The sequence below is a fragment of the Rhineura floridana genome, chromosome 1 (genome assembly GCF_030035675.1).
Source record: "Rhineura floridana isolate rRhiFlo1 chromosome 1, rRhiFlo1.hap2, whole genome shotgun sequence".
Classification (NCBI taxonomy): Eukaryota; Metazoa; Chordata; class Lepidosauria; order Squamata; family Rhineuridae; genus Rhineura; species Rhineura floridana.
The window spans coordinates 69,659,714-69,731,802 of NC_084480.1; positions in this window are offsets into that span (position 1 = coordinate 69,659,714).

A 72,089-nucleotide genomic window follows, 5' to 3' on the forward strand; every position below is an offset into this window, starting at 1 on the left:
ATTTGAAAATACCCCCAAGTCATTCTGATGCTTCACATAAGTGCTCTCGACTGTAAAGCCTAAATGTCTAACTGATCCTTGCCCATCGTGGCTCATTATGAGCTGCAGAGAGAAGTTGGGTGAGGGGATTAAGGCGGTGGTAAACACATCCTTGAAAGAGGGTGTGATGCCATCAGCCCTCAAGGAGGCAATTGTAAAGCCCATCTTGAAGAAGCCCTCCTTGGATCCCCAAGTTTTCAATAACTTCCGCCCAGTTTCTTACTTACCATTCTTGGGCAAGGTCATTGAGCGAGTGGTGGCTAATCAGTTGTCGACACACTTGGATGAAACGGATTACTTAGATCCATACCAATCGGGCTTCAGGACTGGTCACAGAACTGAAACAGCCTTGGTCGCTCTGGTAGATGATATGAGGAGGGCATTAGATAGGGGAGAATTCACCTTTCTTGTCCTCCTCAATCTCTCAGCGGCTTTTGATACTGTCGACCACAGTATCCTGTTATATCACCTAGAGGGATTGGGAATAGGAGGTACCTTGTTACGGTGGTTCAGTTCCTTTCTCTCTGACAGATACCAACAGGTGGCATTGGGGGAGGAGGTTTCAGACCTTTGGCCACTCAATTGTGGTGTGCCACAGGGCTCTATCCTCTCTCCCATGTTATTCAACATCTATATGAAGCCGCTGGGAGCTATCATCAGGAGATTTGGGCTGCAGTGTCACCAATGTGTGGATGACACTCAGCTCTATCTCTCATTTAAATCTTCACCAGAGTTGGCTGTGGAAACCGTGTCCAAGTGCCTGGAGTCCGTGAGTGGATGGATGGGAAGGAATAGGCTGAAACTGAACCCCGACAAGACCGAGGTACTACTCGTGGGGGACAAGAGAAGGCTGGGATTTGTTGACCTGAAGTTCAATGGGGTGAGTCTACCCCTGAAGGACCAGGTCCGCAGCCTGGGGGTTGTACTTGATTCCAAGCTATTCATGGAGGCTCAGATTTCGGCTCTGAGCCGGGCAGTTTGGTATCAACTACACCTTATACGTAGGCTGCAACCCTACCTTCCTGTTCATCAGCTCCCACTGGTGGTACATGCCCTGGTCACCTCTCGATTAGATTACTGTAATGCGCTCTATGTGGGGTTACCCTTGAAAACGGTCCAGACATTACAACTTATACAACATGCGGCGGCTCGGCTACTTACAAACAGTCGTCGCTGAGACCACATCAAGCCAGTGCTGTTCGATCTACACTGGCTCCCAGTTGTTTTCCGGGCCCAATTCAAGGTGTTGGTACTAACCTATAAATCCCTATACGGTCTCGGCCCAGTTTATCTAAAAGAGCACCTACAACACCACCAATTATGCCGCCTGACAAGATCGGCCACTCAAGGCCTTCTCTCAATCCCGCCAACCAAAGCAGCTAGATTGGTGGGGACTAGGGAGAGGGCATTTTCAGTGGCGGCCCCCACCCTCTGGAACTCCCTCCCACAAGATCTTCGGCACGTCTCTTCCCTGAATATGTTCCACAAGGCCTTAAAGACCTGGCTTTTCCAACAGGCTTTTGGGACTTCTGGGGAGGCTTAATGTCCTTATGATTTAAATACTGCCTACCATATATTGTTTGTTAGCATAATTTATACTGTTACACTGTATTTTTGTATTCTATTTTGTTGTAATTTATTGTATGTACGTCACCTGGAGTGGCCATTGGCCAGACAGGTGACACATAAATTAATTTTTATTATTATTATTATTATTATTATTATTATTATTATTATTATTATTATTATTTCAAGACAAAATGTTACAAAATGTATAGTCATGAACTGAGAAACACTTGGTTAACAACCTTCTAAATTTTCATGGTGGTACACAATCAGTCAAAGAGAATCAAGAGTTCAAAGTGTAAAAAGAGAGAGAGAGAAACCAGACCCCTGTTGGACTTTTTTCTGTCAGTGTTCTCATAATATGTTGAAATTAATTAAAAATCAGCCATGTTCACAGAGTACTTGTAATTCTATTACTGACCTTGGCCCATACACTGACCTTCATCTTCTACAGTTTAAAAGTTAAAAAAATGCCTGGCCAATTTTTAATTAATTTAAGAAATTTAGCATAGGATTCAATGATAAGCCCGGGCATGCTCAGTAAGAACCAACTGTCAGTGTTCTTAAAGCCAGACTCACAGCTGTTGGGCTTGGCTAATCAGGGGGATACACCCATGCCACTTTATTTCACTTTAGACAATCATGGCTTTCCCCAAAGAATCGTGGGAAATGTATTTTGGGAAGGGTGATGAGAGGAGACTCCTGTTCCCCTTACAAAGCTCCATGGCCAGAGTGGTTTAATAGTCAGCCACTCTGAGTGAAGCTCTGTGAGGGGAGCAGGGCATCTTCTAGCAACTCTCAGCACCCTTCACTAGCTACACTTCCCGGGTTTCTTTGGGAGAAGCCATGCCTATCTGAAGTGGAATAAAAGTCTGGTGTGGATGCGGCCAGGGACAGGTTTGGTTTAAATTTGGGTGGGAGACTACATGTGCCTGCTGCAAAATAAAAAGGTGGGGAAAACAATGAAATACAATGATACTGTTCAGAATGTTTGGTTCTGGAAGGAAAAAGGGTTTCCCCTCTGCCCACCCACCCAATCTCATCCCATCCCCCTCCCCCAGGTCAGTTTCACCTATCCTAAGCATGATTGCAGAGGAATAAATCCCACTGAACTCAAAAAGCATGCAAATGATCAAACCTCCCTCCCCTCCTCTTCCCTCCTCATATCCCCTCCCTCTTGCCCCTTCCCTCCCCTTGCTTTGCCCCTCCCTTTCCTCATCCCCTATCAATCCTCTCCTTTCCCCTACTCCTCTTTCCCCTCCCCCTCCCCATGGTCATTATTAACTGTCTTAAGAATGATTGCATGGGAGTAAACTCAGTAAGCATGCAAATGATCAAACTGCCCTCCTCTCCTCCTTCCTCCCATCGCCACCCTTTTGCCCCTCCCCTTCCATTCCCCTCCTTTCCCCTCCCCTCTCCCCTCCCTTCCTGTTTCCCTTTCTTCCCTCCCGCTCCTCCTCCTCTGCCCCCATGGTTAGTTTTACCTCTCCTAACTATGATTGTATGGGAGTAAATCCCATTGAAGCATGCAAATGATCAGTCCTGCCTCTCTCCTCTGTCCCCATTCCTCCCGCTTCCTCCTCCCTCCTTCCTCCCCTCCCCTCCTACTTCTTCCTCCTTCCCTGCCCACTCCAGCCTTCCTTCCCTCCCTCCTCTGCCCCATGGTCAATTTTACACCTGTTAAGCACGATTGCTCAGGAGTAAATCCCACTGAACTCAATAAGCATGCAAATGATCAATCCATTCTCAGACGTGCCCTCCTCCTCACCCATCCTGTTTGGTCTCATCCCCCTCCTACCCTCTGCCCCCCCTCCCCTCCCTCCTCCTCCTCTACCCCTGCCCTTCCTCCTCCTCCCCTCCTCATCCTCTGTGTTCAATTTCACCTATCCTAAACATGATTGCAGGGGAGTAAATCCCACTGAACTCAATAATCATGCAAATGATCAATCCATTGTCAGCAACCTTGTACAGGATCCCATTTCTTACCTCCCGGATTAAAAAGCAGAGAAATTCACTAATAGGAAAAAACGCAGTTTAAGAATGTACCTATAGCCCACAGATATTTCTATCAAACTTTAAAAAGCAGGGAAATTGGCCAGCTATAGTGAATGCACCAGGGGAGCAGGAGACCTGACCTCCTCTCTGATATACTGTATTGCCCTACAAATTTGTAAGAATGCAAACACATTAGTCTCTTCCTGTGTAGCTTGAAAGAATTTGGTAACATGTTCATCTAAGCATATGGTGAGTGGTGGCAACAGCTGCAATCAGCCCAAATAGCAGAAATGTGCTGTGCTGATCTTGTTTTAGCAGGAAGGAAGCAACAATATTAAGACAGTTGATATATTTCCGATAGTCACTTTAAATATATTTTATTTATTTTGTAATTTTAGGGAAATTTCCTATAGGAAATCATTTTCTTTTGCTTCTGTTTCTGTGAATATGTGAAGTACAGGAACACTTTGCAACACTAAAAAAACTCCAAAAGCCATTGTGGAATAATGGCACTGACTATTCTGCAGAACAGTTTTCAACGGACATGAGGAGTGTTTCAGTTTGTAGAAGATTAAACAGTGGGATGTGAAATCTATTTATTTATTAATTAATTTGATTGATTGATTGATTTATATCCCACCATTCTTCAACAAAAGCACTTTAAAACATAAAAACCAACTTCAAAATACATTAAAACAAAGCATCTTTTAAAACATTTTTAAAAAAGCTTTGAAAACATCTTTTTGAAGTTAACATATCTTTTTTTTAAAAAAAGGTTTAAAAACATATTAAAAAGCAATTCCAACAGAGGCAGACTGGGATAAGTTCTCAACTTAAAAGGCTTGTTGAAATGTTTGCATTGGTGAAAGCAGTTTGCTTATTGGAAGATACTTCTTCTAAGCCTTTATTATAAGTGAAAAAGATTGCTTACAGATAGATTTTACATGTATGATTGTAGAAACAGTAGTAACACAGGAAAAAAGCAAAGTAAGAAGAACACCATCAAACATACAAAAATGTATTCATCCATCTTTGGAGATGGCAGGTATTGCCACCACTCACCATATGCTCAGAGGCACATGTTACCAAATTCTTCCAAGCTACACAAGAAGTGGACAGGACTGTGAAAGACCAACACAAATTGTGGTTGAATTTTGACAAATGTGTAGGGCAGTACAATATCTTAGAGAGGTGGTCAGGTCTCCTGCTCCCCTGGTGCATTCACTATAGCTGCCCAATTTTCCTGCTTTTTAAAGTTTGATAGAAATATCAGTTGGGTATAGGTATGTTCTTAAACTGCAAGGTTTTTTGCCTATTAGTGAATATATTAGGACATATTGTTGGTGTTTTAGTCAAGTTTATATCTCAAATCAGCATACAATTACAGTACACAAAAAAGGACTTTTAAGGGGTTTATGTGGAGGAGTTTATGGCAGTCTCTTTTAATAATTCAGAGGAACAGGGGCAGAAGGAGCTGCAGATGGAGTCAGGAGTTAACTAGTAGTAAGCATACCATTGCACAGAAAAAACCCTTCTGATCATCTGGATAACTTTCTCCTCCCTGTCTGTAGACAACTTAGTGTAGGTTTCAGGCTCTTTTCTTCATTTGCAGGGTTGAAAAGGAACTACAGATGACTAGGGGCTGGTTGATGACATGCCAACCCACACAAACATGCCTTATGATCTTCTAAGTAGTTAATTTTACTTAATTTAAGGAATTATGTATACCACCCTTTATCAATGATTCCAGCATGGTTTAAAACATTGAAATACTAAGGTGCCATCCTGACACACACAGTGTGACTGACTTTCAGGAGCAGCCAATGGGTTTGGGTGCTGCAATGCCCCCCTCCAAGCAGCAAGCAGTGTTGCCATTTACCAGGACAGTTTGGGCACAGGACAGGGTGGTAGTGACCTTAAGGTTGCATGGGTGCACCTGTGAGAGCATTGGTACATCCATGCACCCCTGACCACAGTGGCACCCTGCCCCATCCTATCTCAGTGTGCAGCAGTGTTATCGCTGCCAGGAGGGTGGTGGCATGACAATGCAGTGGCTGCTCCTGCTGATTTTTGAGCAGACATTTATAGGATTGCATTATTAAACACATTAAAACATTAAAATAAGCATTAAAAATCCAAAACAGAACAATACAACTGTAAGTAAAACATCAGACAACAGGATTCACAAAAAGTATTTTTAAAAAGCTGGGAGATTTAAAAAGGTTTAGAAAAAAAAAAGAGTAGTACCCTAACAGTACAGATCTGCTGTTTCAGTGGCAGTTAAACACCACCCCAAACACATTTCATCCAGACTTGGTGGACATGTCCCCATCCTTCATGCTCAAAATGTAACACTGTGGACTGTTATATTGTTCCTTTTTTAAAAAAGGAAGACCTGCATAGTTCAGGCTTTTGTGCATATGGGCATCCATAAGGAGTACTTGCATGAGATATTGCCTTATAAGCACCAGTGGGGAACCTCCAGCCCATCAGCCTAATAAGTCCTAATTTGCCCCACGAGGCCATTCCCCACAAATAACACCTATTCCCCACATCTGATGTTCATATGTAATGTCAGGTGTGGGGTAGGTACAAAGCAGCTAGAAAGGAACTGTGAGCTTCCAGTGAGCTTCCAGTTGTTCAGTGGCAAGTAGAGCTTCCTCTCAGCACCAGTGAGATTGTTGCAAATGGAGCATTTTTCATCTGCAGGCACAGACATCTGCAGAGGAAAAATGCTCCTTTTGCAGGAAGTGGTTTGGACTTCTCTGATTGGTGCTTATGGCATGCCTTCAAAGGAGGTCGCTGTAACTGCCTATCAGCTGTTTGGTGATCACAGCAAGGCCCTTTGAACTTTGACAGCTGTCAATCACCTGATGTCATTGGGTGGTGTTCAATGTTAGTCTTATTCAGAGTAGACCCACTGAAGTTAAGAGACATAACAGACTTATCAATTTTAGTGGGTCTGCTCTGAGTAGGACTTTGTTGAATACAACACATTCTGTTGTCAGGTGATAGACTGGTGGGTGGTGCTGCCCTCCTGCCAATGTTGATTTTTGGGTGGTGGAACTGAGGATCTAGAGCAGCCTTTCCCAACCAGTGTGCCTCCAGATGTTGTTGGACCACAACTCCCATCAGCCTCAGCCAGCATTGCCAATGGTCAGGAAATATGGGAATTGTGGTCCAACAACATCTGGGGGCACACTGGTTGGGAAAGGCTGATCTAGAGTGCTGACCAGATCCAGTTCTTCAACCCTGCTTATAAGTATGGTGGAGGAAGCAAACTCTCCCACTTCTCCACCATGGGAATTTAGCCTTTGGTCAAAGTGAGCATCTGAAATGGGTATGTGTTTGTAAGTTCTGATTCTAGATTCATTTCCCACATGGACAGACAGCACAGTGTTACTTATGTGCCATTTTGGATGGAGTTCTAATACTTGATGGACAATTTTTGCTTTAAGATATTTTCCAGGATGTGGTAAATTTCAGCTATCACCTGGTGGAAAGGAAACATTTAACAAAAATGTGCACAACGTGAACCTAAAAATTAAAAGTCACCTTATGGTGAAAACATTAACCTAAGAATTGGTTTTTATAATCAGGTTTAAAGCAAAGCAAACACACAATAAAAGATCAGGGAATTCCATTGCATAAGCCATATTGAGTTGCTATAATGTTTAGTACTTAATCAATACACTGGCTTGCTAAGAGCAGCAAAGCTTATCAAGTTAAAGATTTTAATTGGATGATATACCTAATTAGAATAGGATAAACTCACATGAAGGGACAAAAGGCAATAGTTGGCATATTGTGACTTATACCTTTGCTTGACATCACAAGTGTGAAATGCTTGCTTGAACCACAGGTTCATTTCTCTGATTTCCAAGTGTTTGCTTCATATTCTTCTACATTTAGGGCCCCAAATCTTTTTTGCTCCATGGACACATTTGGAGGGTGTTGTGGGGTGTCATCACAAAATTGCTCCCATGAGGGACACACACTTTCACAAAATGGCTTCTGATGTGGGCATGGCTAGTCACAAAACACCCATTCACAGAAGGCAAACTGGTGAGATAAAGGAACTTGCCCATGAAACTGAGCACAAGGCAGAGATGGGTTCTGAACCCCAAAACACAACACTACTCTTTGAACCTTCAGTTTTCTGCTCCAACAGTTAGCAAAGCACCCATTTCAGTGAATATAATCTCTCTTTCTCTCTCTGGCTGCATTCAGACATGAGGCTTATTGCATTACAGAGAAATCCAAGTGGTGGGAAGCTGGCAGAGAGGGGCTGGCAGAGGAGGAGCGTAGGAAAAGCTCTGTGGCATCCACTTCCCACTCGGGAGCCACCAGCCTGACTGAGCTTCAGCTCAATTAGGAGCTGCATGAACAAGCGGGAAGGAAGAAGCTGGCTCCCACAAATCAGCCTCCTGGGGAGTAAGATCGGGACCCGGGGGAGGGCTCAGAATGCGAGGAGGGTCTTGTGTAAGTCCGCCCCTGCGGCCCCTTCCCCACCACATCCCTGGAACACCCCATTTTTGGACGTACCACAAGCTTCCACCAGATCTCTGGGTTGGCTATTCCTGTTGGCCTCCTGGTGGCACTGGCAGGGTCCTGGCAGCTCTGTGACTCAGCTGCAATGTGGGGCTTCTGCTGGATGAGCCCAGCAGCGCTGGGAGCTTGTGAGCTCAGAAGGGGATCTGCTGCATCCAACTCCCCTCCCCCAGCCTGGCAGAAATATCAGTTGAATTGCACTCTTACAGATTAAAATGGTAGTGTGTCTATCCCGATTTTTAAAATTCCTTTCACACTGCAGTACTTGTTATGTTAAGGACCCAGGGCTTTTTCAGCCAACATACCGGCATTTCGTGCAACTGTCTTTCACATTGCTACAATGAATAGTGCCTTCTTTTCTGTAGTTCCCCCATAATCACTGCTTGAGTTAGTGTCTGGACATGGAGGGGTGTGGAAAAAGGAGCAAGGGGATGCTGCTACCTGTGCCTATGCTGGAAAACTGGTACAATTTTTGTCAGGCAAAAAACAATGGTGCATGCCTAAAGGGCAAGAATGCATTTCATGCTAGGATGTCTGTCAAATGATCTCCTGCAGCTAGTGCAAAACTCCTGCAAACTTCTGGGTTCCCAGGCTTGCGAACAGATTGTTTCTGCTATTATTTATCATGAAAATTAGCACTACACTTCTACTAGATTTCTGGAACTAGCTTTTACATCATGTGAAAAGTCAAATATAATGCACAAATTATCAGGTAAGAAATCATTGGAATAACGGAATAAAGTGCAGTGTGAAAGCAGTCTCTGCCAAGCAAAAGTCATTTCACAGATGGCAAACCCATTTCATGAATTATTTGTACAAAGGGGCAACAAGTAGAAAGGGGCTATGCGGACATGCCCTTGGCATTGACCCTGATGACACACAACTTCTCCATCTCACATATCCACCATCTATGCATTAGCATGGATAGCTGAGGAAAGGAAGCCTTCATGAATATATTGCTTCGTGAGTTGGCTTCCCCAGATCCTGAAAACCTCATTGCACAGGGTTCCATGACCAGGGCAATGTTATAAGTGCAAAGATCTGTCTGTCTCAGATAAGGATGTGGAAGAAATTTGATTTAGTTCACATTTAGAGCCAAAATTGATCAAATTCACATTTTCTGATCGATATGAGAAACATTCACACTTATCTGAATTTTGCAATGCAGTTCTCCACTGAAACAATGTTTACAAAAATGCATATATTAGGAGAAAGTGCATAAAATGAATATATTAGAAAAACTAACATACTAAAATGCATTATATTAGCAGAAACTGCCTGCAGTGTACAGTTAGTCAAAATTGTGTACATTAGTAAAAAGTGCATACAAAAATGTGTTCTTTCGGAGAAATTTGCACTAAAATGGTGAATAATTTTCATGATTTTAAAAAACCCCCACAAATGTCTGCAGAAATGTGAACTGAATTTATAATTGGAAAAATGAGAAATGGAGAGATCCAAAACTGACAGATCACTCCATTCCTAGTCTCAAACATCCACTCTGAAGTATGGACAGTGGTGGTGGGGCTGAGAGCCAAAGACACAGCACCTTTTCACTTTGCCCCATTTGTGTAAAGGGGCCCATGAAACATCTGAATAGGGATTTGCCAAATTCTAGAAGAGTAGGAGGGAAAAGGTTTCTGTTCTATCATGCTTCTATGCACCCAAGTGGGTGAAAAGTTTATCATATTTCACAATTGTGCTGCACAATCCATGCCTCTCCACCCATCCCTCCACATGCACTCCACATTAGGCACCAGTCTAAACCTGACTGAACTGCTAAAATTCCAAAATAAGCTCTACAATGATATTTATATCCGGAGGGGGGGAGTTCATATTTTACATTTTTGTCTGTTACCTTTGTTTTGGAGTAAGCTTTTTACTCTGCTTCTGTAATTAGCATCATAAATTTCACAAACAGCTTGAAAAACAAAGGATAAGGATAAGTCAAGTTAACAATGTATTCATTTCATAACTCTGTCTCTCAGGCACACTTAGATACATCCACACAATAGGTGATGCAATATTGGGCATTATTTTATGTTTGTAGACTGTGGAATCCTTTGCCTTAAGAACCATATATTTTAAGAGTAGTAGTAGTAGCAGCAGCAGCAGTAGTAGTGGTAGTAGTAGTAGTAGTAGTAGTAGTAATAATAATAATAATAACAATAATAACAATAATAATAATAATAATAATAATAATAATCCAGCCTGTAAGTTGGGCCCTGCTAATAGGTGAACAAAGTCTAAGTTGCATCAGATCATGAATGTGTAGAAGATAACAGAGATTTCAGGTAGCCAAAGGTGCAGTTAAAAAAAAATAGAGGGAAAGAGTGGGACTAGGCTGGGTGAATCACTGGGTCAGGTGAAAGGGAAACTGTTAATAGTCAAGCATTAAGCAAGTATGTAACAGTTAGCAGATTCGCCCCAACAGAATAAAAATTTGCTCAAACTAAAGAACAAAGCAGGTCTTTTTAATGTGCAAAGTATTGCATGCAATGGATTCTTGGATCACCTATGAGACTGATGAATCAGCAGGATTCAGAGTGGATGTTGTGGTCCAAGACAGCTATTTTGGTGGTTAAGGTTTGGTTTGATCTATTTTTGATTTCCTTTTCTGGTAAACCGCCTGACTGGGAGAGGAGTAAGCTAGGGAACTTGGCTATGAAGGCCTGGGTTTGAAATCTAGGGCACTTTACACCATCCTACCTCTTTGAGGACATATCTGGAGGAATATAAAGAGTACCAGATGTAGCACTGGGTACACATCTGTAATGACTTGTGTGGTAAGGCAGAGCTGTCTTCAGACACCAGCCTCACTATAGCTCACCTGTATGGAGCAGGGTGATGGTGACGTGGGAAGTCCATGGATGCCCCAGCAGAGCTCTACTGGGGCATTCACACAGTCAGAAAATCATTGTTCCTGTTGTGGTGACTCTCTGCAAATTTTCAAACCCTGGAAAATCATGGTTGTAAAATGCATGAGGAGACTCCATGAGTAGAGAAGACTCCTAGCTTCAGAAATTAACCCTTCACAAATTAAAGGGTAAGGGGAAAGGCATTAAGGAAGAAGCTGGAGTGTCAGGAATGACAATCTCCACCAGTGCATCCATGCAGCCCTAACATTGCTGCAGTCCTACTCATACTCCACCCCTGCCCTATCCATGTAAGTGTTGTACCACAGGGTAACTAAACCTGGGCTACGATTTACATGTGATACCATCAAGGCAATTAAAAACATCAGCTAGATAAAGTCTAACAAAATATTTATTAAAGGGTTAAGAAACAGCAGATATTTAAAGCCCTTGGTCACCATTGTGACACTTGTTTACAGCGGTGCCAGTCTCCTGTGGGTCAAGTTGACCACGCTCTCTAGGCCCTCCTAGACATGGTCTGATGTCTGAGCTGCCCTGTGTTCTGCACAGGGTGCTATACTTAAAGGATGACTGATTTTCTCTGAGTCATCCCTAGTCTTGTGCCTTAAGTGGCGATGAGATGATTTACATCAAACAAATAGTTGTTTACTTGCTCCTTTCCACACAGTTGTTGTTGTTGTTGTTGTTGTTATTATTATTATTATTATTATTTATACCCCACATTTGGCCAAAGGGCCTCAAGGTGACTTATAAAGAAAAATAAACACAAGTATAAAAATAGATCAATAAAAGCAATACAATTTACAAAAATTGAACTAAATAATAACTAACATTATTAAGAAAAAGTGTCCTTTTTGTTCGATGCAAGCCTCACAAGGGTCTGTCCTATCCTTTTGACCCTCCAGCAAGAGTTTGTTGCCATATTCCAAAGTGGGTGAAGTTGACTTGGCATTTGGACTTCTTGGTCATGGAGCACCCACTTGCTCAGGATGTATTCCACGTTGTTGTGCACTGTGTTGTCATCATGCCCCTGGTATGGCTGGATATGAAACGCAACCTTGATAGCATATCTCTTCACTCCAGGCTCGCTCCTCGGCAGCAGTGGCGGTGGCTGCTGCGGCTTCCCCTCCAGCTCCTGCCCCTCTTTCACCTCCTCCTGCCCCGGCAATGGTAGCTTGGGCAAGCATGATCTCATCACGGTAACCAAAACATCTGATAAAACATCAGATGTTGTTTACCATTTTTTCCTTATGTTCTCACACTGTGAAATCAGCCTGCATTTTACAACCAAGCAACATCAAAGAGCTGCAAAGAAGCTTACTATACTAGCTCTACTTTAACAATACAAGCCTTGATATAGTGGCTTCTAATTATGCTTACGATGCATACCGACAAAGGTGTGCTATAAGGAATTTGCATTTTTCACGTAACTCATGCTGATAACCCTTTAGGTGATTGAAGCTGCAGCAATGCCAGTGCCAGGAGGGTGGCTTCACCTCACCATACCTGCCACTACAGGTACACAATGCTCAACACTCTCAATTTGTCATAACAATGACTGCTCCTACATGGAAGGGGAAAGCTCATCGGGTGCATATCTGCCTAACCTAGTTGTTGGCTCTACATTCTCTTTTGATTTGCAGCATCCAGTTGCATTTAGATCAGGCTGTTCTTGCTGGGCCCCAATCCATGATTTTCTTACAAGGTCAGGATTATTGTTATTTCATATTAGCAAACCAGGCACTCTCCTCCTCTACCTCTTGGGATGTTTGCTTCTCTGGCCTTACAAGCTTCAGGGATGTGAGGACAGCAGTGGGGACAAGGATGACAGCTTCAGAGGTTCACTCTCCATGAATTGGAAGGTAAAGAGTGGCCAAAAGGGTGAAGCTAGAGCACACATCCCTACTCCCCCTTCACTTGTTTTATTTACTAAATTTATTTCCCACCTTTCCTCCCAGAAGGAGCCCAGGGTGGTAAACAAAAACACTAAAAGCACTTTAAAACATCTTAAAAACAAAAGACTTTAAAATGTATTAAAAGACTTTAAAACATATTAACACAAAACATCTTTAAAAACATATTAAATCAAAATATCTTTAAAACACCTTTAAAAAACAACTTTGAAAAATCTTTTTAAAAAAATTCCAGCACAGAAGCAGGTTGGGATAAGGTTACTTAAAAGGCTTGTTGAAAGGTCTTCAATAGGCCCCAAAGAAATAAGAGAGATGGTGCCTGCTAAGGGGAGGGAATTCCAAAGTGTTGTTGCCACAGCACTAAAGGTCCACTTCCGATGTTATGTGGAGCAGATCTCCTGATAAGATGGTATCTGTAGGAGACCCTCACTTGTAGAGCGCAGTGATCAACTGGGTATATGAGGGGTAGGAGGATATTTCAGGTATCCTGGTCCCAAGCTGCATAGGGCTTTGTACTCCAAAACTAGAACCTTGAACTTGGCCTGGTAGCTAATGGGCAGCTAGTGCAATTTTTTCAGCAGTGGGGTAACAGGTTGCTGATATCCTGCCCCAGTGAGCAGTCTCGCCCCACAGTTTGCACCAGCTGCAGCTTCTGGACCAACCTCAAGCATAGTCCCATATAGAGCACATTACAGTACTCCAGCCTGGAGGTTACCAGTGCATGGACAACAGTGGTCAGGCTATCCCAAATCCAGAAACGGCCACAGCTGTCTTACCAGCCAAAGCTGGTAAAAGGCACTCCTTGGGCCTCCAGCAACAAAGACGGATCCAGGAGCATCCCCAGACTATGACCCTGCTCTTTCAGATATAGTACGGCCCCATCCAAAGCAGGCAATTGACCAATTATCCAAACTCAGGAACCACCAACCCACAGCCTTACTAGTCTTACTAGGATTCAGACTTAGTTTATTGGCTCTCATCCAGCCCACCATCAACTCCAGGCACTGGTCCATGGCTTACACAGCCCCTCCCGATTCAGATGTTACAGAGAAATAGAGCTGAGTATCATCAATGTACTGCTGACACCTCACCCTAAATCTCCTGATGATTGCTCCCAAGGGATTCATATAGATGTTAAACAGCATTAGGGACAAGATGGTACTCTGCAGCACCACATACAGCATAGCTGACAATCACCCAACACTGTTCTCTGAAAATGACCCTAGAGCTAGGATCAGAAGCACTGCAAAACAGTGCCGCTAATACCCATCTCACCAAATCGGCTCAGGAGGATACCATGGTCAGTGGTATCCAAAGCCGCTGAGAGATCAAGTAAGAATAATAGGGTCACACTCCCCCTGTCTTTTTCCTGATAAAGGTCATCCATCAGGGCAACCAAGGCTAGTTCAGTCCCATAACCAGGCCTGAACCCAGACTGGAATGGGTTGAGATAATTGCAGCAACTGAAGATGGCTACATTTAAAACCATTACTAAATCGGAGGCTATTTTTCACTGATTTAGAAGGTTACACTAAAGAATATACATTTTATTGTATTGTATTATATCCAGCTTTCTTCCCCAAATGAGCCCAGTGCAGCAAACAAGTGATAAACTAGAAAAACATCTTAAAAACAAAACATCTTTAAAATAATTACAATACAGATGCAGACTAAGATAAAGGTATTTCCTTATAAGATACCTTAAGATATAGTTTAGTCTGCAGTCTAAAGTTTACTTACTAGGAAGTAAGACTGCAATCTTATGCACACTAACCTGTTTCATTGAACTTACTGGGTCTTATTTCTGAGTAGATATGCATAGGGTTGCACTGTAAATGTGTTTCAGATGGAGATGCCAGAAACATTATTTCTTCCAAAATGCTAACAAAAATTATTATAATAAACTTTTGGGTGCATATTTTTGACCAGAGAAAACACAGCCATTTCAGAGAGCAAACTTTGTTCTCATGGATGAGAGAGAAAACTGTGGCTCTGAAATATAAAGTATACAACGTAACACCTCCTTGTTTGAGCCATGCAAATAATTAGCACCCTGCAGATGCTATGTGATAGGATCCTATTATTCTTATGTCCAAAGTTAGGACAATTTAGATAACTGAACTGCAGTCATAAATGTAGGCTACTCATTTAGTAAGCTTTTAATAGCTTTTCAAAAACCATTTGTCAGTAGATCAGTATATTTATCTTTTAGTCCAAATATTAGTGGGTTTAGTAAAGATTAGTTTGTTTCAGTACAATTTAATTTTACATCAAAGGTCTGCCAATGGAATGGAATGTCTCTGGGGGTTACCTGCAACATTTTGAAAGCTTCTTTTAGTACTTAAATAATATGCATATTTATATATTTATAACGTATAGATTTATATTACATTGTGCATACTAAGGTGTCCTGTAACTGACTATATTAGTTCTGAACAGAAATGCAACTAGGGTTTTTTTAAAGAATAAATTATTTGGTGAGGGTTCAGACATTCAGTTTAGGTGGTGGACCATGGAAACTTTACAAAATCCTGAAATTTGGCCCTTCAGCTTTTTCCGAACTGTTCTGCTGAATTGCATTTCAAAGTTCATCCAACTAAGTACTAAATTGGGATTGGTTTCAAAAGGTAGTGTTCTTCAACCAGGTGCTGGATTACAATTCCTGTAATCCCCAGTCAGTTTAGACAGTGGTCAGGGATGTTGGGAGTTGTAATTCAACAATATCTAGGGACCCAAGGTTCAAGGACACTGCCATAAGGAATGCCAGAAACAGCTAAGGAGTCTCTTTCCTTTAGGGTTCATTTCTAGGCTAGACTCTTGCCTAGACAGTTTCAGCAGCAAACACTTTGGGCAGTCCTTCTAAACTGTGAATTCGGCACTTTTATTTACAATTAAGAATGTTGAGACAAATAATAGCAAAGGGAGTCCTGAACATTCTGAAAGGATCTGACTACATAATTCCTCCTGATAGTGGTTCTGAACTTCCAACAAAAACTATCCTGGTTTCAAGCCATTTTACCTCCCAGTCAATGGATATTCACATTACATTTCTCTTATCACCCAGAGGTTTTACGCCATGTTCTGCATTGGGTGCCATATGTAAGTGCTAAGAGGTCCAGTAGCAATGCACATACTATCACACTAGTTGCAACTGAAAGGCCATAGCAGGACTGTGTGTATAATATATACTTGAAAGGTATAGCGCATGTATAAATATATTTTATGGACAAAACGTCCATCTGATGCAAATAGGCTGCTCGTTAGAAGTTGATGTGATTTCCTTAGCAACTCTTCATCTGAACTCACTTTCTAATATAAAGCTAACTTCTTTAATATACCATTTCCCCTGATGCATAAAGAACTCAGACATCTACAAGAAAATTAGTTGTGCCTATATTTGCAAATGTCAGATCAAAAAAGAGGACTTTTTGGTACAAATTTCAGTTGTAGACTTTGCTTTTCAGTTATTTTCTCCCATAGTAAAATAACAACATTTTATTGCTCCTGCTGGGAGGAAGGGCAGGATATAAATCAAATAATAACTAAATAATAATAATACATTGGAGATGGGGAAAAAAGTTACGGATTTTCTCATGGCAATGGCCAAACATCTACGTTGCCTTTGATCTTCCAATCAATGTGAAGTCCCCACTGATAGAAATAATGGACATGGATAAAGAATTATCTTCAAGGTTTCATTGAGATACACTGATTTAAAAAAGGTGACACTATGTGAAGATAAATGTGAGTGTTTGGTCAAGTATCCAAATTAAGTTTTTACTGGGGCAATGAGGAACATGCATGGTTGCAATAGTTTGTGCAAGGGTGACAGTATCGCTCCTAGAAACAAATTAATAGTTTGTATCCATGACCTCCAACTTACCTTACTAGGATTGCTATAGCATAAAAATGAGCTTGTTTTTCAGATATAGTGGGTGACAAAACATGCTCTTTAGATATAGTCAATGCAAGGTCTTTATCGTGACAACAATCAGAGGGAAGGGAACACATCCCAAGAGAGCTATCTTGGCATAAAATGCAGTACAATCAAAGACATTACTGCAGAATCTCTTCTCTAATTGCTCTCTTACACTTTATATTTGTAACTGCCCTTTCCTTTGGTGTGACAAATGGCAGTGCCTGAAAGAGGTCAAAAACTTTTTGGACATTTCTCATAACCCTCCTCTTTTCCCATGCACAGCACAATCCTTTGCATGTTTAATCACAAAGAAGTCCATATGGCTTACTCCCAAACCAGTCTGTATAGGGTTGGGCCTTTCTGTATGGTTTCTGCTAGTGTCAGGAAGCATGATGCCTAGGAATAGGGGGGAATTAAATCTATTTTGCATTTAAAGCTGAATTTATCAAATTCACACTTTCCAAAACAACATGAGAACTGAAAAACAGCCATCCTTTGAAATTTGCACTTATCCAAATTTTATGATGCAGAAATTTGCACTAATATGCTGAAGAATTTTCATGGGAATTTCTTTTAAAAAATTACAAATTGCTGCAGAAATGTGGAGAACCAAATTTAAGATTAGAAAAATGAGAAATTGAGAGAACTGAAATTGACAGATCATTCCATCCCTAGCAGACACAGAAAGTGACCCTGGTGGCAATTTAATACCACTGATGGGAGCATACTTTATCCTTCTATTTAAGAGCTCCCTGGGCCAGCATTATATGCAATGGAACAACATGCTCAAAACCAGAAAGGGAATTTGTTTAATTTCCTGCTACATATAATAGCAAATGACTTCTCTACAAAGAGAAAATAAAATAAGCTGACAGTTTATGTGCATGATAAAGAAAGTTAGAACTTCATATATAATTGTTATTTATTTGTAATTATTGATTTGAAGCCTTTTTACCCCACTCATCATCATCAATAACAACAATAATAACAACAATAATAATATTTCTAACCTGTCCTTCCTCTCAGAAGGAGCCCAGGGCGCCAAACAAGGAACAAAACATTAAAAACATCTTAAAAATAAAACTTATTTTAAAAAATCGTTAAAAATACCTTAAAAAGTAATTCCATCACAGAGACTGGGATAAGGCTGAAAAGGCTCTCATTAAGATCAATAATAAGACATGACACAAAAGTAAAAGGGATTTGGAGGAAGGAGGGGGGAAAGCAAATTCAGGCATTGAGTTTTTAGGGCGCCATCCAATTTGCATTTATGCCAGGCTGAGGGGAATTGGATGCAGCAGATCTCCAGCTGAGCCGGCTGGGTCCCAGCTCAGCCGGACTACACCAGCATAAGCCCCTCAGCCCAGCATAGAAAAGAGAAATGCAGAAAATGACAATTGATCCACCCACCCCAAAACACCAAAAAGAAACTGTCTGTGATCCTGAGTGTAGCAGTTTGGAGCTTGACTTCTCTTAATTTACCAGATTATCCCCATATTGGGTAAACTGAATTTACAGGGGGAAAGCATCAAGATTAGTGTTGTTTGTGGATAATGTCGTGTGGACTATGCAAATTAAATGGGAACAGCAAGAAACACACGATGATTCAATACAATAAACAACATGTGAGAATGCTGTTGCCAGAACTCCAGTGAATGTTTAAGGGCTACTATGCTGCTTCATAAAAGTTTCTTGTTTCTTTAGTGACCAGTTGTAGATCCCTCTTCTAAGGAAATAGGTCGATATGTAAGTGGAATTTCTGTCTTGTTCTTAACAGAGAGTCTGTGATGTTAGGACTGAGAGAAAATTCCCTCCTTTTTGCAGCTCCAAAGGCTAAGGAATTAGGTGATGATTTTGTTTATTATATACCCACAAGAGTATTTCACATTCTTCCATGTTAAACTGAAAATATTCTCATGCCATTCTGCTGAATCCTATAAGCTAATTTCAAAACAAAATCTTACAAAACGTATAGTCCTGAACTCAGAATCACTTGGTGAACAACCCTTTTCCATGGTGATACACAAAACACTCAGGGACTTTAAAGTCTGAAACACGAGTAAAAAAATCTGACCCCTGCTGGACTTTTTTCAGTCAGTGGTCTCATAATTTGTTGAGATTAATTAAAAATCAGCCATGTTCATGGAGCACCTGTAATCCTACTACTGACCTCACCTTCTGCTGTTTAAAAGGTTAAAAAATGCATGGCTGATTTTTAATTAATTTAAGAAAATTAACATTGGAGTCTATGATACGGCAGACATGTTCAGTAAGGACCAACTGTCAGTGTTCTAAAAGGTGGACCAACAGATGTTTGGTTGGTTAATCGGAGACCACATCCACACCAAATATTTACTCCACTTTAAACAATCATGGCTTCCCCCAAAGAATCCTGGAAGTATAGTTTGTAAAGGTTGCTGAGAGTTGTTAGGAGACTCCTATTCCCCTGACAGAGCTCCAGTGGCCAGAGTGGTTTAATAGTCAGCCCCTCTTCTTAGAAAATTCTGGTGATTGTAGCTCTGTGAGGAGAATGGGGAGTCTCCTAGCAACTCTCACTCTTTTCAGTGTACATTATGCAAAGTGTTGTTGTACATTCCATATTCACAAGAAACAGAAGCAAAATAAAATAATTTACCATGTTATCATTCAAACTGCAAAGTAAATCAAACATATTTAAAGTGACTATCTGAACTACATCAATAGTCTTAATATTGTTCGTTCCTCCCTGCTAAAATAAGATCAGCACAGCACGTCTTGCTTCTGTCATTTGGGCTGATTGCAGAAATATCTGTTGGTTATAGGTATGTTCTAAGGGTTTTTTCCCTTTTAGTGAATTTTCATTGGTGAATTTTGATATGCAAAATGCAAAACTAATCATCCTGGCTCCTCAGAATAGCAGCTGCCATTTTTATTTTCCAATAATGCCTAAAATGATGCCATATCATAACACATCATTCTGAGCAGCACATCAGGACAAGGGCAGGGCAGGTATCAATAGCAGGCCCCATTGGCAGCTGCTATTAAAATGTTAGTTGACATGGAGGGGTCATTATCCCCCCCCCGAATGGCTTTTTGTTATGATGTAGTGCCATTCTATGCATTACTAGAAAATAAACGGGTGGCTGCAAACGGGATGTGCGGGAGTGCCAACGAATGTTGCTCACTACCCCTAAAAAGTGAAAAAGTGAGGGCCAATCCATCTCATCTTTTGCCTTTGCCCTTGCAATTTCTCAACATTTCTCAAAAGCTTCAGGACAGGCATATATTCAACAGCTTCAGCTTTCCTCAGCACTGAACTACAGTGGCTGCATTTGCTGAATTTGTTGCTATCCTAATGCACAAAGCCTTTGTCAAAAACAATGGCACAATGCACAAAGCCTTTGTCAAGAACTAAACAGCCATGTTTTAAGCCTTTCCTACTTCCTACTTCCACAAGGTGTCTGTTATTTAAAAGCAACTTTTTATAAAGATGGAGTTAAAACTATATAAAGGCTTGCAAAAGCACCAGATGAAGTTTATCTGATGATCAATAGAGGTCAGATTTATTGTAAGATCTTTCCTTCTGAAAATGGATCTTTTTATATTCTACCTGTTTTTGCAAACCTGTTACATTACTTAGTGTTCATTTATCTGTTCTTTGTTAAGTGCTCTGATGTTTTATGTCAGAAAGAGTGTTGGATTTCATATCAAGTGACAGCAGAGCTTCCTAGCAAAGTCTCTTTGACTGGCAGCTGTTGGGTACATAGGGCACCCCTGCTGTGACAGAATGCTTCACACTTGTTTACAGTTCTCCCGAAAGAATGCATGATATGCTTAAAGAGTCCCGCTGAGCAGCAGCAAGGGTTGAATAGCACTAGTCTCATAAGTTGCATTAATTTAATGTTTAATTTAACACTTCCAGCTCTTACAGACAGTACACTTCCTTTGCAAATTTGCAAAATGCAACTAAAATATTATCGTTTCAAATGTAACAACTTCTTTTACTGCACAGTTCATCCACCTCTCTCTCAACCCCTAATCCAATAATTTAATGCTACAATTAATTTTATACTTTATAATTGTATAATGTTATATTTTGATGTTATACATAATTGGAATCATAACTGTAGAATTCTTGCCGTAGCCTCAGCAAAGGCTGGGATCCTGAGAACTACCTTATTCCTAAAGGCTTAGCATTTGAAATGGAATTACCTGTTCCCCAATATCTAAACCATCTGGATCATCTCAATTCAGTTGCCTTCTGCATGGAATTGACCTTCTGGAATAACAACTCATATATTAAATATTTCAGCTTCTTACTTAGATTGTGTTCCAACCAGAAACCCATTATGATATTCAAAAAGGCTATGACAGCCAGTGTGGTGTAGTGGTTAGAGTGTTGGACTGTGACCTCGGTTCAAATCTCCACATAGCCATGAAGCTCATTGGGTGACCTTGGGCCAGTCACTGTCTCTCAGCCTCAGAGCATGGCAATGGTAAACCACCTCTGAATACCACTTACTATGAAAACCCTATTCATAGGGTCGCCATAAGTCAGAATTGACTTGAAGGCAGTCCATTTTTCCAAGAGAAGCCATTAACTGGTGTGGGGCCAAAGATCAAACTATGAAAAACAGTGTGAGAGCCATGCAGCAACATAGTGAGGTGTGTGTGTGTGTGTGACTTTGTGGGAAGTCCTGGATAGTGATATACCAAGACCTTAATTCTGCTTTTTCATTATCTCTGGTGAAACATCCAGTCCCATTTCCCAGAATGATGTTCAAAGGGATTGAATTCTGTTGGTCCAAAACTAGGGTGTGATGAGCAGGGATCTATTTCTTGGTTGATTATACAATTTACAATAGAGAAGTTCATTTCTGTCTGTCACAATATCTCCACAAGTGCAAAACCACCGATTAGGTTTTCTTAACTCATAACAAAAATAGGAATAGAAAAAAATGTTTTTCTCTTTTCTTTCTCCTGGGACTGGAAGACAAAATGTTGAAAAGTTAACAAATTGGACAGAGATATTTTTTCTCCCTCTCTTATAATACTAGAACCTGGAATTGTCCCATGAAACTGATTAGCAAGAGACTTAGGACTGTCAAAAGGAAGTGCTTCTTCACATAATGCATATTTTCCAGAGGGAAAGCTGGGTTAATCCCTTGCAGCAAAACCAATGAAGAGGCTTGCAGCACCTTAAAGACTAACAAATTTATTTATACAGCCATGAGAGTGGCTATATACTATAGCCAGCATGGATTTTTTCACATTCTGCAATGTTAAATTGAAAATACCCCCATGCCATTCTGATGCTTCCCATAAGCTCATTTCAAAACAAAACCTTACAAAACTTATAGTCCTGAGCTCGGAAACGCTTGCTTAACAATGCTCTCAATTTTAATGGTGATACACAAAACAGTCAGAGAGAATACACAGTTCAAAGTGTAAAAAGAGAGAGAGAGAAACCCAGAGCTGTTTTGGACTTTTTTCTTTCAAAGTTTTCATAATCTGTTGAAATTCATTAAAAATCAGCCATCTTCACAGAGTACCTGTAATCTTAATACTGACCTTGCCCCATACTCTGACCTTCATCTTCTGAAGTTTAAACATTTAAAAAATGTCTGGCTGATTTTTAATTAATTTAATAAAGTTTGGCTGGAACCCTATGATAACATCAGGTATGCTCAGGAAGAACCAATTGTCAGAGTTCTAAAAGCCAGACTCACAGCTGCTGGGCTTGCCTAATCAGGGGGCCACACCCACAGCAGACTTTGATTTCACTTGAAACAGTCATCGCTTCCCTCAGGGAATCCTGGGAAGTGTAGTTTGTGAAGGGTGTTGAAAGGAGAATCATGTTCCACTGACAGAGCTCCAGTGGCCAGACTGGTTTAACTGTCAGACACTCTGATTGAAGTCTGTGACGGGAACAGGGTGTCTCCTAGCAACTCTCAAAACCCTTCACTAACTACACTTCCCAGGATTTTTTGAGAGAAGCCATGACTGTCCAAAGTGAAATAAAGGCCTGGTGTGGATATGGCCAGGGATAGCTTTGGTTTAAATTTGGGTGGGAGGCTACATGTGCCTGCTGTAGAATAAAAATATGGGGGAAAGGAAGGATACTGTTCACAATGTTTTCCTTTTGGAAAGGAAAAGCCTCCCCAGTGCCCACCCACCCAATCTCTTCCCCTCCCTCCCCCTCCCCCAGGTCAGTGTTAGACTACGACCTGGGAGACCAAGATTTGAATTTCCACACAGCCATGAAGAACACTGGGTGACCTTGGGCCAGTCACTGCCTCTCAGCCTCAGAGGAAGGCAATGGTAAAACTACCTCTGAATACCGTTTACCATGAAAACCCTATTCATAGGGTCAACATAAGTCAGGATTGACTTGAAGGCAGTCCATTTCCATTTCCAAACATGATTGCACAGAAATAAATCCCATTGAACTCAAAAAGTATGCAAATGATCAAAGCCACCCTCTCTTCTTCTTCATCCCATCCCCCTCTTGCCCCTTCCCTCCCCCTTCCTTTGCCCCTCCCTACCCATCCCCATCCCCTCCAAATACTCTCCTTCCCCTTCTCCCTCCTCCCCATGATTGCATGGAAGTAAATGCCATTGAACTCTATAAGCATTGAAATGATCAAATCTGCCCTCTCCCTTCCTTTGTCCCCCTCCGATACGCTCCTTCCTCCTCCCCCTCCTCCCCCCATGGTCACTTTTACCTATTCTAAGCATGATTGCATGGGAGTAAATTGCACTGAATTCAATAAACATGCAAATGATCAAATCTGTCCTTCTACTCCCCTCCCTCTCCTGCCTGCTCCCATCCCAGTCCTTCCCTCTGTGATTCCTCCTCTCCCTCCTCCTCCTCCTCTCCCCATCCTCTGTGGTCAGTTTCACCTATCCAAAGCATGATTGCAGGGGAGTAAATCCCACTGAACTCAGTAAGCATGCAAATGATCAATCCACTCTCAGCCAACTTGCACAGGGTTCCATTTCTTACCACACGGATTAAAAAGCAGGGAAATTCACTAATAGGCAAAAAAAACCTTGCAGATTAAGAACATACCTGTAGCCAAGAGTTATTTCTATCAAACTTTAAAAAGCAGGGAAATTGTGCAACTATAGTGAATGCACCAGGGTAGCAGGAAACCTGAACTCCTCTCTGAGATATTGGACTGCCCTACAAAGTTGTCAACGACAACAACAACAATCTTTATTTACAGTCAACCGACCACCAATACTACAAAGTTGTCAAAATGCAAACACAATTTGGGTTGGTCTTTCACAGTCCAATCCACTTGCTGTGTTGCTTGGAAGAATTCGGTAACATGTGCCTCTGAGCATATGGTGAGTGGTGGCAACACCTGCAACCAGCCCAGATAATAGAAAGAAGACATCTGCTGTGCTGATCTTGTTTTAGCAGAGAGGAAGCAACATTATTAAAACAGTTGATATAGTTCAGATGGTCACTTTAAATATGTCTGATTTACTTTGCAATTTTAGTTAGGTTTCCTATAGGAAAACATTTTCTTTTGTTTCTGTTTCTGTGAAGATGTGAAGTACAGCAACATTTTGCAAAATTTACACTAAAAAAACTCCAAACATAATTGTGGATGTATTTATTTATTTATTACATTTGTATACCACCCCATAGCCAAAGCTCTCTGGGCGGTTTACAACAAATAATGGCACTGACATCTGCAGAATAGTCTCCAGTGAACCTCAGGAGTGTCTCATTTTGCACAAGATAAAACAGTGGGAGGTGAAATATATTCTAGCAAAATTCTAGGTATGCTCTATGTTTTTAATTGACCGTGCCCACCTTGCCTTAAATAAAGTGGTTTAAACATAGCAGGCTGAAAACATGCATCCTCTTTTTTCCAACAGCTAGAGTCATTGCTGAAGGAGCAACATATTGGAATCAGTCTGATTCTACATCAAACTGCAGTTTCAGATTCAACTGTTAATGCACCCAAAATAGAAATAGAACATAACCTCCAATTTGAAACACAAAAGGCTGTCTTCACCATCATATGACACTGACCAATAAAAAGGCTTTGAAATTAATAAAAATAAATTTGACAAAGATTTCTAAGATGAATACGGAAGATGGCGGTGGCACAGTTGGCTGCATCTGAAACGGCTCCGGAGTGCTGTTGAGTTTTCCTTTCTAACTAAGGTGAGCCCTGGCCTTGTTATGAGACTGTAAATTATCTGAAACAGCCCCAACTGCTTGTCTGTTTACTGGAACAACAAAGGCTGACAGTGAATCAACTAGGGAGGAGAAAATCAGGAAAACACCAAGAGAACTGCTGAGCTACTCCCTTCCACCCTCACGGTGAGATAACCGCCTCAGAGAAAGAAGCATAAATTGCCCATTCGGGTGTAAAAATGACCTCGCCTCATAACTCATGCCTCAGAAGTAACTTGGAGGCTTTTTTCTACACCCAGTCGTTACAACAAATGAGTCTAGGTCTCTCCCCCAACAAACTCTTGGATACAATATAGTCCTTACCCGCTTTAGAAGTAAGACACTGGGGGTTTCTATTCTCCCCCGCCCACTGCCTCACCTAAGAAAAACAAAGGAAAACAAACAAAAATCTATTCCTACTTCTCACCAAAAGAGATGCCTGGGGGAGGCGGTGGTCAACTCTCTCTCCCTATCTTGAACACTGTAGGCAAGGCCAATGATGTAGAAATCGAAGCCCCCACCAACCTTGATTGGTCCATGGATTACACCAGGTGCAGTCTTGCTGTTCATCTAGAAGAAATGTTCCCCCTCGGGTTAGGCCTTGCAACGGAACTCGCGCAAGCAGTCCTCCTGACATCTAACCTCCCTGAGAACCAGACTGATCCAGAAAAAACTGCCTCAAAACAACCCATAAGTAACCACGCCACCTATCTTGAATTGCGAGTAAACCCCTCAGCACTCCAGGAATGCCTCTTGAGTCCTATAATGCCTGGATATATTAAGAACAACCAGATCTCCAATTCCCTTTCTTCTCCTCCCTATGACAAATATTCCTGGCCATCACTCCAGGACAAACCAACCCCTCCCAAAATAGAGAACATGTCGGTGCTGCTCATAACTGAACTTGCCAAAATAAAAAAAAATTCTCTCAGAATGCTACGATCTGCTGGTGGTCATAGCCGAATTCCACAAACAAAGCAAAAGATCCAGCAATAAAGGCATCTCCTCTTTTCGGCCCCTTCAAGTAACATCCATTGCACCAGTGGCAGAAAGAGTGCCAACGAATCCACCAAAGCCACATCGTGGAAAAGGAAAACGCAAACCCATTACCCAGAAGAAGAGCAAAAACATCACACCAAAGGGGAAAAGACTGAAAGCAGCCGCAAACATCAAGGGACTGAATTTCAATAGGCTCTTCGACCTCCTCAAAAAATCAAAACAGGTTCCATTTAAAACTCCCCAGAAGGGAAAGACCACACAATTTCTTAACGTGGAGCACGTCTATGAACACACAGCAGAGCCGGATCCCCCCTCATCTTATCCCTCAGCTGACAAAACAAATACTTGACAGCCTCCCTCCCCCGGCCCTTCCAGAACAAAAAGCAGTCTCCATATACTCACCAGTCGAACCTCAGGACCAAAGGCAACATGCTATTGATTCGGGCTCTACCTTCCAGCTTAAGGACCAAATTAAACCCAGATTTACTCCAAACCCCATAACCAGCCAGGCTTGGAAACTGATTCTCAGCTGCCAAAGCCTAATCCTTTCTAATTTTCCAAAGCTTCCAGGTGCCTGGTCCTTTGATCACCGTAAAGCTCATTTCCTTCACCTGGCAAAAAAGATCGCCCCCCGGTGTGGCACTATCGCCAACATCATTGATATTGAATATCTATTTAACTATCACCGGTACACCCGAGCCGTTATAACCTTTCGGACTTGGGCGTCTGTACAACTCCTCTACAACAAAAAAGACAGATTTCTCCACGCCGGAATTTTAATATCTAGATTATACGAGAATCAATCAGTTCGACCTGTTCCACAATAACATGAATTTCTCTGAAAATAACATCTTGAGTAATTTGCCTATTCATCCAGACAGCCCCCAGGCTACCCAAAGCTCCCCGAGCCTCAGACTCGCCTCAAAATGTATGCTCTCCAATTCTCTCTACGATTTCAAATCAGTTCAACTTCAGGAAGAAAAAGACTTCCTAGACTCATTCTTATTACTACCTTTACAGTCTCAGGAAGAAATAACCTCCAGACTCACTCTCTTAGGAGACACACTCGTTCATTCCATGCAGGACAATGCCAGGAAGCCTCTGGAGTGAGATTTGAAATCACCATGCCCTTCAACGACACCAGCGTTTTCGACCGGCCAGCCTAAACGGCATACGGGGATTCCTCTTTGTGCTGAGGCCCCTACTATCCTAGGACCGCTAACAACAAAGCCATTGCGACACGGTGCTCAAGGCCCCTAAAGGAATATCCACCGAACCATCCGACCAGATCTTTACAGTCTGGATCTGACTGGCTACAATCCAGATTCCTGGGTCTCGAGGAACTGGGCCCTACACCTTCATCGCCCCACCTGAGCACTCTGAACAACAAAAACCAAAGCTTGTCACCCCCCCCAGCGCAAACTGGTGCTGTCTATGTGGATTTGACTAGAATGCTCAACCAGATCATAGAACTAAGCTGACAAGGCAATCCTTCAATCGGACCAACATCAGGCCGCCTTTCCCCTTGCCCTCGGGACTATAGGAAATCCAGCACTAGCCCCAAAGCCCAGTTCAACCTTCTCTCCTGGAATACTTGCTGATTGTTGCCCTGGGGTCACAGACATGGTGGCGAAATTTTGTGCAGCCACTTTTGCTCATAGGACGGTTTTAGTCAAAGATTTTAAAACGTCCCACTAGTTTTTATTGACAACTACTTTTAACGTTACAGTTTTGCAAATTGAGGCTGTATTTTGTAAATATTTATTTTACAAGTGAATTGTTTTGTATTGCTCTTGCTGGTCTATGACCGAAATAAATAATTCATTCAAATTAATGAAAATAAATTTGACCCAGATTTCTAAAATGAATAATGAGGGAAATAAAATTTTCTAGATTAGATTCTCTGTTGAAACATTAGTAACACAGAAAAGAAGCAAAGTAAGAAGAACACCAACAAACATACAAAAATATAATTCTCTATCTTTGGAGATGGCAGGTGTTGCCACCACTCACCATATGCACAGAAGCACATGTTACCAAATTCTTCCAAGCTACACAGGAAGTGGATTGGACTGTGAAAGACCAACCGAAATGGTATTTGCATTTTGACAAATTTGTAGGGCAGTCCAATATCTCAGAGAGGAGGTCAGGTCTCCTGCTCCCCGGTGCATTCACTATAGCTGCCCAATTTCCCTGCTTTTTAAAGTTTGATAGAAATACCTCTTGGCTATAGGTATGTTCTTAAACCACAAGGGTTTTTGCCTGTTAGTGAATATAGCATAAGCTTTCCTGGACTACAGCCCACTTCATCAAATGCACAAAATCCTGACTTGCATAGACTGACTGACTGGCTGGCTGGCTGGCTGGCTGGCTGGCTGGCTGATTGATTGATTGATTGATTGATTGATAGATAGATAGATAGATAGATAGATAGATAGATAGATAGATAGATAGATATGGAAGAGAATGTTATGAACTGATCTAGGCTCAGGTAGATGGTGACATGAAAGCTACTGAAGTACCTGGTAGAACTGTACGAGGATCTCCTGTCCATGAGTGCAGATGATACAGTTACCATCACTGTATCTAGGGTACAGGAGAGACTTGGGGACAGAAGCTGAGAAGCATTGTTCTAAGTCAGCCATGATGTTGTCAACATAATCTAGAGCCGTGCAAGGACTGTATGGAACCTTCACATTCAGAGGCTTTATGTCACTGAATACCAGTTGCTGGAGAACAGCAGTGAAAGAGAGGTATTGTTTTCATGCCCTGGTTGTGCATTTGCCAGAGGCATCTGAGTAGCCACAGTGTGAAAACAGGATGCTGGACTATATGGACCTTATGTTTAAACACATTTGAGATATTGATGAGAAAAACTGGTCACTACCGGGAGACTCTAAATTGCTTGAGCAAGTTGGGATGGACTGCTTTCTTCCTTTGATGAATGTCCAGTGCTTGAGGTGGAGGCAGAGATGGTCCACGGGAACTATCCCATTGGGGAGATATAGCATGGAATCTTAAAATAAAACTAAAGCTCTTTAGTCACAGTCCTGATTTAGGGTCCTTAGGAGCACAGATTATATGCTATGATGGTCTAGTTAAGTATTTAAAATCTTGAGGGGTTTTGGCAGGGTGGCAGTGAAGCTGGAGGAACTGTAAAATAATTAATTAATAGTGCTTCATTTAGCCCCTCTTTAAATAAAACCTTAGCTGTGGTATATCAGGCATGCTTTTCATATGCTTTATGTTCTTCTGATAGCATACAAGAGCTTTCACATAGATATGCATTATGCTGACAAGCACTTTAACCCTGATAGTAATAGTAGGAGGAAAAGTCTCAGTGAAAATGTGACTCAGATTTTACATAGATCAATGCTCTAATGTATTGCATGTGAAATGAGCAAAAGAAAAATGTCCTATTTCTCCACCATTGTAAGGCATATAGCTACAGAAGCATGTGGAACTTAAAGCTGTGGGAAAGTTCAAGAATATTTTGTTTGTGGGAAAACTTCTAATAGGACGCACATAATCATTGTTCTACCATTCATGAGATCATTGGAGCATTAAGATTATGCACAGCGAGATGATGACAAGTACCTTAATAACAGATTTTCAACCATGTGTTGGACTGCTGCTGAAAAGATGATTCAATATAAAATGAGTAGTTCAGCTCACAACAGGGCTCTGCATAAGAAATTCCAATAAATTTCCCATCTCAGTGGGTCAGTTTGACATGTACAATAAAAGAGTTTTGGTTGGCAGGCCTTATGAATGATATCTTGGCCCCAAGCCATAGCCATGAGTGAATAAAGTTTTGGTATTTCTAATAATATCTCACTGTCTTTGCTCTCTCAGTTTTGGCCAGGAATTTAGAAAGATTCTCACTGATTTTAAATGGAATACATACTCAACAGTGCATTTCCAACTTCCCTAATATATAGCCAATTATTATTTGCTGACCTGAAAGCACGGTTGGAACTGTTAATTTTGGTTCTCTCAGTTTCTCATTTTTCCAATCTTAAATTTTGTTTTCAATATTTCTGCAACAATTATACTTTTTTAAAAAATCCTCATGAAAATTCATCTGCATTTTAGTGTGAATTTCCCCTAATAATCAAATTTTGTATACAGTTTTGACTCATGTACACATTTTTGCAAGCAATTTCTCCTAATATAATACATCTTTGTATGTTATTTTCACCAATATATTCATTTTCATGCACACTTTCCCCTGATATATGCATTTTTGCAAACATTGGTTGGAGAACTGCATTGCAACAGTCAGATAAATGCAAATGTGGCAGTGTTTTGGTTGTCATATTCTTTTGAAAAGTGCAAAATTGATAGATTAAGCTGTAAATGTGTACTAAATTGAATTTTTCCCCCATCCCTATCTGAAAGCTTGCATACAAAATCAGTTGTCAAGTGGTAATACATCCTAACCTTACTTTTGCTTCTGCTTTGTGTTAGACGCTTTATGGATGCTATGAAATGGGATTGTAGAATTCACTGTCAGAACTGTCTCACTAACAATCTGAGATCCCCACATTCATGTGCATTCCAATCACTCATTTCTTATACTCAACAAAGGATGACTTATCAGCTAATAGTTGAGTTAATATTGAGCCATAGCATAGTTCTAACTCTGGAGATCAATCTGTGGTTGCTACTTCAAACATACAAGTCATTTGTTGATGCATGTTCATCACTCATAAGGCCTGAGAGTTAATTATCCTAGTAAGATGACCATGGGAACCAATATGCCAGCTTCACCCCCATCATTAATTGGATAACAGGTATGGAGCAATGAGTTGAAGGATGACCTTCTGGTCTGGGAAGCCTCCTACACATTTTAGAAACCTGGAAAATCAGAATACAGGAGGCTCCCCATTTCAGACAGTCACTTCAGCTCATGGAGAGTGTCAGGAATGATGGTGGGGTCAGGCCTACCACACTTGTTCCCCCTTCTGCAGCTCTGTCACCTGTGGGTTTTATTCAGCCTTCATATTGAATGACTGAAGAGGGCTGTAGACTTTGAAATGTCTGAAATAGTGCCCAAAAATATTTTTTGATTTCTCTGACTGATTTTTTTAAGATGGAGGTGTTTTAATGTTGCAATTAGAAATGCCTTTAGCAAGACTGAATTTGAAAACACTCTTGGTTCCTGACATATATTTAGGAACCCTTAAGCAGGCTTTGGATTTCATCTAAAGTGAAATTTATGTGGCAACTGTAACTTCTGCTTTTAATCATTTTCCTCACAATCATGAGCAAATATATGGCTTAGAAAAGCAAATATGGACTATGTCTCTGCATACATCTGATCACAGCACCCTACTTAGGTAATGCTAGATTAACTTCAAGGAAGCTCCACATTACCTGACTCAGTAATTGGGCAACACCTGCCTTATTTCCTTTTATCATATGCTACAGTTATTCTATGTCCATTGTAAAAAGAGTACCAGATTAGAGACCAGATGCAAAGGCAAGGACAGAATCTCTCTTTGTGTAGGCAGATGGGGAAGGTTGTGCAGACTGGGATGGGATCAATTAACTGTCTGCACTTCAGCAGCAACTAGTTATCCCTGCTGGATCTGATTGCAAATGTACATAGACATGGCCATAGATTACACATACATGTGATATTATCTGTACACAGATTTTTATTTTATCTAGTGGTTTTTACATAGTGGCATTATTGTTTTACTGATTTTATTGTGATTGCATTAGATTTTATTGCAATAAATTGATTTAAATTACTACAAAAGAACATCAGAGCATTAAGTCAGGTTTAAATTTTGAATTGATGTCTGAATGAATAAAATGATTCTCAGAACATTTGTATGAAGAAAAAAATGTATACATTTCTGTGAATTATATCCTCAATCACAGAGAGAAAGATGGCCATATTAGTTTTAAAAAATTGTGGTAAATTAAACATTATCTATTTCACTTTGTAATAGTTTTATTCTGGTGCCTGACCTTTCCCCTAAGGCAGACTTTGCCAACCTGGTGCCATCCAGATGTTTTGGACTACAACTCCCATCAGTCTTAGGCACAGCCTTAGCCAGCACAAAATCAAATATGGCACTGGACTTCCCAATAGTTTGCACATTCACTGTCTTTGAGGAATGTGGATCATGAATACTGTGAGTTTCCGCAGCTTTTCCCAACACTAGAATTTTGCTAATATGAAACTGACCAGCATGCATCTCTGCTTTGTTAACATGAAACTGATCAGACTGCATCTTTGCTTTGCTAATGTGAAACTGATTTTACCAAAACAGAAAAAGCAAATGATAGCAGAAAACAAATGAACATGGAACAGAACTGCCAGCCAGTTTGATGGGATGCAATCAAACAGGCACCAAGAAGCAGATCCCAATCCTTAGTGAAGGCTGTTCTAAAGGATCTTGAAAGTGTTTTCCTTCATGTCACTCTTCCGGAGCATCACTGGTGCCATAATATGAAGTATTGAATTTATTTATTTATTTAGAAAATATTTACACGCCACAATTCTTTTTAAAAAGAACAATTTACAAGAATTATAACACAATAAAAAGTACACACAACTTAAAACAGATTGCTAGCTGACTATTACAGAAAATGTTTTAACTTTCTGTGTAAGCCTAGTGGCAAAGAAAAGTTTTTAGCAAATGTTTGAAAGTTAATATAGAAAGCCCTATTGAATTGGAGGAGCATTCCACAGGAGTTGACCAATAACACTGAAGGCTTGATTTTGTGTTGATGTCAAATGAATCTCTCCAACTCAGGGGACAACCAGCAATACTCCTACAGATGATCTCAGTAATCGAGCACAGATATGAGAGGTCAGGTGGTCCCTAACGGAGATCATGTCCCATTATATCTGTCTTCTATAATCTTGATGATGTGTAAATCAGTTTCAAACATTTTAGCTTAAGTTGCTTGTGATTGCCTGTTCAAAAATGCAACCTGTGCGTAGCTTTAAGTGAAATTGATGTGTAATACCAAATCATCATGTGTGCCATCTGCCATCTGTTCAAGCTTGCTTCATTCTGTGTTAAGTCAAAAGCATCTCAAACATGAATGCATGTGAGCTCTAGTGGATTTGTTCAGTTGCTCTTGTGGCCATTTAAAAAAATGAACTATAGGGTTATTTTCTTTACAATGGGGCAATTATATAAAGAGTGTTCTTAAATTAGGTAATGCACATGGAAAGGGAGTGAGTGTGACTAAAATGTTTTTTCAAAGTGGTTTTATAAATAGTGAAATTATCAAATAAAAATATTTCAACAAGTGAAAGATGTTATTAAGTGAAACTATGTCAGGTGATTGATAAGAAGACAACCCTTCCCACCTGTCAAAGTGACCCATGGAGGGTAAGCCAGTTCTGGATTTGGTCCCTCCATCTCAATCCTGTCTTAAATACACAAAAAGCTGCTTCAGAATAAGCCTAAAGTTAGAATGGGGAAGCAGTTACCTTGATATCATACACACAAAAAAGAGATGTCTAGAGCCCTATAAATGCGATTACTAAGTAAGTATCTCTGGATAATTTGGGAAATATTTAATATACTCCTACATTTTTGAAAGGTATAAAGATGGTTTTACCTTTAGAATCTACTTCAAAAAACATCTAGATCCAAAATAGACCCTTCTATAGAAAACAAGAGGAAAATAATATTTTTTGAACTGTGCAGTATGTTATCAATATAGTCCATACAAATGTCCCAATTGATCTTTGATTTTAGGCCCTGTTGGAAGTTACCTGCCAGCCAAGATTGGGAATGTTGTTTCCTCCCCAAAAAAACATTGGTAACATCAGTTCCCAAAGTACTGCCCATCATGGAGACTTTGTTCATAATGCCTGCTCTTAGATAGGAAAAAATTGCACCAATTTGTATAGTACCCAGTTTGATAAGGGATTAAGTCCAGTGCTAATAATGTCACTCCCACTCTTTAGTGGGGTGAAATTTCCAAACATACCTTTTTGGGAGAAGAGTTGGTCTCTCCTAGGGGGAGAGAGCCTTGGGGATCTCATGTTCTAGAATGCTCAATAGAAAGGGGGCAATAAGGCTGCTATTTAAGCATGCTCCACCCCTCCTCTTCTTCTCCAGATCCCTCCTGCCCTCTAAAGTGTGGGGTTTTACTAGTCATCCTTTCCAGGGGCTGAATAGGAATTGGGGGGAAGAGCCTGATTGGACCTTGGAACTCCTCTTTTTTTGCCTGCTTCACACTGTAGGGTTCTTTGGTGTAATCATGATATATGTAGTTATTTTGGTCTGTTTGACATTGAGCTCAGGCAGGTAAAGAATTATAGAACTTAATTGACAGGCACCCTGAGGCATCATTGGATTAGGGCAACAGTGGGGAAACTTTTCTGTCCAGAGGGTCACATATTCATCTCCCCAACCTGCGGACTTCAAAGTGAACCTGAAGGTGTGCTCCAATCTGCCTAGGATGGTAGCATGACTTCAGATGCTCCCTCCATGTCGAGAAACACTGAAGGGATTGAAGATGCACTCCAATCAGCCTATCAGCGGAAGGGTGGATGGGAGTTGATTTCAAATGCTCCACCTCAATGCTTCTCCTTCAGATGACTGCAGTCTGAAGGAGAAGTGCAGAGGCAACTGAAGGTGTGTTCCGATCAGTCCATTAGCTGCAGAGCAGATGGGAGTGTGCCGTCAAATGTCCCACTCCTATGCCTCTCCTTCAGACTTCCCCTGGATACCCCTGGATTAAGGGCACTCTGGAGTCACCTTCCATAGCCTTAGGCTTGGGGGAATGCTTGTGGCTACCCTTTAGCCTGGAGTGCACACACCTTGGTGAACACTGGACAGTGGGGCCCAGGTGTGCACATATCCAAGGCTCACTTAGCAGTGATGGAGAATGTGTCTCTTTACATGCCCATGGGAGTGCAGGGATGCTTCCTTTATATATGTTAATTCAAACTCACCTGGCCGTACTTACATAATTTGGTTATTATTTGGCAGATCTTCTATTGTTAATTTAAATAAATGTGACCTTTCCATCATTACTCTTTCTTATGAGTCTTCTTCCAAGGTGTGTTGGCAATGATTTATTTCCTAACCCAATACTCTGCTTATATAACTTTTCTTACATGATATGGACATGCCAATGGCCATGCATAAAAGTTTATCACATTCTTTTGTGGCAGAAAAAAATCTAGATGTATAATGTATTTGGTGATGGAATGCATGGAGAATTATTCCCAGCATACCTTGCTCTAAAAAGGTCGAAGCCCCTGTGGCTATAAAACATCAGAATTGCTGGATCATGACCACCATAGCCTACTGTGGTTAAGATAGTTGCATCTGTTTAATCTATCTTTAGTGGGACACTTGAAAAGGAATAAGAAACTTTATTACTGTAATTAAAACTTTACCTATGTGCTTGCTCATGCTAAAAAAAAAAAGTAGAAGCAGCAAATTTTTAAAAAGGCTACTAAAGTGTTAAAACATCCTGGTAAACTTTTGTAATTATCGATATTGATTATTTTAAGGCAATATTGGGTTGACAGGTAGATAAGAAAAAGGCCCACTTGTCTTTCCATTTGGTCCTTTTATTTCTCAAGATAGATGAGTTAATAAACAGGGAACAAGCATTCCCATAAATTCAGCATCAGTAATATTTGTCACCTTCAAAATTGCTTGGATGAGAGGAACATCCTTTATGTGAATACACAGGAGGGGAGTCAGCTGACTTGTTCTGGAATCTGTACTTTTCTAGTGATTAATACAGTGGCAATGTTTAAAGAGGCACCCCCATTACATGGAAGCTCAGTGGAAGGGAATCAGAGTCTTCAATCAGAGAGAGCCGTGTCCTGCCTTGTGTCATTCATAAATTGTTCTTTAGTATGAAAAAGAATATATTTTTACTTTATTGTTGAAATCTATTTATCATTTTCATCTTCATCTCCTTCTACTCTGACTCAGGTGCCTGGAATAGAATATGAGTATTGCTATATATAGACTATATCCAACCCAATATAAATACGTACAGTAGGGCCTCACTTTTCGGTGGCCCACTTTTCGGTGTTCCGCTAATACAGCAGCTTTCAATTAGAGTAAGGCCCCACTTATACGGCACTTGTTCTGCTTTTACGCATTTTTTCGGCATTGAGCTCCATTCTATTGAATGAGTTCTGCTTTTCGGCGGTTTTGCTTTTAGGCAGGGGTCTGGAATGTAACCCGCCGTATGAGTGGGGCCCTACTGTATCCAGAAATGCTTCAGGAACTTAATAAACTTAAGAACATAATGGAAGAACATACAAAGAGTCCTGCTGGTTCAACCAAAGGCCCATCTCCTCCACCATCTTTTTGTTACAGGGGCCAACTATGGGAAGCCAACAAGTAGGACATGAGTGCAACAGCACACTCCCCAATTGTGCTGTCCAGGTAGTATATACAACCTTCATGGCTTGTAGCTATTGACAGATTTATCCCACATGATAGTCTTATCCTACAACAACTTCTCTACAATTCTTTTAAAGCCACCCAAGTGGTAGTGAATGATAATATGTCTTGTGGTAGTGAATTCCATAGTTTAAGTATGCACTGTGTGAAGAAGTACTTCCTTCTGCCCGTCCTGAATCTTTCACAACTTTTCACCACTATTTGCATAAGTACGCCAGATTCCCTTCCTGAGAATGATAATTCAGGCATTCAGTTTCTCTGCAACCTCCTTTTCTTCCTTTCTCACACCTTTAACTCCATTGTCCTCCAAAGATACAACTGCCTCCCTAGCTTTTTGGTCTTAATATGTTTAGTTATGTGAAACATAAAGGTTGAAGTGATATGGTGAGATTATTTGCATTATGGTGGCCTCTCATTGAAGTGCCTTTCCCTTAGTTTTAGAAAATGTGTTGCATCAGGAATGTCTATATTTTCAAATGGAGCCAGGATAATGATGATAGAGAATGTAAATATGTATCAGTGCAAAGGTATACTGCAAAATCAAGGGTGCAGCTGGTGGTATCATCAGATGTCAAAGGCAGAAAGAAGTCACGGTTGTAATAAACTGAAGTGTGGGACAAGAAGAGAGCAGAGAATATCAAAGCCATCACATCTGAAGTATAAAGGGCAAAGCACAACGACAGAGAGCTGGGCTACAGAGGAATACTAAGAGAGACAAAAAGAGAATTCAGTAATGCCAAGGTGGTTTGGGGAGCTCTGAGTTAGTGCAAATTAATGTATCTCCATCTATTCCAATTTGGTTCTACATAAATGTATTGTCAGAGGATCTGGAGCCACCATTTCTCTTTTTGTAATATGAAACAATAACGTTCCTAATGCATAAAACACGCAACCCCAAAGGGCTGTTCTGATTTGGCTTTTCTGCTGTTCAGATAATAGATACAACGGTTCATGTATTCCAATAACACTTATTATCTGTCTGCTTATGTATAATGGAGATACCTTTATGGCCATCATGTAAATACTTCAACATGTCCTGTAGAGCTAGGATAGTATTTTGTCATCATGTTGCATTGCTTCAACAAGGGAAATGTAATTTACCTGTTTTTGCATTTGAGAGTGTTGCGTTTTGTTTCTTTCAGAGTCAGGGTTATTCCAAATCATGCTGATTCTCAGGTGAATGTTCACTTTTTTATTAAATGAAAGGCAAAATATACTGGCACCATAAATTAAAAGGGATGCAGGGATGTGTTTGTTATTTATGAAGCCCCACTTACCTGCGCAGCATGGATAAGCGGGGCATAGTTGCGAGGAGGGAGCGATGCTGCCGCGGCCATCTTCATTAAGGGCAACGTCGTGTGTTGCAGCGTTATGTGTGCGTGACGTGCGGCAGGGAGGGGAGGGGCCATGGGCCTATTTAAGGCCAGGCCGCCCCTCCTACCTCCTCTTTCAACGAGCGACGAGAGGACGATGAGGGACATAGCAGAGAAAGCTGCAGGACAGTTGGCGTTGGTTGGGCCTATTAGGCCTAATTGGTTACCTCCAGAGGGGGTTTTGGGAGCCCCAACAGCTGTGGGTGGTAGTGTTGCGGCGTGGCTGCGACTGGGGCAGGCCTCGTAAAGGGGCCTGACCAGTGGGCCTCGTAGTGGGGCCTAGCAGCGGCACGTCCGATACCCCCCCACCTAGCAGTTGTGGAGGGGTTGATTGAGGCTTTTTATTGAGCAGCGCGACGTTAGTGCTGCTGCTGGTTAAAAGAAAGACACAGGAAGTTTAAAAATAAATGAGACTATACTGGATATACAAACAAAATTAAATATAGTCATGCTAATACACTGGTTAAAGACAGACTCATGCACATAAAGGGAAATTAAAAATAAATCAGAATAAAAGGGACGAACAAAAGAAATTATATCTAATCCTTCTAGTTTAAGTTCCCTCTGAGCACTCTCCCCCCAACAGGTTCAGCTTAGCCCCCCCTGATGATATACACAGGTTGGTTCTTTATTATATTATTACAGGGTGGATGCATGATGTGATGGCAGAGCCCTTTTGTGAGGCTTATGACTTCTTGCTAGGCCCAGACAGAGGGGGAGGATTGCCCACCCCCGCAGGTTATCCAGCTTAGCCCCCCCTGATGATATACACAGGTTGGTTCTTTATTATATTATTACAGGGTGGATGCATGATGTGACGGCAGAGCCCTTTCATGAGGCTTATGACTTCTTGCTAGGCCCAGGCATAGGTACAACTTCTTGCTAGGCCCGGGCATGTATGAGGTTTGAAGTACTTAATTATATGATTATTATACTACATACTAGTATATTGGTGGGGCCTAGTGAGCCTTTTTAGCCTTTGGGCCTTTCATAGTTATATGATGATAAGGGCGGAGATAACAGTTTGCTAGAAAATGTCTAAATCGCTGTATCTTAAGTGAGCGGTCCTTTTGCATTCCAAGTGTTAATTTCAGGCTATTTGTTCACTCTGAGACAGAAGAGGCATTTACCTGAATTTAGTTAGGAATGGAAAGTTTAGCAGATGGTAATCATATTGATTGGGGAATAGGAACAAAGAGGAAAGCCCGATTTGCCTAATAGAGATCCCTCATATTACAGGATCTTAGACTCTTATTGACATAGGGCTGCCTTTTAAGGTCCAGGCAGACTTTTCCCCCTTTTACTGAGGATTGTGGCACCAACAACGAAACATCATTACCTGAAATTACATTTTAGTTAGGACTTCTGATATCATTACCTGGAATTACATATAGCGTGCAACTGTTGCATTGGCTCATCTATTTAGATATGTGTTGGAAAACCTGCTATAGTGCAGCCACATATTGGTGACAGCAACATATCCTCAGCATCTGCTGCTCTTGGATTTATGATATCATTTACTAGAAAGGGATATAGGATGTTAATTTTGCATTTTGGACATCTATTATGATAGGTGTTTGGAAGCCTACAAGGGGAGGCCGCTGCAGTCGGCCAAATATGGGTGGCAGCGCCATATCTCCAGTATCTGTGCTTTGGGGAACTGGGTTAGCTGCACTAAAATGGTGGCTGGGAAAGTGTGCTTACTCATAATTTATTTCCTTTCTTTATGTGAAACAGGGAAATATGAGGCCAGTGGCCCTCACAGCAGTGAGGGGAAGCACCCAGCAGTAGCTGCTCAAGGAAAGCATTCCTCCCTGTTACTGGGACCTTGCCTGCAGACTGCCCAGTTCCTGGGGAGGTTTGTTTTGTTATGGGGTTTTCTTTCAGTTTCTGGATCCCATATTGTTGTCTCAGGGCTTGCCTTAAGGGACTGCGCTCTTAAATTTGTCTTGGGCATAGACGCAATGGCAATCAGTAATGGCTTCCTACCAGTTAGTTAATGCACTGCCTATGGGAAAGTATGACATGTAATCTGTTTTTTCATCTACTGTGGGGATACAAGGGGATTTATAGCTGCTGGGTTTTTGCCTTTTCAGTCAATTCTATGAGGTAGAGCATTACATATAGGCTGCTCTATTCTCGCATGGAGCACTTCAGCTACTTCCTTGAAGGGGCTGTTGGGATGAGAGGGTAAAAAAAAAATTGGATGCATGTTAACACCTGATGTCACAGATTATGGAATGGCTATGTAACTGGTTCATCTTAATGGCTGTGTCAATGGACCATCCTGCCCGGTGTTAACCTTCCTGGGCATACCACCTAATTCACCACCAATCATACTCATGTGGTCAGTCAGTAAGGGCTTCATGCCAGTTAGGCCAAGAAAGTGTTTCTTGTCTGCCCTCCAGGTATTAGAGGTCTTTTCCGGTGGTTTATGAGGTCGTAGCAGGGCTTTCACAGCCTTACTACAGGTTCAGGTTTGTGGCTGTATAATAATGCTTGTTGTGATCAAATATTGATCAAGAAATTAGAGCCAAACTGCAGGTTACATTTTATATTCTTGCCCAAATCATTTGGTCTAGTTTTCCCACACTCCTGGGGAAGAACTAACTAACTTGCTGTAGAATTACGTGACATAGCTCAGGGCTAGAGCCTCTGAACTGCAGGCTGAAGGTCCATAGCATCTCTAGGTAGGGCTGGGAGGTAGAACTGGAAGTCCGTGGATGCATCGGGGTTTTTGTGCTGGCTGCAGGCTTGGACTTATAGGCAGTGAGGCTTGGGAACTCTCCCGTCCATTTTAGGTAGGGTTATGGCCCTTGTCTGTTCCTTTGTTCTCTAGTGCCCAGATTTTAATGTTTTCTTTTGGGGCATGGTAAGGTAGACTCAGGTGGAGCGGTTCAGCTGTGCTGTGCAACCGCACACTGGGAGATTGGGGAGCAGAGTCAAAGATAGCCATAAGCCGGTCTGTCGCCCCAGCATGCTCCACAGCTATCAGAATGCAGGAGGGGTTTTTCCCAGGACTTCTGGGCCGGCAAGGGCTATGCACCAGAGTGGCCTATTCAGTGAGTCACCTGCTGGGATTGCCTAGTGAATGGCTGGAGACTGGGCCTCTCAGTCCAAGCACTTCGAGGTAAAGGCTGATGATGTTCCCACTTATTCCAGGGACTTCAGAGTCCACAGTATGTTAGCTGGGTGGGCTAGAGAACACCCTGCCACCTTCGATCCCCGTTGCCCTTTCTCACGGGACATTTTATTGAGTATGGTGGGCCAGTGAAAAACAGTATGCTCCTCAAGCTATGAAGCCAGACTATTCCAGGCGGCAGCCCTTATGCTGGTTTTTGGAGCTTTTAGGATAGGTGAGGTGGTGGCCGGATCCAAGGGAGATTTGTCTCGACGGGCCCTCCAGCAATCAGATGTCTCCATGGAAGGGAGTTGTACCTGTATAACATTGATGGACCGGCAATGTTGCTGGACAGGGATGGAGCAGCTGCACACCCTATCCTGGGCTTACAGTTAGGCCTCAGTCAATGGGCTGCAGTGTGGTGGCTTGGCTGGCGAGGAATACTTTGGGACAGGCTCCTACCCACTTTGTCCCAGCTTGGTTCAGTGCGGACATCTCCGCATGTGGTGGTCATTCCCAACTCAGTATTTGAGGCAAGGCCCTCAGGTGGCGGGCATGTGCAGACATGCAGTTCGGGATGCAACGATGGCCTCGGTTACCTAAGGGCATGGTCCTCAGTTTGGCAGGCATGTGCGGACATGCAGTTGGCAAGGCAATGGAAGGGGATGGCCCTCAGTTTGGCAGGCATGTGCGGACATGCAGTTGGCGAGGCAACGGAAGGGCATGACCCTCAGTTTGGCAGGCATGTGCAGACATGCAGTTCAGAAGGCAACGGAAGGGCATGGCCCTCAGTTTGGCAGGCATGTGCGGACATGCAGTTCAGGAGGCAACGATGGCCTCGGATACTTAAGGGCATGGCCCTCAGTTTGGCAGGCATGTGCGGACATGCACTTGGCGAGGCAATGGAAGGGCATGGCCCTCAGTTTGGCAGGCATGTGCGGACATGCAGTTCAGGAGGCAACGGAAGGGCATGGCCCTCAGTTTGGCAGGCATGTGTGGACATGCAGTTCAGGAGGCAACGATGGCCTTGGTTACTTAAGGGCATGGCCCTCAGTTGCAACGAAGGGGCATGGCCCTCAGTTTGGCAGGCATGCATGGCATGCAGTTAATAAGGCAATGTTGGCCTTGGGTACGTCTGCTTTGGTCAGACATACTCCCGTGAAGGGTTTGGCGTGGTGTCTGGAGTCCGATAGGGATGGACCAAGCGCAAAAGAAGGTCAACTGGCAAATTCAGTTGGCTATTCTAGGGCAGGGGGGGTTGGCTATTTCACACCCTGCATTCAGCATTGGATGGGTGAACTGTACAAGGCCGATGGCGTTCACCTGTCTGACACAGGTAACGTCTTTTTGGCAGACCTGCAGAGGTGTCTGCAAGAGGTGCTTCTCGGCAGTGTGTAAAAGGGGACTAAATAGAGATTTGTCCCCTTTTTGTGGCGGGAAGGTGCGGAAAGGGAAATAGGTAAGGACAGCTCGGTGGCCCCCTTAGGCACCTTTGGAGGTGATTGGCGGTTCCAGAGGCCTGTCTGTCAGAGCTTTGCAGCTTGAGGGCAGGATATGGGCTGCTTTTGGGGCCAACTTAACTCATCCACCCAAGGGTTGTGTGGCCCCGGGGGGTGGTGACCTGAGAAGGCCCCCCCTACTCACCTACTGGGTGTGGCTGGTGGAAGGGGTAAGCAGATGGGGCTTGCCCTTGTCCCAAGCAGGGGCTGGTTGCCTGTGAGCTGTATGGCAAGATGCTTGCTTATAGATAGTTCCGCACCTAGGTTTCCCTCTGCAGGTCACTTTAAAAGGTGTTTTTGTATAGTTTAATAAAGTGGCCCTTGTTCAACCCAAGTTGATGTGTCCTTGTCTTATTTCGCCCCTTCACTCGCAAATGTAGCCCAAGCTAATTGAATTCAGCTCCAGGGAGCCAAAAGCCAGCCATAAAAAGGAAGAACATTGCGAAATCTCATTCTTTCTTAATATTGACTTGGCCAGCACTTCTGTGGGAATTATGGGACTTAAGTTACAAGAACATAATTTTTGTTTTAAATTCTTGTGAGGTGAGATGCGGTGTTCTAGAGTCTTTGGCATCAGGGAGATGATCTAATAGCACTCTGTTCACTTGTGTTTTCTCTTCCAGACCTGAAGCGAAGGGCCAGTAAGGAAAACATGGTGTCATGATCTAGGAAATTGCCACAGGTACACTGAGGCTATATTAATGGAGGTATTGGTTTACATATCACAGTTCATGGCACAGCTATGTATCTGGGAACAGCATAGAGCCCTGTGGAGTGTGGAGAAGGGAAAACTCAGGCCTGGAGGCCAATTGTGGCCCTCTCCAGGCCAAACTATTGCTTCCCAGTCCACACCCCTCACCAGCCCTGCTTTGCACTCTTACTAGGGTTGCCAGATGTCTGGTTTTCGGTCGGATACTCTGGCTTTTGGGGGTCCTCTCTGGGTCTCTGGGTGAGACACCTTAATCTTTGGACTCTCAGCTTTAATTTTTTTAAAGTTTCTAGGTGGTCTGGTTCATGAGATATACACCAAAATGTCAGCTGCCACCCCACAACTGTTAAATCTGTTTTCCAGATCTATTAAATCAGCTTGTAGCTCTAACCTCGGCTTCTCAGGATTGTAGCCAATAAATGAAGTCAGAGTTGTGATTTGTTGATCTCTAGGCAGTGCCTAGACCTCATTGCAACACCAGAAAATGGTTGTTTTCCCCCTGTTTATCTGAAAATCTCATAAATTGAGTAAGTATATAGATTTCAGGGTTGTTGTTTTTCTTGTGTGCAGGAGTCAAACCCTGGGCTGCTGAAGAGGGCAGTGCTTTGAAAACCTTTCCAATATGAAGCTTTAATCCAATACACACTTTTCTTGGAGTAAAGCTGCAATGCTAATCCCACATACCCAGAGTAAACCTAATTGAATCCAATAGGACTTACTTTTGAGTAGATATGGTTAGGATTGTGCTGTAAATTAATGGGACTTTTGAGTGAACATAGCAAAGAATTGTTTGTGTTGTAAATCTTTCTTTCCCCCCTCCAACCCTATTTTTAAAGCAATTAGGCAGGGCTTACTTAGGTATCAGAGTTTTTCTTATGTAGGAAACTAATACTTATTTTTTTTAAAATGTTCTGCAATAACCAACTGGTTTGACAATAAACTATTATATGGGGTGTATGTATTTTTACATCTGCAGTGTGTGTGTGTGTGTGTGTGTGTGTGTATGGAGTCTTTCCAACAACCCTGTGAGGTAGGGTTGGTGATTGGAAACCAAGGCAGCACAGAATAAGAAATAAATCCCTTTAAAATCCAATAACCATAAAACAAGTATAAACAGTTGCAAAACAGCTTAAAGTAGCATATTCTGAATTTTGGATTGGGTGAATGAAGTTTATTTTTTTATTATTATTTGATTTATATCCCTCCCTTCATCCCTGTAGGAGCCCAGGGTGGCAAACAAAAGCACTAAAAACACTTTAAAACATCATAAAAACAGACTTTAAAATATATTAAAACAGAACACCTTTAAAAACATTTTTTTAAAAAGCTTTAAAAACATCTTTTTTAAAATGGAAGGTCTCAGTTTTAAAAGTTTGTTGAAATAACAGTTCCTTATCACTTGAGGTTGCAGTTCTCTGGACACTTCCCTGTTTGAGTAAACCCCATTGAATACACTGGAACTTGCTTCGGAGTAAACAAACATAGGATTGTACTGTAAATATCTTTACAGGTTGTGTAAATAATAAACATATTTGACAGACATGCTTATATAAATATTTCTTCATACTGTGTCCCAATAAGTATTTGATTTCACACTCTGGTTGTAGATTGTTTCCCCTATATTTTAAGTATGCCCTTCTTTCTTGGGGTGGTCATGGTTCTCCATTGTTTTTCCCTGAGGGGCAGATAGGCTAAGAGATTATGAGTAGCCCATGGTCACCCAGTACACCTTATAGCTCATTTCCATTTTGAAAAATTAATTAAAACAATTTAAACACAAAGTTTATTAAGCAGATCCACACAATACATTTAAAGCACATCCAACTCACATTTAAAGTGGACGACTTCACCTAAAGAATCCTGGGAAGTGTAGTTTTGCCCTCACCGTTATAGTTCTCACCACCTTTAACAAACTACAGTTCCCATGATTCTGTGGTGAGATTCATGTGCTTCAAATGGGTGTTGAATGTGCTTTAAATGAATGGTGTGGATCTGCCCTAGGTATGATGTGCATTCAAGAGTGAATTGACAAGAACAATTTTAAAAGATACTTTTTTAAAACAGGGGAAGGGTTGTAGCTTATTGGTAGGGCATATACTTTGCATGCAAAGGTCTAAAATTCAATTTCTGGAAAAGACTATTGCCTGGAATCCTGGAGAGCCAATGCTAGTCCATGTCATCAGTACTGAGCTATGCGGTACCAAATGGCCTGAGTCAGTATAAGGCAGATTCCTTTGTTCCTAAAAGTGGGAAGAGACTCAAGGGCCACAGTGACTCCAAAATTTATTTATTTATATACTGCTTTATTGTAAAAAAATCTCAAAGTGGTTTACAGAAATAATTATAACAATAAAATTATTGGCAAAAACAGTTAAAGACATGTATTTAAAAACATTCAAAATAATAAAACCAACAATGAGTTAAAAGCAATTTAAAAACACAATACCTTCTACATGCCTGGATAGGTTTGCCTAAACAAAAATGTTTTTTGCAGGTGCTGAAAAGAGGCTTCTGCTTAATGTCAATAGGCAAGGAGTTCCAAAGTGTAGGTGCTGCCACATTAAAGGACTGATTTCTTACAAGAGCAGAACAAGTACTATGTGGCACCCATAACATGGAAAGCACACCTTGAATTTGGCCTGGTAGCAAATCAGCAACCAATGCAGATTTCAGAACAGAGGTATTGTGTGCTGATAGGATTTCACTCATGTCAGCGATCGTGCCGCAGCATTCTGCATTACCTGCAGTCCCCAGGTCAGGTTATGCTGCATGGGAATTTCTGTGACCTTGACTGACTGGCTGCAAGGATTTTTTTTAGTTTTGGTTTTTGGTTATGAATCCTGACAGGTTGTGAGATGCTGAGTTGGCTGCCTTACTCATAGGAATCGTGTTGTGCTTGGTATGGTATTGCATTTGGGAAAGCATCACTGTCTTTTTTTCTTTTCTATCTGCATTTCATTTATCTTTAACCTCACTCCCTTACATCCATAGAAGCAACAGCAGTGGTTCTATGTGGTCAGATCAGCAGCCTTAAACCCATTGATGATGCACCTTGTTAGCTGCATGACAGTTTGTTTCTTGCCCAATAGTGGTAAAAGAGAATTCACATATTTGGAAGTGTGACTACAAGTGTTGTTCCCAAGCTGCTGCCTGTGAAGGTAGACCAAACCATGTGTGTTTTCTCTCTGCCAATTATTACTCACTGGAATTGGGTTTAATGTCAAAGTGAGTTTATAGCAGCCCACAGGGTAGACAGAAAGAGTAGAGAAACTTCTTACTGTTACTCATTTCTCAGACCTCTTTCTGAAGTGAAGGGTCAAATCTGTAAAGAAGTCTGGAGCAGCCATGTTAAAAGATAAGGGCAGAGCATTCCAGGCAGGGGGTTGGATGTCTTTGCAGAGGATCCCTAGTCAAGCTTTACCAACTGCACAGTCCAAACTATATCTACTCAGAAGTAAATCCTGTTGAGTTCTATGGGGCTTAGTCCCTTAGTACATGTGTTTAGAATTGAAGCCTTCGGGGGCATCTATCTTTACTCCTGAGTGTTCCCATCTAACATATCCACAACATTAGGCTCCCTTCTTCCTACAATGGCCTTCTGGTGATTGGCCTGGCCTGAGGGCACTTAAACCCTTCTGGCCGAAAGCAAGTAGACTAGATTAAATGTTCCCTACCCAGGCTCCATCTTTTTGCTAAGATTTCTATCTTAATTTCTAATCAGGAAAATGTTTTTGTATGAATAGTATTCTCCAAGCAACTGTGATTGATGCTTAATATATCATGCTTAATGACATCACTAGGGCCCACCCCTGTGACATCACTTGGACCTGCCCCTGAAATCTCAGGGTTTGAGATGCTTCTGACCTGGCAGCCCTAACTCTCACTGAGTGTTTGTGCCTGTCTGGAGTGTGCCATTGAATTCTGATAACGCTTCATGCCTCCCTGGATAGAGGATAGAGAGGAGCATGTGAATGTGTGTAGAAACTCACCTACTGTGCAAAGGTAAAATTCACATTTGTTGCTCTGTCCAGTTTTGTGTCTGGTCCCGCCCACCATTCACATGTCTCTCCCTGAAGATTTCCCAAAAGGGCTGAAAATGGTTCTCCATCACTGGCGCAGTGTTTGAATTGGCCCAGAGTGCTGTGACATTTTAGGATGAGTTTGTTTTTGTGTGTGTATACTTTCATTTTTAATAATAAAAAAGGATAATGCACAGTACACAAAACATAATACGTCTTTAAACAAAAATAATCAATAACCATTACAAGATATTATTAATATAAGTAGGCATTTCATAACAATGATATATAAATAGATGTCTGAACTTTATCTTAGTAATAAGTGCTTCAAAAATCAGAGTCCATTTTTCTGTAAATTTATTGGCTTGAGGATTGCAGTGACTTCTAGCAAAATATGCTAATTTTGTTAGACCCTTTACACTGGCTCGGTTTAATTCTTTACCAGCCTTGTTGGAGGGGAGATACTTGCATATTCCTTATTCGCAACGCATCTGCCCATGTCAATCGGGTGAGGTTGAATCAATCACTCATGTCCTGTTACACTACATATTATAAAGACATTTGTTCCTTTTATAATGCTCCAATTTTTAAAAAATTACCTGGTAGATCTGACACATTTATACCTCCTTTATTCACTCAGATTTGAGAAATGAAATAACTTTTAAAGTGAAAAGCAATTGTCTTAGCATGTACTATAAGGAAACATATGGTTAATACATGTTAACGTTAGTATACTAGACTTTATTTTATTTTATTTTTAAGTTTGTTTATATATAAGCTCTATAATTCAATCTGTTTATTTGTTTATATGCAGTTCTTCTGACTTTCTGCATTTAAATACTTGGGCAAGGTGATTGAACGTGTGGTGGCCAAACAGCTACAGACACACTTGGAGGAAACAGATTACTTAGATCCATTCCAATCGGGCTTCAGGACTGGATATGGAACTGAAACAGCCTTGGTCGCTCTGGTGGAAGATTTAAGGAGGGTGTTGGATAGGGGAGAACACTCCTTCCTCGTCCTCCTGGATCTCTCAGCGGCTTTTGATACCGTTGACCACGGTATCCTCCTGGATCACCTGGAGGGAATGGGAATTGGGGGCACTGTTCTACGATGGTTCCGTTCCTATCTCTCTGACAGGCACCAGAGGGTGGCATTGGGAGAGGAGGTTTCAGACCCTTGGCCTCTCAATTGTGGTGTGCCACAGGGTTCTATCCTCTCTCCCATGCTGTTTAACATCTATGTAAAGCCGCTGGGGGCCATCATCAGGAGATTTGGGTTGCAGTGTCACCAATATGCGGATGACACTCAGCTCTATCTCTCATTTAAGTTCTCACCGGAGTTGGCTGTGGAGACTATTTCCAAGTGCCTGGAGTCTGTAAGTGAATGGATGGGAGGAAACAGGCTGAAACTGAACTCCAACAAGACCGAGGTACTGCTTGTGGGAGATAAGAGAAGGATAGGAGATATTGACCTGACGCTGAACGGGGTTAGATTGCCCCTGAAGGACCAGGTTCGCAGTCTCGGGGTCATTCTTGACTCCCAGCTGTCCATGGAGGCTCAGGTGTCAGCAGTGAGCCGGGCAGCTTGGTATCAATTACATCTGATACAGAGGCTGCGACCCTACCTTCCGGTCCATCTGCTCCCACGGGTGGTGCATGCCCTGGTCTCCTCTCGCTTAGACTACTGTAATGCGCTCTACGTGGGGCTACCCCTGAAGACGGTCCGGAAATTACAACTGGTACAGAATGCAGTGGCACGGTTGATTAAAAACAGCCGCCGCCGGGATCATATCACCCCAGTGCTAGAAGATCTGCACTGGCTACCAGTTATGTACCGAGCCTAATTCAAGGTGTTGGTGTTAACCTTTAAAGCCCTATATGGTGTCGGTCCAGTTTATCTAAAGGAGCGCCTCCAGCATCACCAAATATGCCACCTGACGAGATCTGCCTCACAAGACCTTCTCTCGGTCCCACCAGTTAAGACAGCTAGGCTGGTGCAGACCAGAGAGAGGGCATTCTCAGTTGTGGCCCACGTCCTCTGGAATTCTCTGCCATACGACCTTCGCCATGCCCCCTCCCTGGTAGGTTTCCGCCAAGGATTGAAAACTTGGTTGTTTCAGCGGGCATACAAGTCTCCTAGATAGTTTTAGTTTACAGTGTATAGATGTAGGTTGGTGGATTATAATTGTATTATATGTTAAAACTGTATTATATGTTGTATTTTTAATTATGTACGCTGCCTAGAGTGGCCGTTCATTCAGCCAGATAGGCGGCCTAAAAATAAAATTTTATTATTATTATTATTATTTGTATGCCTGGTCATTGACCGTAAACAATAAAGTAAGTAAGTTAATTTTGTAGGAGGAGTAATTTTGTGGAGATGAGGGTCTTTATCATATTTATTTATTTATTTATTTATTTAAGTGTTGCATAGCCTAGCATTCCTCCAAAGAGCTCAAAGTAGTGTAAATGGTTCTTCCTCTGCTCATTTTATGCTAACAGCCCTGCAAGGTAGGTCAGGCTGAGAGACTGTGACTGGCCCAAGGTGAGCTTCATGGATAAGTGCAAATTTGAACCCTGGTCTCCCAGGTCCTAGTCCAACACTCTAACCTCTACACCATGCTGACTCTCTTTTTAGCATGTTGCCATACATTGCAGTGCTAACCCCACACATTAGCAGCTAGTGATTATGGCAGAATTATGGCAGGATTCCAAGATTCAAATCCCCGCTCGACCATGAAGGTGACTGGGTAACCTTGGGCCAGTCGCTTGTCTCTCAGCCTAACCTACCCCTCAGGGTAGTTGTGAGGAAAAAATCCAGAGAGGGAGAAGCATGTTTGTACACTTCCTTGACCTCCTTGGAGGAAAGGTGAGATATAAATGTAATGCTGCTGCTATTAATAATTAATAATTAATAATTAATAATGATAGGCTGATTGTCAAACCAATGCAAAGGTTGAATTTCACTATCGTCTAAAAGGAATTGTTATTAATATCTGCACCATAGATTTCAGGCCTGAATCATGATTAATCATGTTATCTTTAAAATGTTATTCCAGTGGGATTATATGATTAACACAAAATTCCAAACCCTTGTAATTTCTTCATCTTTTGTGTCAGCCATGTTGGGGGGGCAAGGGAGGTGTAATATCAAGGTAAGGAAGCCTCAGATTTAATGAACAGATTAACATTACTATATTTACTCGAAATTTGGACTAAAAGAGCGCTATGGGTCTGTACCCTACTAAAGCCACTAGAAATTAAAAGTGCTAAGGTGTTAAGGAAAAGGCTTGTATCAATTTCTTGGATGTTTTAGTTGTGTTACATTGTTGTGGCAAAATAAAATTAAATTAGTTTATGAGTATTTGGGAGGTGTATAGCTTATCTTTGAGTCACATACCTATTAATACTTAGTTATACATAACATAGGGATTAGTGGTGTCCTGCAGCTGAATATAGAATCCCTTTTTGATCTAAGACTCAAATCAATTTGTACTTATTACTGTTCAGGCCATAATTGTTACATCTATGGAATTATTATTATTAAATGTCCAGCCTATTTTAAGGATAAAGAGAACGTTGTTTAATATGTGTCCTTTTTAAATGCTACGGTAATTAACATGAATGATTTTCTTACACACTTATTTCATTTCACTGCAATTATTCTAAATAGTCATTCTTGCTTTTATTGTTGTTTTATGTTTTATTAATGTTTTCAGCAGATGTTCAACAACTGTTGCATGAACAAAAAAAGAGAAACATTTGCAGCATGTTCTCTTCTGTCCTGTTTTCCACACCCTCATCCTCATCACCATTCTAGGACATGACTTTTTCTCATCTTAAGCGTTTGTGGGACAGGGACCTTAATATAGATGTAGAGTATAAGATCTGGAGTGCAACTTAGTTTAGATTCTCCTATAAAACAATTTCACCTAGTATTAGGGAGACCACTCTAAACTTAACTCATCAACCCAGGAGGTTGTTGTACATTTCTGACAGGTCTTTATCTATGTGCTAGAGGTGACACCAAACAATTGGCTTGTATTTCCACATGTGGTAGGATTGCCATAAGGTCAAGACATTCTGGACCCAGGTCTTTCAAGAAATCGGTTTTAATGGGGAGGTGTGCTTGAACATCAATGCTAATGTGTCAATGGCTGCAAAACTATTAGCACTATTCCCAGCAATTTTGGTACTTGCAATCATCCCCTCTATACCCTTCTGCCAGCCCTCCCCCCCCCCATTTCAAGAATGGAAAATAATATGGTTGGTAAAAGAAGATGGGTGATCGGAGATCAAAACGCATGTTATCTCATCAGGTTCTTCTGCAAAGGAGACGTCAAAATTAAGGTTCATAGTAGATCAACAGAATCATATCATTGCTTCTGCCAGCCAAGGAGATAGATTAACATTATAATTTTTGGTTGCATTAAATCAAAATAAATGATCATCCTTGAAATAATCATTACAACCATTAGAGGAACATTTGAAAAAGATATTAAAATGAGAAGTATTAAATATTAACAGGTTTTCAGACCAGAAGGTAATCACTCAAGGGGTTTGAATTGTCTGCCAGACAATGAAAATTGGAACTAATTAAGCAGAAAATTAGTTCAAAGGTAGTGAGGTAGACAGCTATAATTGGGTGATGGGTGATGAGTAGTAGCCCCTTTAAATATGCCACCAAAATGTTCTCAGTGGGTGAATGCAGAGGAATGCCAGCATTTGTATGTGTATGAGCTTGGCTATATTTTAACTGTGTGTAATGTGTATTATCTTTTTTTCCTTAATGCAAATTGTGCATCAAGAAAATTTAAATCTGTGTGATCATATGCCATTATTGAAACCCAGCATCTTATTATACATAATTTTGATTCAGCTAGCCATAGTCAAGAACAAAGAGCTACTCTGAAAACAAAATATTAGTCATTTGACTACTACAAGTCCTCCTTAACCCAATTCAGTCTGAGATTATATCTGGAATTACCCACATATTCTCAAAATGGTCTGCTGCCATGAGGACTAGATACTTGATTTTTGAAGATTTTTGACCATGGGGAGGAGGAGAAGAGGGGGGAGGGAGGGATGAAGTAGGCAGGGGAAGAGTAAGAAGGAAGAGTAGGGGGGAGAAGAAAGGAGAGGAGAGGGGAAAGGGGGAGGGGAAGGAGAGGGGGAAGAAGAGGAGAGAGGGGGAAGGCAAGAGGAAAGGCATGTCTGATTATTTGCATGTTTATTGAGTCCAATAGGATTTACTCCCATGCAATCATGCTTAGAATAATTAAAACTGACCATGGAAGAGGAGGAGGGGGAGGGGACAGGAGAGGGAAAGAGGAAGGGAGGGGGGAGGAGGGGAGGAGATTGGGTGGATGGGCACTGGGCAGAGGGAAAGCCCCTTTCCTTTCCAAAAGGAAAATATTGTGAACAGTATCATTTTTTCAGGGTTTCCTCCACCTTTTTATTTGAAAGCAGGCACATGTAGTCTCCCACCCAAATTTAAACCAAAGCTGTCCATGGCCACATCTACACCAGTCCTTTATTTCACTTTAGACAGTCATGGCTTCTCTCAAAGAATCCTGGGAAGTGTGAAGGGTCCTGAGAGTTGTTAGGAGAAGCCCTATTCCCCTCGCAGAGCTATAATCACCAGAAGAGGGGCTGTCTGTTAAACCACTCTGGCCACTGGAGCTCTGTCAGGGGAATAGGCATCTCTTAACAACTCTCAGCACCTTTCACAAACTACACTTCCCAGGATTCTTTGGGGGAAGCCATGACTGTCTAAAGTGAAATAAATGTCTGGTATGGGTGTGGCCACCTGATTATCCAAGTCAAACAGCTGTGAATCTGGCTTTTAGAACACTGATGGTTCTTACTGAGCATGCCCAACACTAGAACAGACTTCAATGTTAAATTTCTTAAATTAATTAAAAATTAGCCAGGCATGTTTTTAACTTTTAAACTGCATGGGGCAAGGTCAGTAATAGGATTAGAAGTACTCTGTGAACATGGTTGATTTTTAATTAATTTCAACAGATTATGAGAACTCTGACAGAAAAAAGTCCAAAGGGGGTGTTTTCTCTCTCTTTCTTTTTACACTTTGAACTCTTGATTCTCTCTGAATGTTTTGTGTATTGCCATGAAAATTTAGAGGGTTTTTAAGCAAGCGTTTCTGAGTTCAGGACTATATATTTTGTAAGGTTTGTTTTGAAATAAGCTTATGGAAAGCATCAGAATGACATAGGGAGTATTTTAAATTTAACATTGCGGAATGCAAAGAATCCATGCTGGCTATAGTATACAGCTACTCTTGTGGCTGTATAACATCTGTTATTGCAGCCTAAAATAGCATTTGCATATTTTTTTTTGCAGCCACATTGCCCTGTTGGCTCATATTCAGCTTGTGATCAACCATTCCAAGATCCTTCTCACAGGTAGTATTGCTGAGCCAGGTGTCCCTCATCTTACAACTGTGCATTTGGTTTTTTTTTCTTAGGTATAGAATTTTGCACTTGAAATGGGCTGAACTGAAGTGTTCTCTGTACTCACCTTTGTCTGTGAGCTATCCAAAGTATCTATATACCTATAACTGTTGTGGTCACCTGAGCATCCATGGTTTCTTCTAACGGTTCATCTGAGATAGGCAGGTTACTGGTTGGAGACCCCACCAAAGAATATGATCAGGTATAGGGTTATCTCAGAAAAATCAGTGAGGAGCCTAATAGCAGAAGATCTTATAACATTCTATTTATCAACTTATAAAACATACATATAATGCTATGTGTGGCTGTAGCCAAGGAATCAGAGTTCTAGATCAACACATTTTTTTACAGGGGATGTACACCAAACAGTACATGTTATTCACTAATAGGCAAAAAACCTTGCGGTTTAAGAATGTACTTATAGCCAACAGATATTTCTATCAAACTTTAGAAAGCAGGGAAATTGGGCAGCTATAGTGAATGCACCAGGGGAGCAGGAGATCTGACCTCCTCTCTGAGATATTGGACTGCCCTTCAAATTTGGCAAAATGCAAAAACAATTTGTGTTGGTCTTTCACAGTGCAATCCACTTGGAAGAATTTGGTAACAGTTGCCTCTGAGCATATGGTGAGAGGTGAATAATATGGAGAATTATATTTTTTATGTTGGTTTTCTTCTTCCTTTGCTTCTTTCCTGTGTTACTAATGTTTCTACAGAGAATCTAATCTAGAAAATTTTATCTCATTTTTCATCCTAGAAATCAGTGTCAAATTTATTTGTATTAATTTCAAAGCCTTTTTATTGGTCAATGTCATATGATGGTAAAGACAGCCTTTTGTGTTTCAGATTGGAGCTTATGTTCTATTTCTATTTTGGGTTGAATCTGAAACTGCAGTTTGATGTAAAATCAGACAGACTGATTTACAATATGTTGCTACTTCAGCAATGATGCTAACTGTTGGATAAAAGAGGATGCATGTTTTCAGCCTGCTATGTTTAAACCATTTCATTTAAGGCAAGGTGGGCATGGTCAATTAAAAACATAAAGCACACCTAGAATTTTGCTAGAATATATTTCACCGCTCACGGTTTTATCTTGTGCAAATTGAGACACTCCTGATGTCCACAAGATCAGCACAGCACATGTCTTCTTTCTATTATTTGGGCTGATTGCAAGTGTTGCCACCACTCAACATATACTCAGAGGCACATGTTACTGACCCGAGAGAGGGACAGGGAGGGGAGGAGGAGGGGGAGGGAAGGAGATTGGGTGGGTGGGCACTGGGCAGAGGGGAAAACCCTTACCTTTCCAAAAGGAAAACATTGTGAACAGTATCTTTGCTTTTCAACATTTCCCCCACCTTTTTATTTTACAGCAGGCACATGTAGCCTCCCACCCAAATTTAAACCAAAGCTGTCCCTGGCCACATCCACACCAGACCTTTATTTCACTTTGGACAGTCATGGGTTCTCTCAAAGAATCCTGAGAAGTGTAGTTAGTGAAGGGTTTTGAGAGTTGCTAGGAGATGCCCTGTTCCCCTCACAGACCTTCAATCACAGTGGCTGACTGTTAAACCACTCTGGCCACTGGAGCTCTGTCAATGGAATAGGAGTCTCCTCTCATCACCCTTCACAAACTACACTTCCCAGGATTCTTTGGGGGAAGCCATGACTGTCGCAAGTGAAATAAAGGTCTGGTATGGGTGTGGCCCCCTGATTAGGCAAGCCCAGCAGCTATGAGTCTGGCTTTTAGAACACTGAGAGTTGATTCTTACTGTGCATGCCCGACTCTATCATTGGGTTCAAGCCAAAATGTCTTAAATTAATTAAAAATCAGCCAGGCATTTTTTTTAACCTTTAAACTGCAGAAGATGAAGGTCAGAGTATGGGGCAAGGTCAGTATTAGGATTACAGGTACTCTGTGAACATGGCTGATTTTTAGTGAATTTCAACAGATTATGAGAACTCTCAGAGAAAAAAGTCCAAAAGGGCTCTGGGGTTTTTTCTCTCTTTTTAGACTTCGAACTCCCTATTCTCTCTGACTGTTTTGTGTATCACTATGACCATTTAGAGGGTTGTTAAGCAAGCATTTCTGAGTTCAGGGCTATAAATTTTGTAAGGTTTTGTTTTAAATGAGCTTATGGGAAGCATCAGAATGGCATGTGGGGTATTTTCAACTTAACATTGCGATGTGAAGAATCCCCGCTGGCTATAATATACAGCCACTCTTGTGGCTGTAAAATACATCACATTACAGTTTTCTTTAACACAATCAGTAATGGAGTTCTCTCACCCTTGTTGTGTGTGGATCTACAGCAGGGCACCAGTCTGTTCTGACCAGGCGTGACTAGTGCTGGTGATATCTCTGGGGCTGTCTGCTTTTTATAGCCCTTCTTATCTAAACAAACTGATCTCTATATGCATCTCTTAGCTTTATTAGCTGTTGTCTTTTCTGACTGGGTTTGCTGGACGCATTACTATGCAGGCTTTGCTGTGCTGTTGCTAGGCAGGTCTGGATGACTCAAGGCCAACTAGGTCATGGTCATTAGTGCACCTATTTAGTTACTTTTGCAGTCAGACCTGGCGGGTGAACCTTTATGTTGCTAAAGAGGTGGCCAGGGCCAGCAGAGGCACCAACTGGAGTCACATGCCTCCTGCCATCAGTATGTTTACTTTATAGAAAGAATATTGGCTAGGTTCCCAGAAATGGAAAAGAAAAAACAAAAGGACCAGAATAAAACCTGATTGTGTGTTACTAGCCAGAAACCATGCTCTATACCTCTACATTACTCACAGTACTCATTCTTATACATATAAATATATGACAGTAGATAGCTCATGGTGACCAATATACAGAAGAATTTAGGGAAATATAGATTCAGCCCATAACACATTTCTCCCAGTTAAATTTCATTTTGTTGTTTTCAGCCCAAAGCTCCAGCCTATCAAAATCACTTTGAATTTTGTTTCTGTCCTCTAGGATCAGGATTTATATCATCTGCAAATGTGATAAGCATTTCTTGAACCTCCTCATCCAAGTCATTAATAAAAATTAATAAAACTGTTGATGAGCACTGCGCCCAGGACTGAGTCCAGCAGTTCCCTGTTCATTACCTCCCCCAACTTTGAGAAGGAACCATTGATAAGCACTCTTTGAGTATTATTCTGCAGTGAGGGACCCTCAGATGACAAAGCATCTGTATGTCACTAGTGAAGGGCATACTCCCCTCAGAATCAGCTCACAGTATTTATGTGTTTAAGAAGAGACCTTATTCCAGTCTGCGTCTGTGTTGGAATTGCTTTTTAATACATTTTCAAGTTTTTTTTAAAAAAGTTTTTTTTTAAAGCTTAATTTTTTAAAAGATGTTTTGTTTTAATATGTTGTTAAGGATGTTTTGTTTTAATATAGTTTAAAGTCTGTTTTTATGTTGTTTTAGAGTGTTTTTAGTGCTTTTGCTTGCCACCTGGGCTCCTACTGGAAGGGCAAGATATAAATCTAATACATAAATAAATACATAAATAGTCACCATTCAATTGAAAGCTCATCTGTTTTGGAGAGGTTTCTCCAGGCTTGAAATGCTAGACATGACTGATTATGATGCCACATGCATGCATCACATTGTCCAGTTCAAGTTTTCCTCCCTGTGCACCTGCCAAGTAGGTGCATCATTCCTCCTCTGGCTTGGAATAAGATGAAGAAAACATCCCAGGATTTCTAACCTTTCCCATTTCATTGTGTTACTCAGGCACAGCAGTGACAATCAGCCTTTCACTTTGCACCAATTCCTGAGAGAAAAGGATATGTAATATATTCTTGCACAAAAGGAATGAATCTCCTACCTGCAAGAGAGGGCGGTGATCCTGATTGATCTTTATATTTTTCAATCACCTTCCTTTTTGCATGTCTTATGCAAAATGAAAGGATTGTGCTTCTCCCGCATGGTGCTTTCAGATCCTCAGCCAGAGAAACAGGTAGTAGCAAGCAAGCTTGAGCTGACTCTGGACACATATGCACTGATAGCAGTGTGAGCCTCTTGTACCACAAGCACATTATAATGTAAGATTTAATAACACAAATAATAACAAACACTCCCCCCCCAAAGCAGCAGTGCAAGAGCACACATGTATAAAAAATGTACCATCACTAAAACATGTTTCTTTTGGATGTGATCTTCACTGTTTTCTTTGTTGTTTAATAATTAATGAAATTACCTAACACCAATGCTCATTACATATTGCGTTGCATTCCTGTTGATTTTGGAATGAATGTGAAAATGTAATTTTACTCATTAAGCAAATAGCTAAGAGAGCAGATGATTAAGAATAATAATTTTCCTATTCTATGTAATTGAGGAGGATGAGGTGATGATGCAAACCTAGCATATGCCAGAGTTGTGGGTCATTCTATAAATGTATCAGATTATTAAAACTAATGGCTTTGGAATGGTTATAGTTTTGCTTGTATGCTAAGGAATGCCTGTCTACATCTAAGAAGCAGCAGAAGTCATTATGAATTAGTTTTACCATTATTTCATCTGCCCATTCTGACTCTGCCCTCAACTTACAGCCAAAGCTATTAGTCATGGTTCATATTTTATGGATTTTGATTAGCCTTCAGAAAGCATCCCTAATTTTGGAGCTGAGATTCAGCGGTGACCTTTATGGAAAGGACTTGCGAACATGTCAAGCACATGTTACCAAATTCTTCCAAGCTACACAGCAAGTGGATTGGACTGTGAAAGACCAACACAAATGGTGTTTGCATTTTGACCAATTTGTAGGGCAGTACAATATCTCAGAGAGGAGGTCAGGTCTCCTGCTCCCCCGGTGCATTCATTATAGCTGCCCAATTTCCCTGCTTTTTAAAGTTTGATAGAAATATCTGTGGGCTATAGGTACGTTTTTAAACTGCAAGGTTTCTTGCCTATTAGTAAATAATTTTAAAAATGGCTGTAAGTTCTGAGTGTTGTACATATGTTTAAACCGTTATCAATATTGACATTGGTGGAAATGTTATCCATCATCTGCTATTCTTCTACTTAAAATGTCTGGTCAGAGAACAGAAGTTGTTACCAATGACCCATCAGCCTTTCCTTTTCCTTTTTTGCTGAAAATGTTGTCCTTGTGCCAAGCTCTTTGAATTTGTAATAGAATGAGCAGTCATGTCAGCAATTTTTATCATGATCTGGGCTATGATTTACAGAGCACCTGCCTGGCAGCAATATGAAGCACAAGCAGGGCCGGTTATAAAGGGCGGCCAGGTGGGGCACTGGCCCGAGGGCCTCTGGAGCTACAGGGGCCTTTGAGGGGACCCTCTGCTCACCTTTTGTGGCAGATCGCAGGGCAAGAGCTTTGGCCTACCTGCCATTCCATCGTCCCACCTACCTGTCTCCTGCCTTTTAGTATTGTCCTTAATGAAGATGGCGGCCGAGGTTTCCCTAAGGTGCTGAAGCCCCTGCCACCATCTTGGCCAATGGCAGAGATGCGCCAATAGCACGTATGCATGCCATCAACCAAGATGGCTGTGGAGGCTTCATCCCCTTAGGGAAACCATGGGTGCCATCTTGGTTAATGGCAATGCTAAAAGACAGGCAACAGGTAGGTGGGGGTGGGGGGCACACACATACTGTCTGTGTGTGCATGCATGCACACACACACAGCGCAAGGCCCGGCGACACCTGATGCCCAAGGGCCCCGGCATGCCTGGGGTCGGCCCTGAGCACAAGGTTTTTGGTTGCCCATTCACAAACCAATGAAACCAGAGATAATTGCTGTCCATTCAAAATCAGTGAAATCAGAGTTAATTTCATTGATATCATGGGACGGAGAAGACCTGAAGTTGTCTTACATGTTGGTTTGTTAGATATCACGTCAGCCTTTAAATAAGATTCCTGGGCAAGTTGGGAAACAAAATCTTACAATGTTTTCATATGGCCTGTGAGAGGAAGGCAACAGTGCTTCCTTGCTTATTCATGATGAAAATGAACTACTTACTTAAAGAGCAAAGCTTCACCATTCCTGTGAACAAACTAGATCTTCAAAATTTCCATTAAAACAACTAGAATCACAGCAGATATTCCTTCTCATTTTCAATTATATTTATGCTAACGGGAATGTGTTGAATGGTCAATTTTCATAATTGGCTGTTGTGCGCATTCACCAAGCCTCATGGAGAATGTGCACATTAACCTTCCATGAAGAAGTCAATATACATATATCAGTACACATATATGTGCATACATCAACTAAATTTTAAACATTCTCCAGCCATTATGCATAATCTCCAACAGGCCTTGGGGAATGTACATATCTCAACTGCATTTTGTCTATTCTCCAGGGAATATGAGTGCCTTTCCCGCCTCTATTGTGACAGTTTAATAAGATATTTTCCTTAGTTTAATAGCAGCATGAGAGGGAGAGGCAGAGGCATTTCCATCAGAATCATGGGACAGGGAGGAAAGGTTCAAAACTTTCCTCTCCCCGCAATCCCTCTTGTGATGTTCACCAGACTGGAGAACAGGTGAGAATGGTGAAAAGGGGGCTGGACTGAAGAAAAAAGTTAATCTTTGTCTGGAGCCCCATACTGCTCAGTTGGGGGGGTATGTTGTGGACCATGAAAGATTTGGCAGTGGCCAGAAGCATCATGGGGGGCACACATTGCACACTTCTGAAGAAGAGAAAGAAAAAAGGCATGTTTCTTGGAGACTATGTATATTGACTGGAGAATGTGCATATTGCCTAGACAATGAAAAAAATGGGGTTGAGACATGTACATCCCCAAGGCTTGTTGGGGATTATGCATAATAGCCAGTGAATGTACAAAATTCATTTGATATATGCACATTTTCCAAGGCCTGTTGGGGATTATGTATATTGACTGGGAAATGTGCATAGTTCTCTCTTCATGGAAGATTAATGTGCACATTAATTAGGCCTGGTAAATTTGCAACACAGTCAATTATTAAAGTCATTAACCCCTGTTAAGTTAGCTTAGTATTAGCAAAACTGTCCCCACTCTATGGGTGGAAGGGATGTTCAGAAAAGGGCTCTTTTCCCCACATGGGGTGGACATATGTTAAAGTTGTTAAATTCTGGGATTCTGTATTTGGAGAAATAGAAAAAAAACATGAAACAGGTCGTTCATAAAACTGGTTTCATTAAATTTATTTTCGATGAAAATCATGCCCGCAAAGATAAACAGTTAATCAGCTTTTTAATGGTAGCAGCTCGGGCATTAATCACCATTTTATTTATTTTATTTATTTACTTATTTATTTAATTTGTATCCTGCCCTTCCTCCCAGCAGGAGCCCAGGGCGGCAAAGCACCAAAAAACTTTAAAACTTCATAAAAACAGATCTTAAAATACATTAATACAAAACAGCATTAAAAACAATTTTAAAAAACAACCTTAAAAAGGGTTAAAAACATTGTTTAAAAACATATTAAACAATTCTGACACAGATGCAGACTGGGATAGGTCTCAACTTAAAAGGCTTGTTGAAAGAGGAAAGTCTTCAAAAGGTGCCGAAAAGATAGCAGAGATGGCGCCTGCCTAATATTCAAAGGGAGGGAATTCCACAGGGTAGGTGCTGCCATACTAAAGGTCAATTTCCTATATTGTGCAGAACGGACCTCCTGATAAGTTGGTATCTGCAGGAGGCCCTCACCTGCAGAGCGCAGTGATCGACTGGGTATATAAGGGGTGAGACGGTCTTTCAGGTATCCTGGTCCCGAGCTGTATAGGGCTTTGTACGCCAAAACTAGAACCTTGAACTTGGCCCGGTAGCAAATGGGTACCCAGTGCAATTCCTTCAGCAGCTGGGTGAAATGTTGGCGATACCCTGCTCCAGTAAGCAGTCTCGCCACCGCATTTTGCACCAGCTGCAGCTTCCGGACCAACCTCAAGGGCAGCCCCACATAGAGCGCATTACAGTAATCCAGCCTGGAGGTTACCAGTGTGTGGACAGCCGAAGCTGGTAAAAGGCACTCCTAGCCACTGAGGTCACCTGGGCCTCTAGTGACAAAGATGGATCCAGGAGCACCCCCAGGCTACAGACCTGCTCCTTCAGAGGGAGTATGACCCCATCCAAAGCAGGCAACTGACCAATTATCCAAACTCGGGAACTACCAACCCACAGCGCCTCCATCTTGCTAAGATTCAGAGTCAGTTTATTGGCCCTCATCCAGCCCACCACTGAGTCCAGGCAGCGGTCCAGGGCTTGCACGGCCTCTCCTGATTCAGATGTTATGGAGAAATAGAGCTGGGTATCATCAGCATACTGCTGACACCTCACCCCAAAGCTCCTGATGACTGCTCCCAAGGGCTTCATATAGATGTTAAACAGCATGGGGGATAAGATAGTACCCTGCGGCACCCCACAGCACAGCTGCCAGGGGCCGAAAGACAGTCACCCAATGCTATTATCTGAGAACAACCCTGGAGATAGGATTGGAACCACTGTAATACAGCGCCTCCAATACCCATCTCACCAAGTCGCCCCGAAGGATACCATGGTCAATGGTATCAAAAGCCACTGAGATATCAAGTAAGAACAACAGGGTCGCACTCCCCCTGTCCTTCTCCCGATAAAGGTCATCCATCAGGGTGACCAAGGCCGATTCAGTCCCATAACCAGGCCTGAACCCAGCCTGGGAGTACTTGCAGTTCCTGCACCGCAACCCTCTCAATCAACTTCCCTAAAAAGGGGGTATTTGCAACTGGGCAATAGTTGTCACAAACCAATGGGTCCAGGGTGGGCTTTTTCAGGAGTGGTCGAATCACCATCTCTTTCAAGGTGGCTGGAACCACTCCCTCTCACCATGATGCATTGACCACACCCTGGATCCACTTGGTCAGACCCCCTCTGCAAGCTTTAATAAGCCAAGAAGGGCAAGGGTCAAGAGGACACGTTGCTGGCCGCATCATCGCAAGCACCTTGTCCACGTCATCAGACCGCATCAACTGAAACCTTTCCCAAGAAGTTGCAGCAGATGTTGCACTGGACTCCACATTGGGGACTACAGTAGATGTGGATGGGGAAGACTGCTATGGAGGCGAGCAACTTTACCCTCAAAGTGCCTTGGAAACAATTCACAGTGCGCCTCCGAAGGGTCTCAGACTCCATTTCCTGGAGTTGATGTCAACAGACCCCTGACAATACGGAAAAGCTCCACCAGACGGCTACTTGAGGATGCAATGGAGGCAGAGAAGTGGGCCTTCTTTCCCGCCCTCACCGCCACACAATAGGCACGGTTATGATGTTTTACTCGTGCCCAATCAGCCTCACAACACGTGTTTCGCCACTTGCGCTCTAGCCATCATCCAGCCTATTTCATTGCCCTTAGCTCACTGGTGTACCAAGGTACAAGCTGGGCTCCACAGTGTCGGAGAGGGTGCTCGGGAGCAACCGTGTCGAGAGCTCGATGAGCCTCGCTGTTCCACAGCGTGACAGGGGCTTCAACAGGGTCACCTGCTCTATCCACTGGGAACTGCCCCAGGGCATTCAGGAATCCAGTGGATTCCATTCGGCTCCGGGGGCGGACCATCTTAATCTGTCCACCACTCCTGCAAGGAAGGATCAGAGCCATAAGTCTAAACTTCACCAGGAAGTGATCTGACCATGACAATGGGGTGACATCCACCGCCGCTATCTGCAGACCCCCCCTTCCTCCATCTGGAGCAAAACCAAGTCGAGGGTGTGCCCTGCCCTATGTGTTGGGCCAGTAACAAGTTGAGACAGCCCCATGGTCGTCATGGAGGCCATGAAGTCCGGATCCAGAACATTAGAGGCAGCCTCAGCATGGACATTGAAATTACCCAGCACTATCGTTCTGGGCTCCTCCAACGCCACAGCTGAGATGACCTCCACCAGCTCAGTCAGAGAAGCTGCCGGGAAGCAGGGTGGATGGTACACCACCAGCAACCCTGGTTTACTGTCTCCTCGGCCCAACACCAGGTGCAGGGCCTGACAGCCAGCTCCAAGGCAGAGTGGTTTCCTGGTGACAGAGATGGAAGTTCTGTAGACCACAGCAACTCCTCCCCCCCTGTCCTTGCAGTCTATGCTGGTGCTGCAGCGAGTATCCAGGTGGGCAAAGCTGGGTCAGATCAACCCCTCCAAGCTCACCCACCCAGGTTTCGGTAATACACACCAAATCGGCACCTTCATCCACAATCAAGTCATGGATGAGAGTGGTTTTATTATGTACCGATCTGGCGTTAAACAACAACACACACAGGCCAGTGGGCACAGCAGATGAGCAATGAGGAACCAAACCATGAGAGGAGTGGCAGCGAGGAACAAGGCGCAGATGGCCTTGCCTTTGCCTTCTGAAAAGATCTGAAAGGTATCTCCATCTGTCTGTGGTATATTAAAGTTTGGCAAATCACATTGATAGAGAAATTGACACAGAAGTTGAAGTGCATAAAAGGCCAAAAATGTAAAAAATACATTCACTGTGGAATGATTTAGTTTTATCACATATGCTAATGAAGCGGATAATAAAAATCAGATTTCCAAGGACTTTCAAAATGTATGGATTTAGGCTGCAATCCAATACACATCTACTCTAAAGTAAGCTTCACTGGGTTTAGTGACACTTACTCCCAGGCGTGTATTGGATTACAGTCTTAGAAAGTGTGATCAAATAAAAATATTAAATTACGAATTCGTATGTTCAGGGGCAGAAAACTTGTTCCACATATAAATATTCACTAATAGGCAAAAAACCTTGCAGTTTAAGAACATACCTATAGCCAACAGATATTTCTATCAAACTTTAAAAAGCAGGGAAACTGGGCAGCTATAGTGAATGCACCAGGGGAGCAGGACATCTGACCTCCTCTCTGAGATATTGGATTGCCCTACAAATTTGTCAAAATGCAAACACAATTTGGGTTGGTCTTTCACAGTCCAATCCACTTGCTGTGTAGCTTGGAAGAATTATGTAACAATGTTCCCCACCACTGCAGTAACAATTCAGCTTGCATCCCCTCTTCACACATGTATATGGGTGGGAAAACTCAGGGACAGGGGCCAAATATGGCCTTTCAGACTCTTCTATCTGGCCCTTGGAATCCTCTCTTAGTCCATCCTCTCTCCCAAGGCCATGTCCTCCACAGGCGATATCCCTCACTGCTTCACACCCAAGTGTTTTGCCTAGCTGGAATGTGTCCTCAAACTCTGATGATGCCTCTTGGTTGCCTGGATGGAGGATACTGAGGAATGAGTAAGGATGTGCAGAAATTAGCCTACTGTACTGTTGGAAGTGGGGCAAGAGCAACTCCTGTTCGGGTTCTTTTGTTTGTATTCCAGAAGAAAAATAGATTTAGGGTCCTCCAGCTGGCTAGGCTTCCCCAACTTTATCTATGATCTTCTCTACCTAACTTGTTTATGTTGTAAACTGATATGCTCAGGGAAGTTGACCTGCCTCTCCTTCCTTTTTTTCCCTTCAACTGTCCATGGAGAGCGGATACATCTCTATGTTTGTTCTCTCTCCTGAACCATGAGGGTAAAAACCAAGTCTGGGCATTGTTGCACCTCCTACTTAGTTAGTTAGTTAGAACTAGGTATGACTTTCCTATCTACTATGTATTTCTATAAATAAAGTAGCCTTTTCTTATTTTACTAAGTCTTAAGTCTCAGTGATTTAAATGCAGGGTAAAGGCCTGCTTCTTCAGTAAATACACACACTGGCACATGCAGCTCAGATAACTGATTTACTCTGCATATCCATATCATGTACAAGGATACTTTAAATTTATTGCTCCACCCACTTTTGCCTCTGACCCCGCCCACCATAGGCATGTGGCCCCCATATGGTTGCCCAGAAGGAAATGTGGTCTTTGGAATGAGAAAGTGTCCCTACACTAATATATATATATATATAAACTCACCACCAACTTCATGAGGTGGCTCACAATTTGCCACTGCCACTGCCACAGGCGGTGGAAATAACAACAATGCTCATCTTTCAATGGCCCAACCACCATTTTGTTTTTGTAATAATGTCCCAGAGGTAGAGTTGTGCATGCGAAAAGTTTGGAATAGCAGTCCCCCCCCCCCAAAAAAGCATGAAAAATCAAATACACTAATAATTTAGAGCCTTCTGCTGTTGCAGCTGAAACCATCTGAACTACTTTTATTCAGATCGGAATTTCCTGTAATTGTGCTTACTTAATTAAAAAAAAGAGATGCCACTGCTGATAAAAGGAATTTGCTTACCTATAGTCTTGATAAATTCAGACTATTGACAACCCTTCAACTTGTTCATGTTCATCATTTGTAATTGTCTGTGATTTTGTGATTACCAGTGGGATCATCTTCAACATCATCATTGTCCAAGGAAACCCACATCCAGGGATTATGTTTTGGGATAATATAAGTGATTTATAGAATCCTTTGTGAAGAGGAATATCTTAAGAAGATCATTTTCTATTTACAGTTTTGGATGGAATTTTGAGTCTATTTCAATTTCAAGTCTGCTCTTGCTAGATAAATTGTAGTGAACACAGAGAAGAATTGTTGCTTTGTTTTGAGATCTCCAGTTACACTGGATCTTGTGTATTCACTGAAACCATCACAATGTAACATGGAAGATGATGTAACTGCTTCCACACCTCCAGAGCACTATTGCAAACTTTAATGTAAGCACAAAGCCCATTTCTCATAGTTATTTTAGCATTATTGAAGACGGTGCAACTCCATAATTTGGAAAGTGTCCCATTAACACAGGGAATGTTTGGCTGCAAGGTAAGTCTGCAATATGGAAAATATGCCTGGGCCAGAAGTGCAGCTTTATTCAACATGTAGGAGAAGCACAAATCAAGGTAATGCCTAATAGGACAATTCCTTATATCTACTTTGGCTCATTATTCTCTTGAAAAACATGGCAACTACAGTATAGAAATGACTCGCACTAAATAAATTATTATTGGAAAAAAGTTCTACAAATCATTCACAGCACTTCACACCAAATTCCATGGATTATTTATTTATTTATTGTGGTTAATAATGAAGGGAGAAAGTGAGGATAACGTAACAGTTCCTCCCAAAAGCTACATGAAATAAGGTTTTCAGTTATACTTGAACAAACTTTCTTTAAGATGGCGGCGGAGTAGGAGGAAGTGGATTCGGAGCTCCTCCGCCGCTTATCATTTAACATCTTATAACATCTGTAAAACATTCTTAGACATTTTTTAAACCATCTTGAACCATCCCTGGACTCATGTAGAGGGGTGAGCTTTCCCCCTCTTTTGATACCATCCCGTGGAGGTCTCCCCGAGCCCTTACCTTTTCCAGCGGTGGGGTTGATGTGGCCGGCGTTCCTGCTTTGGGGCTGGGCGGCGTTTCTCGTTGCGGCCGGTGCCGGCTCGTCGCCATTGCGGCTGTGCTTTCTGCCTCTCGTCTTGGCTGGCGCTGGCTCTTCCGGCATCGCGGCTGTTGTGGCCCGGGGCTGCCATCTCCTGCTGCGGTTGCTGCTCCTCGGGTTGCTTTGTCGTCGTTGCTGCAGTGGCTGGTGCTCTCTGGGTGGCCTCCTCCGCCGTCACGGCTGTGTTGTTCTGCCGCGTGCCGCTGCTGCTGTGCCTGGTCTGGTCAGTCTGGGCGGCTGGTGCTTTCCGCCGCCTTCAGAGCCAGCGCTCGGGGCCGCGGTCTGGGCTGGCTTGCTGCCCACCGCCGCTGCTGGTTGCCGGGGTGGGTGCATTCTCGTCGCTGCGGCTGTGGCCTGCGCCTGTTGCCGTGGCCCATTGGGGCGTGTGTACTTCCGTTGCTGCTGTTGCAGCCTATGCCCGTTGCCACAGCCTGCGCCGCCTCGTCGCCGCTGCCGCCGTCACCTAATCAGCTCTAAGGGCGGCTTTTTAGTGCTTGATGCTTGGGATGCCTGCACGGGCAAGAGAGTAGCTGGCACGGGCAAGAAAGTGGCTGGCAGCAGGTGTGGCATGACGGGGCATTTGAACTACGTGCTGTGTTCTTGGCACTACGGGCACAGCTTTTCACTGAGATCGAGACCAAGGAGAATAACAGGGCATTTGATTCCTTCGCCCGCGACAGGAGAGAAGAAGAGGAAGTGCCAGCGAGTGGAGTCGAGTTGATCCAATGTCATCGGGATCAAGGAAGACGGAGGCTATTTTTAGATTTTAATTTTAATTTAATTTTAGGGGTGGGGGGCCTGCCTGATCGGCAGATGGGGAGGGGGACATGTGTAAGTCGGAGGGGAATAGTGTGGGGAGCCACGGCATTATGAGGCTTGGCGGCAGATACTGGAAGGGCGCAGGTGGCAGGCCACGCCAGGTTAGGAGAACAAGGGATAGATGTATTGTACCCATCCCTTGTTCCGGGCCTGCCCAAAACCAGAAGATAACTGGGGGATGTAAGACTCCATCCAACCTTCGACTGCTGTTGTGTAACGCCAGGTCTGTAGTTCAGAAAACATCACTCATCCACAATCTTATCCTGGATGAGAACGCAGACCTGGTGTGCATTACGGAGACCTGGCTGGATGAGGCCTCAGCTCCTATACTTGAGGCCATGTGTCCAGCGGGTTTCCAATATGCACAGCAGCCGAGGATTGGTAGGCGGGGAGGGGGAGTGGCAATTATCTATCGGGAGTCCTTGGTTTTCACCAGACCTCCTCTCCACGAGACCAAGTTTGTTGATTGTATGTACTGGAGGTTGGGACCAAAGGGCAGTTTAGGAATTCTGCTTGTGTACCGCCCACCCCGCTGCACAACAGACTCCCTGACCGAGGTACTTGAGGTGGTCTCGGCTGTGCGGTTGTTTACCCCGAACTTATTGGTTTTGGGGGATTTCAACGTGCATGCCGAGGCCGCTCTCACTGGAGCCCCTCGGGATTTCATTGAAACCATGACTTTATGGGAACTGCACCTAAGTAATATGGGTCCCACCCATGTAGCCGGCCATACCATTGACCTTGTGTTTGTCTCAGGAGAGGAGGGAAGTGATCTGAAAATGGGGACTGTCTCTTCTAGCCCTGTGTCATGGTCAGACCACTACTTGGTGAAACTGGATCTCTCATTGCCGCATACCCTCCGCAGGGGACAAGGACCTATTAGGATGGTCTGCCCCAGACGCCTGATGGAGCCCAAAGGATTCCTGAATGCGCTGGGTGATTTGGAGCTAACTAAAGGACACCCGGTCGAAACCCTGGTGATGGAGTGGAACAGGGAGATCACTAGGGCAATAGACCGGGTGGCACCGAAACGTCCTCTCCCCCTGAATAGAACTCAGACTGCACCCTGGTATACACCATGGCTACGCAGTCTGAGACAGGAAGTGAGACGACTAGAGCACCGATGGTGGAAGTCGTGCGCTGAAGGCGATTGAACACTGGTTAGAGCAGAAATAGCGGCCTACCAGCGGGCAACAAAGGCAGCAAAGAGGCAATTCTTTGCTGCCTCTATTGCGTTGGCAGAGTGTTGTCCCAGGAGGTTGTTCCAGGTGGTCCAAAGCCTGGTCGGTCCAGCTGCGCAGGAACCTATGGAACACTCAAAAGCCTCCTGTGACACATTTGTAAAACACTTCGCTGATAAAATCAAGCGCCTAAAGGGCAAGATTCCGTACATCGTGACTACAAGTAGTGGTCCAGAGGCGGCCAGTTGCAGGCCGGTTTGCTGGGATCGGTTTCAGCCTCTTCTTTCTGATGAAGTGGACAAGGTGCTCTCTACTGTGAAACCAACCACTTGTTTACTTGATCCTTGCCCTTCATGGCTCGTTATGAGCTGTAAAGAGAGACTGGGCAAAGGGATTAATGCAATGGTAAATGCATCTTTGGAGGAGGGTGCAATGCCATTAGCCTTCAAGGAGGCAGTGATAAGACCTATTCTGAAAAAACCCTCCTTGGATCCCCAAGACTTAAACAACTTTCGCCCAGTCTCCAATTTACCATTCTTGGGCAAGGTGATTGAAGGTGTGGTGGCCAAACAGCTACAGACACACTTGGAGGAAGCAGATTATTTAGATCCTTTCCAATCGGGCTTCAGGACTGGACACGGAACTGAAACAGCCTTGGTCACTCTGGTGGATGATATGAGGAGGGCGTTGGATAGGGGAGAACATACTTTCCTCGTCCTCCTGGACCTCTCAGCGGCTTTCGATACTGTCGACCACGGTATCTTGTTTATTTTTTTTAATTATTTTTATTTTATTCAGCTTATATCCCGCCCGACTAGCAAACAGCTCTCTGGGCGGCAAACATAGAAACATATACAATAATAAAATTACAAGATCAATATAACAAATATAAAAGTACATCATCTAAAATAGCAATTACAACATTTACATAAATAACTTAGATTAAAATGCCTCAGAGAAGAGAAAGGTTTTAACCTGGCGCCGAAAAGATAATAGTGTCGGCGCCAGGCGTACCTCCTCGGGGAGACTATTCCACAATTCGGGGACCACCACTGAGAAGGCCCTAGATCTTGTTACTACCCTCCGGGCCTCCCTATGGGTCGGGACCCGGAGGAGGGCCTTCATAGTAGACCGTAGTGTACGAGCCGGTTCATAACGGGAGAGGCGTTCCTGCAGGTATCGTGGTCCCGCGCCGTATAAGGCTTTATAGGTTAATACCAACACTTTGAATCTGGCCCGGTAGCATATTGGAAGCCAGTGCAGGCGAGCCAGAACAGGTGTTATATGCTCAGACCGCTTAGTTCTTGTTAGCAGTCTGGCCGCCGTATTTTGCACTAGCTGTAGCTTCCGAACCGTCTTCAGAGGTAGCCCTACGTAGAGCGCGTTGCAGTAGTCCAAACGTGAGGTTACCAGAGCATGTACCACTGATGTAAGGTCCTCCTTACTCAGATAGGGACGTAGCTGGGCTACCAACCGAAGTTGGTAGAACGCATTCCGTGCCACCGAGGCTACATGGGCCTCGAGTGATAGGGAAGAGTCTAAAATGACTCCCAAACTACGGACCTGATCCTTTAGGGGGAGTGTAACCACGTCCAGGACAGGGTATATATCCATCATCTGACCAGAGAAACCATCCACCAGCAGCATCTCAGTCTTATCAGGATTGAGTCTCAGTTTGTTAGTTCTCATCCAGTCCATTGTCGCGTCCAGACAACGGTTCAGCACATCGACCGCCTCACCTGAAGAAGATGAAAAGGAGAAGTAGAGCTGCGTGTCATCAGCGTACTGATGACAACGCACTCCAAAACTCCGGATGACTGCACCCAACGGCTTCATATATATATTAAAAAGCATGGGAGACAAGACCGAACCCTGCGGGACCCCATATTGGAGAACCCACGGGGTCGAGCAATGTTCCCCAAGTATTATCTTCTGGAGACAGCCCGCCAAGTAGGAGCGGAACCACTGCCAAGCAGTGCCTCCAACACCCAACTCCGCAAGTCTCTCCAGAAGGATACCATGGTTGATGGTATCAAAAGCCGCTGAGAGATCAAGGAGAATCAACAGAGTTACACTCCCTCTGTCTCTCTCCCGATATAGGTCATCACACAGGGTGACCAAGGCCGTCTCAGTGCCAAAACCAGGTCTGAAACCCGACTGAAATGGATCTAGATAATCGGTTTCATCCAATAGCGCCTGGAGCTGGTCAGCAAGCACTCGTTCCAAGACCTTGCCCAAGAATGGAACATTTGCCACTGGTCTATAGTTGTTAAAGTCCTCTGGGTCCAAGGAAGGTTTTTTCATGAGTGGTCTCACCGCCACTTCTTTCAGACGGCCAGGGACCACTCCCTCTCGTAAAGAGGCATTTATCACTTCCTTGGCCCAGCCAGCTGTTACATCCTTGCTAGTTTTTATAAGCCAACAGGGGCAAGGATCAAGTACCGAAGTGGTTGCACGTACCTGTCCAAGCACCTTGTCCACTTCCTCGAACTGAACCGACTGAAACTCATCCAACAAGACATGACTAGACTGTGTTCCAGACACCTCATTAGACTAACTGTCATAAAATGGGAATCTAGGTCCTGACGAATGCATAAGATCTTATGCTGGAAGTGCTTAGCAAACTCATTACAGCGGGCTACCGATGTATCTACCATGTCCTGTGGGCCAGGGTGGAGTAGCCCTCGGACAACTTTAAAAAGCTCCGCTGGGCGGGAGAGAGATGACTTAATAGTGGCGGCGAAATGTTGTTTCTTTGCCGCCCTCACCGCACCTACATACTGCTTGGTAGAAGCACAAACCAGCACATAATTGCATTTGTCGGGAGTTCGTCTCCAACTCCGCTCAAGCCATCTCCTATCTTGCTTCATTGCTCTTCGCTCCGGAGTATACCAAGGAGCTGAATGAGCTCTACAAAGGAGAGGGCACGCAGGAGCGATCGTGTCCACTGCCCGGGTCATCTCTGCATTCCAGATTAGCCAGGGCTTCAACAGGAGCGCCAGTCTTATCAGCTGGAAAATCCCCCAGAGCCCTTTGAAAAGCATCAGGATTCATTAGTCTCCGGGGGCGGA